At 38.1% G+C, this 54,056-nt stretch overlaps 1 protein-coding gene and 1 long non-coding RNA gene across 2 annotated transcripts; one reads left to right on the forward strand and one right to left on the reverse strand.

The window, feature by feature from the left end:
* Positions 1–205: 205 nt before the first annotated feature.
* LOC103131115 (mastermind-like protein 2) lies at positions 206–51,730 on the reverse strand. Its single transcript, XM_007542689.2, has 5 exons — positions 50,433–51,730; positions 11,392–12,588; positions 2,388–2,552; positions 1,658–1,766; positions 206–1,579 (listed from the first exon to the last, which is right to left on the reverse strand). Exons 1-5 carry the CDS (start codon positions 50,859–50,861, stop codon positions 753–755), a joined length of 2,727 nt encoding a protein of 908 aa, XP_007542751.1. The 5' UTR covers positions 50,862–51,730; the 3' UTR covers positions 206–752.
* On the forward strand, positions 2,561–15,527 carry LOC107834682 (uncharacterized). The gene is made up of 2 exons (XR_001660495.1): positions 2,561–5,026; positions 15,124–15,527. It is a non-coding gene; the product is annotated as an uncharacterized LOC107834682 (long non-coding RNA).
* Positions 51,731–54,056: the final 2,326 nt, after the last annotated feature.

A 54,056-nucleotide genomic window follows, 5' to 3' on the forward strand; every position in this document is an offset into this window, starting at 1 on the left:
ATAATGTTACTCATTGTGTTTATCTAATTTGTTCTTTAATTTCATTGGACTGAGATCTGTGTCTATTTCACATTGTCAGACCAGTTCCATCCAACTGATTTTTTTTTTTATTCTACAAGTCAATCTACACTACAGTGAGAGGGTGTAGTGTGTGAGACCTATCTTTAATGTTAAGTCTTGTTAAAGAAAAAGAAATAAACTTCTATTTTATTCAAATAAATTTTTATTAATTACATGTGTTATATTCCCTAATTACTATTCCGAGTATTAAATATCACATAAGAAAAATAAGGGTTACATTATTTAAAACAGCATTTTAAACTACCACAGATGAAAATGACCGAACAATAAGAGGAAACGTTTGTTTTGGAAAATTCAGTGTGGTAAATACTAGAACATGCTAAATGTGGGGTAAGAAACTTAGAGAAGTAACTTCCTTTTCACAGTGTGTATTATTTTTTTTTTTTTGATGTTATAACAGCACTAATGCATGAAATACAGTCCACAAAAACAAAAACAGGAAAGCAGTTTCTTGGGAATATACCGGAGACAAATATGTACTGCGAACACAAACATACATTTATTTCACAGTAAATACAAAACCAAGAAATTCTGTTTACATGAATAACAATTAATTTGGATTTATAAAATTTTTTTGAACAATACTTACAAATTGTAACCGTTCTACATTACAGATATAAACTCTAAGATTTGAGCTGCAGGTGCATTTTTCTGCAGCCTGTAATCTAAACTTATGAGTGACTTCCCAGAATCTCGTCCAGGTTTATATCTTTCATCCAGTCGTCATTCCCAGAGCCCGATTTAAGCAGGGAGTCAATGAAGTCTGAGTCCGCATTGATTCCAGGGACTGTGTTGTCCCCTTCCGGGAGGAAGTCGAAGGTCAGACGGTTGGATCTGTTGTTCTGGTAGCTGCTTGAACCGGGACTGGCATCTGGAAAGCTGGCTGCCGGCACCCTTTGTTCAGGAGAGGCCTGGCTCAGGTTTCCCAGAGGGGATGGACAGCCCATCATGGCCTGACTCGGTCTGGCTTGGCCTGCGTCTCCCAGGGTTGGCATCCCGGCGTCTGGTGCTACCTGGTTGGGGGGTCCGACGTGCCTCTGCTGGTATGGGTGGTTCGGCAGGTCTTGCACACCCTGCAACTGCAGTGGGTTGGGCAGACGCCGAAGTCCAGCTGCCACTTGCTTGTTGGCTGACCCCCAGCCCAGACTGACATTTGTCATCGAGCCTCCTAGATTCTGTACTGGCACCCTGGAGGAATGCAAGTCAGCTGTTGCCCTCTGATGTTGCACACCTGTTACATTGTTCATCCCAAAGGATTTCCCCTGTGTGCCTGGTGCCAGGAATCTCGGTTTACTTTGACTCAGTCCTATACGACCGTGACTGTTTTGCTGCTGGAACTGGCTGATACAGGAACTTGGATGGCAGTCTGGCCTGATACCGAATCTGCGATCCGATGGCAAGGGGCTCATCTTTGAAGTAGGCCCGCTTGAGAGTTGGCAAGATATGGACTGCAGGTTATTGTCAGGACCATTGTTGGGAGACTGTGCAGGGTTCTGACCTAAAGAGACATAGAAGTTTCAGGATTACCAGCCAGGATTTACGCTGATGCTAATTTGCATGAAATGTTTAGAAGTACCTGGAAAGATATTTGCTTGCTGAATCCCCACCAAGCTTCTCGACTGCTTGTAATCCGGAGGTGGTCTTGTGAGATGTCGACTGAACTGGTCATGTGTGTTATCTTTATCCTGAAAAGCAGAGAAAAAATTAGACATGTACAATGGCTGCTTAACAGATGTATGACTGAAATGATTAATAGGATTAATCTTGAAGTATCAATTACGGAAATAATCGTCAACTAATTTATTAATCGATAATAAATAAATCAATTTGTTCTATCCAAAACTACTCACTTGGCAGTTTTAGCTTCATCTGCTTCCAATTCTGTACAAAAGTCTCCTATTAATCACCTTTTGCTATCAAATTATTAATCAGTTAATCCAGATAACATTCACCAGATTATCTCTACACTGTATCGATAAGTCAAACAGAGGCTGAGCTTTTCATACGTTGATGTCAGAAGTTTTGTTTTTTTTGCGACAAGTGATCAGTGTACACTGAAGGAATGCCATGGCATTGCATTTTATCCAATGACTTGTTCGCTTTTTATCACTTCTAATGCATTCCTAACACTGAATAAAAACAGTTTAAGTGGTTTATAAAAAAAATCTGAAGACTGTGTCCATTTTTAAAAATCAGATTAATCGAGAAAAATAACTGATAGAAAAACTGATTACTAAAATAATTGTTAGTTGCAGCCGATGCTTGACCAATGCCGAACAGTTCTCTCAGCTCTAAATGCAGCTTACTGTGTTGCTGATGGGATGCTGCTGCAGGTTAACCTGTCTCTGCATGGGTGGGCCTCTGGCCGGGCCTTTCTGCTGGTTGCTAGGCGCTGACGGCTGTGGCTGTGATTGGGCTGACAGGACTCCTAAGCTTCCACTGGTGGGCATCCTGGGGCCAGCAGGAACAGCCTTTTATAGAGGAAAAATAAAAGATTATTTAGTGAAGAATCTTAATAGAGTTGAATATCATGTGAAAGCTCATTTATTTCAGTAAATTATTTTTAAAAAGTGAAAATCATTCTATAAATTCATCACACTGAGTGATGTGTGTGATGATGTGTGTTTATTTTTGATGACAACAGCTTATAGCTAAAAAAAAAGCCTAAATTCACTTGCTCATAATTTAAAATGTTAAAGACGAATAGAAACATTTTTAATACAGAAATGTCTATCTACTAAAAACCTATCCATGTACTTTACAGTCAATAAATTATTGCATAATTGCAGCATAGTGTGGAGGAGAAAAGCCTGTGAATCTGCTGAGGATTAATGCATCGGATGCATGTCTCTCATCCTCCATTTGATAATATTTAATATGTATTTCTCTGGTTCAGTAGTGACCCAGCTCAAGATGCGGAAGAGTTCTAGTCTATATCATAGATGCGCCTATAGGTGGTGACTCTTGAAGCTCTGACTCCAGCTACAATTCAACAATTCAAGCCTTAAGTCTTAGAATAGATTTGTGCACCTTTTTCTATGACATTTTTCCTTCCACCAAACCTTTCAGTAAAATGCCTGACTACACAGTCTATATATATGTGTGTGTGTGTTAAATTGGTTCTCTAATTTTTCAAATAAACTATATTTTATGACTAATTAGCTATATCAAGAGTTTACATCAATTAATACTCATTCTGTGTTGTGAATCTGTAGAGTAAATTCCTGGTTTTTGAATCAAATTGCCTAAATGGATAAATGTATAAAAATTTGTCATGGTATTTGTGAAAAGTGCAGATGAGTGTATAAAATATTCACTTCCTGCCAAGAGTCTTGAAATGAGCCACAAGAAGGAAAATCTGCATCAATGCAAAAACACATATCTACCACTAGAGGGCGAAATCCTACAAGCTATTAAATGTCTGTGTGAAAGATGCTTAAGACTCCAGAATGTGGTCAAGGCTACTCCCTCTGCAGATGAGAAAGGGAGACTCAGAGAGAGAGAGAGAGAGAGAGGCTTTTTTTGGAAAGGGGATGAGCAAAAGAGAGAGAGAGCGCGTCCTCCTCAAGGCCTGCCTCTCCCTTGATAATTGTGTCTAAAGAGAGTGGAAAGAATCCCTGAGACAGCAGGAAATGTGTGCCGATGGGAAGTTAAGCGCCAGCGCCGTGACCACCTCCATTTAATAAGCTCTCCTTTACTGATCACTGCGTGCTTTTGGCAGGGAGACATCCCATCCTCTGCAAATCCATTTGGCTCGTGACGCTGATTAAAATGTTGTAGCCTGCCACACTCGGATTTAATTGAGACATCCAAAAACTCCTCCTCGTATGTTTTTGCAGATAAGCTCTCAGCCTCGCTGCTGTTTGAGATCTTATATTTTCTAGGCATCAGCGCGGGCCGTTCAGGACGCACCAAGAGAACCACGCGTTGGGCTTGCAATGTGAGGACACCCTCACATTGCTCACGAAGGAGGTTAATGTGCACTAAATCCAAGTCAACACATTGTGTGTACAGTGTCAGTCATTGTGTTGACTTAAAATGTTTCCCAGGGTGAAATGGATTAGAAATCCAACAGCGCATTTGGAAAAAGCTATTAGAAGACATTTTTAGCAGAAAATGAATAACCACAGGGCGGTGATTTTGTGATCCCTCAAAAGGAGTAAAAAAAAGAAAGTGTTTATGTATTTTCACCGCATGAGTGCTTTTGAGCGAATCTAAATGAATGGCCTGACATTGTGAGAAGTAACAACTCGGATTAGAGAATGACGGGGGTAAAGCTCATCATGACTTCCAGAGAATTGAACATTTTCTGCCTCTCTGACTTACTTTTACCCACACAGTAAATCAAGGCTGGTAATGACGTTGAGTGAAACATCAAAACAGATCTCTCCTTTCCGCTCTGAGGTTCTGATTCACTCTCTCCAATTAGCGATTGTGGAAGAACTGGTGACCATCACTGAAAAACTGTAAAGGGCTCACTCCACCTCACCCTTGTTGTACGTAAATATCCAAAGAAGGGGTGTTTTTAGCTCGACTCAGTTATCCTTTAATCCTGATGTGTCATAAAGCTGTTTTCCGTGCCCCCCTCTGCCCCCCTTTCCCGTTTTTATTCTTCCCAAGCTTGTTTTAAATGAATACCACATGTGGCTCAGGCTCGAGAGCGAGGGAGCCGAGTGATTTAGCCCCTCATCCTGCGGCTGCGCGGGCCTCGCCTGCTCTCACACTGCACTTCCTCCAGTCTTCTCAGGATGCTGTCCCTGGGGAGGGCCTCGGCATCTGGACTTGGCCGCTGCTCCCTTTCCCAGGAAACAAGTAGTCCCTTCACAGCGCTGCCAGAGTGACCTGCAGGCTCAACCCACTGGGCCCTGCTCGAAGTCTTACTGAAGGATGTGGTGCCACAAGATCATCAGCACAATGTTTCGGACATATGGACAAGTTTTGGCAGGTTAGCTCTTTCTTGTAGCCATTTCCTGACTTGTAAAGATCAACACGCATTACTTGAATGCCTCGTTCTGTTCTTTTGACCTTCCCATTTTGACAATGGGTAAGAGCAATTACCCTGTTTCTAGTCAGAGTTTTTTTTATTAGATAAGCAAGAAGTTACTTCCTGTGTCTCTTTAAGAACTACAACACAGGTCGCTATTCGGTAATATGTCTCACTGCTGAAAGTCTCAAGGTGCATTTACAGCAGTCCAGTTTTGTCTGTTTTAATCAAATTCTAGCTTTTGTCTAGAAAGTCTGGTTTATTAACAGAGGCGTAAAAGTGCAGTTGAACACTGATGTGGACAAAAAACCTAGATCTCAGATCAGCTGGAGTGAACTTTGGTGTGGTATTAATCTGAACGCCAATCAGACTGGAGACCGCTCCAAAAGCAGGAAGTGAACCGGGTATTCTGGGTAAAATACAACCTAAACAAACAAGAGTCTAGCGATAGCAGGAGAAATGGCTCATTGTCTTTTGCCAAAAACAAAAGAAAAATCCTACTCCATTTTTGTTTGCATTTTGTTAAGAATGAACTTGTGCTCATGACTTTTTCAGAGGTTTTTGTGTCCACCGCAGGCAGACAGGGTTTTCAAAGGGTTTAGGTCAAAGTGTGACACAGTGCAGCGTGAAAGAGAACTACATCATCAGAAGACACAACAAATGAACCGAGTCTGCCGGACTCTCACCAGTGAGGGTGTGGAAATGCTCTGAATGAACTCTGATCATGTCAGTGCAGAAACAATTTTCTTTACATTGATTCTTATATCTGAGCTTCTTCTGACATCAAGTCTATTTCGCTCAGTAATAGATTTCACACCGAACAGTTTTAAGTGTCGACATGACCTGGAAGTGCTTATTGTGGTGCATTCACGGATTGGAAAAAGCTAAAAAAAACATTTGAGTTCCTGATTTGCTGGTTAAAGAAGCTCATTTCCTGTAGTCACTTTCTAACTTAGTATAAAGACTAACAACCATCTGCCTCACTTGAATGAGATGTTTTCTTGTCTGTCTTATTTTGAATACCTTTTTGTATGACAGGAAAGAGACAGTTGTGAATGATTAATTTAAGGTTTCAACTGGAAGAGAGCCCCCAATTTAAATTCTGCATGGGGCCCCAAACAGTTATTGATCACTCCCGCCTTCATGTAAACGAAAATATATCAATAGGCACAGCAACGCTACAATCACAAAACATAATTCAGAAAGTGAATATTAGAAATAAAACTATTAAAAGTCCTAAATAAACACCAATCTGTGTCGGTTCAAATGAAGGCTCACAGATTTGTTCAGCACAAGGAAGCCCACTGCTGGTCACTGCTGTTACACAGACGGATCAAGCTGTTCTTTCAGGACTTTTATTTCTCTGGCATTATTAATTCAGCTCAGAAAAGATTTTGCTCTTTTTTTTTTTTCTCCTTTTCCTCATTAGCTGGATTTTTAACCCTGTCCCAGCTGACTGCGGCAGACAAACACTATTATCTGCATTTTTGAACAGACGTTCTAAAATTACAATGCGGCTCTTGTTTTTTTGTTTTTTTTCCTGTTACTTTTTCAACTTCAATATGAGCGCTGTGTTTGCATAATTTGTTCAAAACAAAAGAGCTCAAGGAAAATACAAGGTCATAGGGGAAGATGTCCCAGAAACTTTACCCCCTTTGAACTTAACTGCAGTCTCATAACATCAATATCTTAAGTCTTGAGGTTATTCAAAGGGCTTTGGAAGAGTCTGTTTCTTTTTTTTTTTTTTCTAATTTATTATAGTACATTTTTAAGGCTTTTTTTAATGATGCGTTAGTTTTTGTGTTCTGAAATCATTTCAGCTTGTAAACATTAAAATAATACAGTTCTATGTCTTTGTCGTCTAGGTCTGCGTGACACAGAGAATGGTGCCAAAAATATAAAACACTGACAAGAGAGAAAATGTGAATTTATTTCAACCAATATATTGGAAATCCCATTAGCCCCAATATAATCTACACTTTCCAACAAGCTGAATATTTCAGTTAAAACCAGATGTTTAAATATACTGTTTAAAAACTTCCTTTCTGTGTCACTGAAAAATTAGGCACATTAATAAGAGAGTAGACATGTAGTGAAAATGCTGCTCATAGTTTTGTTAATGGCATCAGTAGAAATCAGTATTGTTCAATGAAAACTGACAGAACATAACCAAAATCCCAGATAGCCCAGACATCACTTTGACGATCGTCAGGATTGTTGCGGATGACGTCCGCGTTGACAGGTCTCCTCCTATTGTCCCAGCTAAGCATTCGAGCCGTGTCAGCACGAGGAACGAGCAACGGCTGTTGCTGTCGGTGGGATGGAAATGTCATAAAATAGAAAGAGCTTCTCTGTACCTCTCTCTTTTAGCTCTCGTCGCACACAAGGCTGCTGCATTTAAAAATCAGGTCAAACTGAATATCCTGCCTCTGGCGGCTCTGACATGCTGGTAAAACGACTCGCTATGGCTGTATCGCTGGAATCCCACAGCGTGTTTGGATAACGGTTTCCAGCTTCTGCCTCCAGTTTGCTGTAAATTCAGAAGCCCATTCAGACATCTGCAATGTCATTTTGCCAAAATAACACCAAGTTTAATTTCATATGAGCTGAAATTAAATTTAATGGAATGGGCAGAGACACTGCAACATATATATTTTTTGTAATAACGATTCTATAAGTTTTTAAATATGTGCTTATCGATATAAAAGTACAGATAAAAAATATATAAATATTGTGAAAATAAATTGATCATTGCACATATATTTCAACCCTTTCTTTCTTATAATTTTGATGATTATGACTTGCAGATAATGATCCAAAATTCAGTGTCTCCTAAATTTTGGGTGTTGTATAAAAGTTGAGTGGAAGGAAAAAGTGCGGAAGGAAAAGGCGCCCACAAAGGTGAGACAATCTCCTCCTTGCCACAGAGCATTAATGCGGTAACTCACGATAAATGATCCCCGACCACATACTGAGTGTATCGAAATGAGCATACTTTTCAGAAACCTTGTATTTCTGTTTAAAACATAATTTTCTAATTGATCTTGAATAATATTGTACATTTTTGAGACAAAGTCTTTTGAGCCTTCGTTATCTGTAAGTCATAATCATCAAAGTTACAACAGAGACTTGAAATATTTCATTTAATATTTAATGTAGTGGATCTATTTTATGAGTTTCACTTTCTGAAATTAGTGGAAAAAATACACATTTTTATGTTTGCACATAAAACTTTAGTAAAACTTGCATGCGTTTCGTTAACTTACACTTTTGTATTATGTTTCCCAAAGTTTCGTTTATTAGTTTTAGCTGTATTTCTAGTTTCTTATCCTAATCATGTTTAGTCTACACGGCAGGCTGAAATGACTCTTGGTGCATTTTCACCTCTATTTCTGTATGATTCCTATAAGCTTTATGATTTAATGTAAAGGTTTAATCGGATAATTGTGGCGCTGCCAGGCATCTGGAAATCATACATAAAGATAAACCAGATGCAGTATGTTTGGAGGCACACATTACATATAATGTATATTTACCTCAACTACCTAAAATGTTGAGATCAGAAGCTTCCAAAGTTGTGACATCATCATATTGACTTTTACAGAAAACTTTTAAAAGCGTAGCAATCATTGTGTTGGTCAATGTCTGAATATGAAGTTAACAACTTATTCTTATACTTCTATTATTCTGACACTGAATAAATGCACTGCTATCCTGATGAATAATATATATATATTTCCTCTTTTTTTGTATTTGTGGTTTACAAATGTGTGTGGTTTTTAAGAAATGTATTTATTTTATATATTTTTTACAAATTGTAAGCAATCTTGTTATTGTCCGTCTTGCCTCTTTCACGTCTTGTGTGATTTTAATAATTTGATCAGTTTTTTAAATTGTTTTTTGTATAGCTTGGATGGAGGTCTGTTTTTAAAACATCTTATGTTGCAGAAAGTTACATGAAAGATGCAAGATTGACTGAAGAACATCTAGATAGTAGATGAAGAGAGTAAAAGTATGATTTGCCATTTACTCTTGTTTACTTTGATGTCTATAACTCCCTTCCTTTTCTCCTCCTTATCCCACCCATCCTCCCCTGGTCGCTCAGGCTCTTCCCTTGATCTGCACACTTTTTACAAGAGCTTTCTGTGTGGCTCACATTATCATTTCACACAAAGGCAGTCACAGATAGTGTTGGCGCATAAAATGAAAGAAGGGACAGTCTAAATCTCCTCCAATCATAACAAATCAACGATTCAACCTCCGGCACCAGGCTAAGAAGATTACTGTCATTTTCCACCACTTGTCCCTTGTAGCTAACAACCTCCAATTAGCAAATCCCGCTGCGCATATCTGCGCCCTGACAGGGAGCCACCGCGACAAGCAAAGAAATTAGAAGTCCTGCATGTTAATTCGCCATGCTCTGGCAATCTGTGTCAACGTCAAAACACTTGCAGGGGACAGACGTTTCGAAGGGACTCGCAGCAGCCAAGGCACAGACGTTAGGAAGAGCAGGTCCCAAAACAAACAGAACCACATTAGAGCCGTTTGAGGCAGCGGGGCGGCTGCAAACCGGGGGAAACCGACTGAAGACGACTCCAAATATGAAGTCTGGCTAAGCAGTGTGTTACTTTTACTGTGCCTAAAAGTAATTTTGCTTTCAAATGGTATTTACATGAGTTTCATAGCAACACTACAGATTATGGATGTAATTGTAAACAATTATCTTAAGTTTTCAATATTTGGCGTTACATTCTGTGCACGACACACTAGCTTCTCTGTGAGATTTGTGAAAATGGATAAATACTGTAATTCATCTACTTTTCAATGCATTAAAAACTGAAAAATAGATTTAAAAAAATCTAACTTCTAAGTTTAGTTTTAAAATTAAGAAATCATCAGTGCCACCAACAAAAATGCTGGTAGTGCAAATAAATGTAACTGAAACATTTTTGTAATTTTTCCTTCTCATTTTACAATGATCAATGTTTAGGAAACATCTAATTACTAATCTGTGGCTTCATCATTCACTAGGGCACAAAAATGAATCTATTCAAGTGATTTTATTAATTTATTATTTTTTAATGGATTTTGTGTATTTTGTACGGTGTCCTTGAGTGCCAGGAAAGGCGCTTTCAAAAATATAAAATGTATTAATATTGACCTGTCAATACTGACTGACTTCTCTTTAAAAACTGAAATGAGAACGTATAAAAACATGAGTAATTTTCTTCCCAGTTTTCCTGCCACCATTAATTCTTCTTAGTAGGAGCAAAGGTAACAAGGTAATCCGAATAGCTTTGTTGGCCAAGATTGTGCAAAAAAAAAAAAGGAATTTGACTTAATTTTCAAGCACTCAACGTACAGCAACACAGGTGTAAATGTTTAAACTTCATGACAAATAAAGCAAGGATAAAAGAACAGTACATCTGTATTTGCAGTCAATCTTCTTTGCTTTTTTAAAAAATTTTCCAGTGAGTGTTACATTTTTTTTTCTAATGGTAAAAAAATTACATTACAGAGTCGACATTTTAAATTGTCCTCAGCATCACATTAGGGATTAGCAGTGTACACTCCACTGGTATTTGTAAAATACCAGTCCATGGGTATTTGATGACAGCGGCCACTGTGGCTCAGTGGGAAGAGTAGAGATTTTGTGGTCAGAGGTTTCTGGGATCAATTCCAGTTTTCTTACCACATGTAAGTGTGGCCCCCGAACGAGGCTCTAAACCCCAGGCTGCATATCGATGGATAAAAGTGCTACCGGGTGAAAGTGACTAGCACTTTGAGTGATCAGAAAAGTGCTGTACCAAATGTCAAAGACATCCAGGGTGTTGCATAATACGACATTTGCAAATTAAAGCTTCTATAAACAGTCATGTAATTAAAAACTGTTTTGCATTTTTATGGAACAAACTTTTAGGAAACTGTAAAACAGCCGAAACACTGAGTTCCTTTAAATCAAGGCTAAAACCCCATTTGCTTAGAGTTGTCTTTGATTCTTAATATATTTGATGTATATTTGCTTGATTATTTTCATGGTGGCATTTGACAAAATCTAATATTTTTTGCTGTTTCATAATTAAACACTATTGTGTTTTTATGGTGTAAAGCACTTTGAACTGCCTTGCTGCTGAAATGTGCTAATATGCAAACACACTTGACTTAATCCAATTGTTCTTGATGAGGACAATCAGCTCTGTTCTATTTGTGAAAAGTATTTCATGTGTAGAATTAAATGAATTTTATTGTTTTCCATTCAGGTTTTCAAGCTTAAATCTACATTTTATAATCTCGAAAAGGAAATAATACCCGACTAGAGGTCTTACCTGTTGCTGCTGAGACATTCTGAATGGCAGCCCAGCAGAAACCGACTTGGGTTGTAAACAGACGCCACCCGACGTCGAGATCTGTTGGTTCTGGAAATGGAGAGCTGAATGTGCCTGGTTCTGGCTCGGTGACGGCGACTGCTGATGCTGCTCCGTCTTGGTCATCGAGTTTGTCATGATAGACATGGACTGACTGGTGGAATGAGAAACTTTGGGGCTGAAGTGCAACGTGGGCTTGGAACTGAGACCTTTCATGTCTAACTGATGGGAGCCATTGTGCCCATTTGACTTAAACAGGCAGTTGCTGATGCCTTTATTATGGGAGCCCATCTTCTGCTGGTTGAGTGTGGCCTGGTTAGAGACTTTTGCTTTGGCGAAGCTGCTGGTGGTGGGTTGAGGGCACATGGTTGCAGTCCAGCCGGTCATTCCTACATGCTGGGTCTGGTGCTGGTGATGCAGAAGAGCACCTGGTTGCTGCTGGTTTGCTGCCATCTGCTTGAGCTGCTGTGCGTGGGATATTTCCGGCCAGCAGGGCATGGCTCTGCTGTGTCCGCTCTGGGCATTGCCTTTCTGCGACGTGTTGGTAGAAGCGGTGCTGTTCAGTGTGAATGAGGGACCCGCTGAGGCCGGTCGAAGCTGCGGTGATCCATTGTGGCCCTGTCCGAAATCTTGCGAGTGCTCCGTCTTTATCACCTTGTCCACCGGGGAACACAGAGTGGCTGCTGCTCCTGCTGAATTTGGCCGACCTAGGTCCAAACCAAAGGTATCGTCCTGCTTTAGGATCTTCTCAAATTCAAGATCATTCAGAGGAGGCACCGACTTTGTCAGTTCATCAAACAGCTCCTGGAGTTCCGGGTCAATTTGCCCGCTACCTTCATCTTTGAAGTCGAAAATCATCTCAGAGTTTGAGTGGCCACAAGACTGAATCTCTTGGGGCTCCTTTTTCATTTCTTTCAGAGTCATGTTGAACATGTCTGACCCTATTCCATGGGGCATCATGTAGTTCTTCCTCTGCAAGCCAGCGGTTGAGGACCCTTGCAGAGGGTGGGTTAAGTTGTGGTTGCAGGAACCGTGACCCAGGCCACCTGCGTCCAAACGGACACGCTTAAAGTCGGATCCTGAGAATCCACAAGAGAGGCCGTTCTGCTTCAGTCCTGTTGTGTTTCCTTCCATTTTCCTTCGCAGAGATCCTTGAAGCTACAACACACAAAACAGTAACGTATTAGTAATTCAAACAGCCAATCCATTTTCCATTCAGTTTTGCAGTTGAGGCACTACTTTTAGAAGAAATTCAGGAAGAGGCTTTTCTTAACAGAAGACCTTTGTTTACCGGTACAATAAAGATAGGCATGTTTTACCAATACAGTTTTGTAGCATGCAATATTACGCACGGAGTGGTTACTAAGATCAAGATATAAAAAGGTTATAAATTCAAAACTACATGAAAGTTCCTTTAAAAAGTTCCTACAATTTTAAGTAGGGCTGAAATCATTAATTATGATGAATCAATTATTGTAATAAACATCCATAATTTTAGCTTAATCATTAACTGGAGTATAAAGATTTTTTTTAAAGTTATTTGCTAAAAGAATAAGATATGTGGTGGTTTAAAGTGTATTAGTAATAATCTACAAGGGATGACTTTTTAACATTATAAATTCCCCGCACAGTAAAAAGGTACATCTGCTTACTGAGGTTCTGATAACCAAATTTAACAGGTGTTTATGCTATAATTCTTTTTAACATCGAATTTATTGCTGTTCATTTGAAGTAAAAGCAACTAGACAATAAAAATCAATTTATTTGCCTAACTGTAAATTTCCCAATCACATAAAATGAATAGATCATTTCAAATAAGAAGCATATTTAAACATTTGGAGTACAGAAATGAGGCAATAAAGACACGTTTGATTATATAGTTCGAGGCAGTGGATGGGATGAGAAGATGGTTAGGAATCTGATACAGACTGTGGAAGGGAAGAATAGCTTCTTTGTCTGTTTCCCTCATTTGCATACATTATATTTTCCACCATTGTGCCTGGTTAGATAGCAGAGTTTCCTTTGTGGCTGAGATTCTGCTTAACATGCTGGTGCAGATATCTGATTTCCTTTTGTGCCATGCTCATGTCTTCATTTACGCATGAACGTAGTCATGACTCACAGCTCCAGTCACTCTACTGTACTCCACAAAACTATTCTCCATTAGCAGAGCAACACACTGAACCAATTATTTTTATAAACTTGTTCGCAAAACAATAAATCTTAATCCTCATCTGAAGATAATGAGTTATTGACAACAATCCGTTAGAAACAAACAGCTTACTGTTAATCACTGACTGTTGTTTATGCACACAAACACAAACTTGTCCTGCCATGTTTTAATGTGGCAGCTGCATGGAAACAAAATGGCTCTGATTGTTGTCCAACCTGCATACAGGAGAGCAGTATCACTGTTTGTTGTCGGTTTCACTGTAGGAACAAATTTGATTCATTTCCACCTGCTGGCAAACATCGCATTAAGACGATTCACCGCCAGAGGGTTAGAGCAAATTCTGCACTTCATTACACGCCAAGCCTGCATTACCTCTGCTGCTACTACAACAACTGTGTTTGCATTTAAAAAATTTTATGAAATTGTGATTGCATGAATCTGTTTTACTTTGTTTGTTGAGCTGCAGGAAAATGTCCACCTCTGTGGACAATAAAGTTTTATCTTATCCACAGAATATAATATAATTACTGTTCAGGTTTAAGGTCTGCATCTGACAAAGCTTTTTTTTATGAGAACTTATAATATTTTGGTGTTGAGTAGGGCTACTAAGCTTGACTCTGCTGTGTGTTATGGGTCTATCATTCTTTTACAAAACGCTAAAATATGCAAACAAGTCCATCAGAGTGCTTAACATAATGTGATCAGTAAACATTGTGTTAACAGGGAGTGTCCATAGTATTGGCTCTGCAAGGCTAACAAAGCTGTATTTTAAGTCAAGCACATTATTTTGTTGTTTTAACAAACCAGAGTTTTCCTTAGTAATTACTACTACTTTTCACCATTTACAACATACTGCCTGTGTGATGTCATCAGCTCATTAAATGTTTAATTGTTCAAGGTGCAGGTTTATTGCACACACTATTAACTAGCACTGTTTAGAAGAGCCAAAGTACCAACAGGTCATTTCAAAACGGAAACTAAACTATTGTTGGCCAACTACTTCAGTAAACCGCTCCTAACTATCTGGATTTAATAGGTTTTCTTAGGTTTTTTTTTGTTGTTGTTGCTTTTTTACATTCCTGAACAGCATCTGTTTTTATTTTGTATTGACTGATGACTGGTCTTGGATTTCTTGGCATTACCTCCCACAACCCAAGCGGCGATGCATGTTCCCATTTTACAATGATATCCACAGTTAAAGAGAGATTGTAATGGCTGCTAATTATAAACCAGAAGAATGAATTTTGCTTTAAGTTTTGACTGCACATAGTTAACTGAAGCTGTATTTAAACAAGTTACTCTCAAGCGCTAACATGCTAATGCCAGCTTAGCATGTTAGCTAAGCAGCAAATTGCTGTAACTCAAATTTACTGAGGGCTTTAGCTGTAGAGTCAGGTGTTAATACACATAGGGCAGCCCTGCACTCCTGTTTGAACAAACTATAAATTGGAAAAATTGGCAAAAAATCTTTATGGAAAAACATGTAAAAATTAAATATGTCCATATCTTTGCTCTTGCAGGTGAAGCCAAACAATTCCCAAGGGAGCAAGTGACCACTGAAGAGAACCGCATTGGTGACAAGTGATTAATTCAGATGATACGTGAAAAATTGAAAGTTGGTTAAAAGCAGCTTTAAGAGGAATCAAGTAGGCATCTGTAGGAGGCTTGAACAATGTAATTTGCAGCCGAGAGAGCAGCTTGATTAGCTGATGTACTGATCTGAGGCCTTGAAATTGCTTAGCTTGCCTAACCTCTGTAAAATCAAATCACTGATCAGTGTATGCAGAAGCACACCAGATTACTCACTGTATTTTGTGACCAAAAATTGTCCAAGCTTGCTATGTGATAAGAAAAAAATAGTGAATGTGTAAAAATAAAGCCATATTTAATTTACGTCGCATTAAAAAAGGTAATAAGTACATTATTTGGATTGTCTTCCCTTCTATTTTTTTTGAGTTCATGGATTTTGTGACTTTTCTCTTCAGAGATTATTGAAGGATAATCTCCATAATAATAATGGATATATATATATCCATTTATCTTAATTTGAAACGTCTATTTTACTAGGCCACTTGGAAATAAGTGATTCGCAGTGAAATTATTAAACCTCCACTTGTTTGTTCTCAGCCGCCTCCAACATCAAATCATGCTTTTGTTTCTCCACAACATGAAAAAAATGCATTAGTAATGCTCCACCAGCACTTTCAGAAACTGTAAAGCCTTAGCGCGTGTTTACACCCTTGAAAACACCCACGGCCTGAATGCAATACAGAATTAGAATAGTTTTAACTTAATACTAAAAGCAGAAAAGTACACCGTTTTATTTTTGCTATAGAGCAAAACAAAGTATGCGCCTACTCACAGACCTTCTGTTTTTGTTCTTTTTTTTGTCAAACTTGAGAGAATCAAAACTCCAATTTTTAAAATCAAAGATGATCTAAGTAAATACAAACTTCAGTTTTCAAATGCTGATTTTACACATTACACATTTTACACATTAAGCCTAATAACTGGTGGCGCCCTGGACCGTCATACTTCCACCATGTTTGGCTTTAGGTCTGATGTTCTTTTTCTGTATTGCAGTGTTACTTTTACGCTGCATGCAACAGGACACACACCTTGCGAGCTTAAAGTTTTTTTTCCTTTTTTTTTGTCAACATAGACGTTTCAGATTATCAAGCAAATTTTAATATCAGAAAAAGAAATAAAATGTAGTTTCCTGAATATAATTCATTTTCTAAATTAAGTTTTATTCAGTTGGAGCAACAAGCCCGGCTACGAATGCAACAATTTTGGGAAAAAGTAGCCAACGATTTTACAGAGGAGCTATAGATTAAACACAAGTGAAGGACGAACTCAGCTTTTGATGAACCGTGAGGCCTCAAGTGCAACCAGCTGGGCATGGTCCATGGAGGCCAGTGCCTACAAGTAAGCGTCTTACTGCTGTTTGCAAACTGACGTGATGCGAAAAAAAGTGTTTCCATTGCATTTTTGCAAAAATAATTCAATTTCGGCATATTCTCATCCTACTGTAAAAACGTAGCTAATTTTCTTTTTTCTGAAATTGGTGTTTTTCCATAAAGTAAATTTATTTTCAGAACTTTATGGTCAATGGAATTGCAGCATTCGAATCTGGGTACTCTGGCTTCCTCCACAGTCCAAAGGTACAATTGCAAGTTTAACTGGTTACTTTAAAGTCCTCTAAGGTGTGTGTGTGTGCGCGTGTGTGCATGCGTGCGTGTGTGTGTGTGGCCTGTGATGAACTGGCAACCTCTCCAGGGTGAACTCCACCTCTTGATCTGGACAGAGCACCAGGTCTATACCCGCATGGACAAGCGGGTACAGACAATGGATGAATGGATTCTAGGTCACAGCTATTTTTTTTATTTTTTTAAGTACAAATATTTTCAAAATTTAAAATTCTGATATTGAAGTTCCCAAAAGAGGATAAAGTTCTTCTCTGCTACTACACCTGTTTGATGTTAAATTATTATAAGGGTCATAGAGAGGTGTACAGTTTCATTTAAATTGTAAATGTGCACTCAATTAACTTTTTTTTCTCCTTATGATCTCAACTCTTAGGCATAACTGGACATTTTAATGTTTCCAAAAGCAGACATAAAGAGCCCCTCTGGTGCAGGCAGTTCAGGTTCATTCTTGTTTTGAAGAAGAGAGACAAGAGAGTGGCTCATGGTTCAAGGCTGTCTGTGGAAACACATCATGAATAATGGAAAGGAGGGTGCATGTGTTGCAAAAGCTGTTGTGATAAAGGGGTTGCTCTCCTCCTGCTTTGTGCCATTTAAATGTGTTTAAAGAAAAATGGACCTCAAGATCAAACTTTGAGGTTAGAGTTTGAGCTTTATCAAAACCATCTTCGCTGGAGAGAAAAAGCAAACTGAAATCCGGTTTTCAGCATTTCCATTGGAAAAGACCAGTCCAGTTCACTCAGCTCTCAGAAGCAGTGGCCTCCTGCTGTAACTGGCCTGAAATCCTCACGACTGATCTCAAAGTGATCTGAAAATAGATTTTTTGATTAACATTTAATGAGCTCAGATGCTCTGAATCACTTTGAAAGCGACTCCTGCAACACGAGAGGCTTAAACACAGGATATACCGATCATCTTTAATTTCCCTCTCCGAGTCCATTCTAATGCACACAAAAACAATGTGCAGTTAAAATATGTTTTAAAGATGTAACAAGGAGTAGGATCGTTTTTACACTTTCTGGTTTCGCACGGAACAATAAGGGATTCCATTTTGAACAATCTTTTCAGCGGGGCTTATTTCTGCATTACGCCATGGCAGCGAGGCACATGACCTTCAGCGTGTCAAAGGAGACAAACTATTCATGGGAGCTGGGAGGCTGGGCGCGAGAGTGTCAAGCTAAGCAGTGTCGTGATGCTGAGCGCTGTGGATGGAGCTCCGGGTGAGCCGTCACGGCAACGCAACACCAGACCTCTTGGTACCATCTGTCAGTCCAGTGGCACAGCCTTCAGAGACAAGCATGCTCAAAAGACTGAGCACACCAGCCTTTAATCTTTTCACCGAAGCCCTGAAAGATGCTGCGACGCTCTCCTGGGAGAGTTCGATATCTTCCATTGAGCGTTTTAATATGGATAAATGTCTCAAAACAACAAAAAAATAAATATAACTGTTGGGTTCCTAAGGAAACATGATATGTGTGCGGGCAAAGCAGGTTGTTCTTTTTTTTATTTTTTTATGTGGAGACATTTTTGGCTCGTTTGTTGCCTGAAAAAAAGCCCCAAAACCAAAGACAGTTAACAGCTACAGAAAATTTTAGGACTGAAACAATTAATTTGATCGATTATTGAAATAACTAATTTAGTAATTGATTAATTGCTAACTGGAGTATAGAGACTCAACAAAAATCAGTTTGCTGAAAGAACAACATATTAAGTCAAATTTGCACAAAAAAATACATTTTGCATTTAAACCAATCTCTATGTTTTACCCAGAACTCCTCCAGTGTCACAGTTCTACTGACACCTGGTTGAAATTCTGGAATAAAATCTTTTGTTAAGCAGCTTTTGCCATCAAATCAACCGGTTAATCCAAAAACTAGACGGCCTACACTGTACTGTTAAGTCAAGTCGCTGAGGATTTCACAGTTAGAAGTATTTTTTGAGCTGCACATGCATACTTTGCTACAACTGATCAAGCGTACGCTAAAGTGATGCTATCTTACAGCATTTTAAGCAGCAAAATGTTTGTTTTCTTATTTCAAAAAGGAATTGCAATATTAGCATCTTTTGATGTATTTCTAATGCATTCTGCTAAAACAGAGCTTAAATTCATTTAAGATCAAGAACATTTCCAACAAATCTGAATAACTTCACTCCATTAGGGATGCCAAGAGATCTGGAAACGCAACTAAATTTCTATCTGAGTAAAGTCTGTCTATAAGCACCGTCCTGTTGCTTTCAGGATTTGCCTTCATCTGGAGAAGTTTGAGACACGAGGCCCAGATATGAAGGTGAGCGCTTTAAGCCTGATGTATGCTTGATACTCTTCTTGTTTTAAAGTAAGAACTGGAGTAATTCATGAGTTACCCTGTTCTGCTGATAGAGCTGGCTCATTCTTTTGGGTTTTATATCTTTTGAATTGCTTCTTTGGCAGCACTTAGGGTCATCGCAAGAGAAACGAAATAAAGTCAGAGTGACCGGCCAGATAAAAGTGATTTGTAATCGGTGTCAGAAAACCAAGTCTGGCTAACTGCAAGCTGTTCACAACACGAAAGTTAACCTCACAGCTTCCAGTGGTGCAATATCACATTTTTGTCTGGTCAAAATCAAGCTGGAAAGTTTCACACTGAACAGAACTTATTTAAAACACATCTCTGTCCTTTTTGTGACATTATTTTTGTGCAAAAACTTTGAATGAAACAAGCATGGCACAATGCACGCACAAGTCCCATCTGGACTAGAATATGTCTCACGTATGTGTTAGGTGTTTTCCCCCAAAAAATTCCTAAAATCTCACCATCATATCTAGTTGCACCTGTGATCCAGATGTACTCTTGCATCACCACCAGTATTTTATTATATTGGCTAAATTCTATAAAGTTTTGTGGGTGTGTTGAGCTTTAGATTAGCAGGAAAAAGCTACACCTGATATCGAGCAAATACACAGCTTGCCATAGTTTGTGCTACTCTATGACCACTGAGCTTGCCATATTCCATCACCTGAAACCATTTTTGCTACTAACTAAAACAGAGTACGTCTTTAACCTTGACTGTATCGTCATTAGGCAAAGAATGTTTATTTGTAAAGCGCCATTCATACACACGATAATTCTAGGTGCTTTACAGATGAAGCTACAGATGAAAGACCAATAAAAACACACAATACTTTCTTAAGCTCCACATAAAAAAGGGTTACTGGTCATTCCTGCATTATCTGCAGCACTTAAAAGTTGTTTTTTTTCCATTCAGTTTGATTTTTTTTATAACAGAAATGATGCGCCAACCAGAATTTTGAAGTTGACCTCCGATTTTCCAGTGTTTGTGCAGCTTTGACGTGTCGGTTACAACTGATTCCAATTTCTCTTAAAAACCACAACATAGAAAAGCAGTCAAACTATTTTTTCCTAGCCTTTCTTTTGTGAGTGGTCAATAACAGACCAATTGGAGTGAAGTGGGGTTTAACTATTATTAATGGACTAAAATAATTATGGAGTTTCACATCCGTATTTAGTGCAGCTAGAATGACCAAAACATCCTTCCTATGCTATGCTGTAAGTTTTGCTCTCTCCCACAGCCTGAATAAACCACAGATCTATTTTCACTCATTGAAAAATACAGTTTCCTTTAAAACATCTCTCTGCTTCTTCCAACTTTTCACATTTTTAAACACTACATTTAAAAAATAATCAGCGTCCGAGTCTACTTCACTCAGAAACACCCTCCACACTGAAGAGTGTTGCCAACACAACATGAAAAGCTACGATAAGCCGCATTAAGTAACTAGCTTGAGCTTCAAATCTATTCAATTTCTACTTCCTGACACACAACTTAATTCCCCCATCACACCCCCAACACACACACACACACGCCATCATCATCAGTTTCTGTGGGGCCTGTGCCATTAGGCTGCATAGGGATGTGAATAGCGGTTCATGGCATGCTTCGCTAATAAGGCTTTGTGCGTACTGGGACAGCGCAGCACACTGCAGAGGTGGGCTACTTTTGGCTCATCAGCACTTTGCATCCCCACACTTCCTGACACAGTTGTATTAGATTGAGGCTTCCCTCCAGAGAGAAGGCAGGAGAAAAAGATGAACAGCAACAAAAAAAAAAGAAAGAAAGAAAGAAAGCCGCTTTATGGCTGCCTCTGGGAGTTTGTAAGAGATCATAAAAGCTCTTTTGAAGACAAATCCACCATTGTTTAAGATTTCACTACTCCAACCGTAACTATTTTTATAAAATAGTTAGAGGTTGCACTCTTAAAAAAAAATAAAAAATTAAGCTTTTATTTTTTTAGCTGTAGGAGCACTCTGGGATCCAAACATAAACACTAAGCACCAATTCAATCTGCTTTCTTTGCCATGACCTTTGTTACTTGTGATATTTCTTCAGATAAGAAACTACATGAATCCCTTAGGGAATACTATGAGTTGGGCAGCAGCGCTGCCTTTGATTACTTGTTGATAAACTGGAAAAGTGGATAATATTGTGTGCTAAAATGATTCAGATCTCATTTAACAGACCATGAATATTTGGTGGTTTTCCCAATTCTTATGTGAACAAAGATCATACAAGGGGTTCCACCTGGCTTACTTTACAGACTGCCTTCATTTAATACCTACATATTCTCCCTTTTATCATTTGTACGCTGATGACGGACAACTTTATCTTCCTGTATCAATAAATGACCACAGTACATTTCTGTTACTAAGTCCCTGTGATCATAATGTCAGTTAGTGGATGGATCAGCAGCTGCCACAGTTTTATCAGGCTTTAAATCACTGAACCGGTTTCCTGATTGTAAAAGGATGGATTTCAAAATATTGTTGCTGGTCTACAAGACAGTGAATGGTTTTGATCCTAAAGTTGCTAGTCAGGTATTAACCATGAACCCCTCAGATCATTAGTGGCCTGTTTGTTGGGCGTTGCCAGGACCTGAACTGAACAAGGAGGGGCAGTGTTCAGTCGAGCTCTTCAGCTCTGGAATAGAAAACCTGAAATGCTCAGAAACTGTTTTTGTGTCTTTAAATCGGGAATGAAGACAATGTTTACTTTCCCATAAAGGTCAAAGATGACTTCATTGGTTTATTTTTATCATGTCTTAGCTATTTCTTTTTCATATTAGCATTTTAGCATTTCTTCTCTTTCCCGTTGTTCCCATAAGAAACTATTACAAGTTTAATGTATTTCTTGCTTTTACTGTAGTTTTTGTTGTTGCTCTTCTGCTCCGTTCCTATGAAGCACCTTGAAAGCACCTTGAATTCAACCGCGAATGAGCGATGCGGTTTCTATAAACTTGCCTTGCCTTTTAACCAAGTGAGAATAATCTGAATATTCTTGTTTCAACAAGGCGGTTTTAATGGCCGGCTGCAGATTATATTCATCACGCATCTTCTCCTGACAGATACAATGATTAGAGTCTACGGGTTGTTTCTCTGCCGGGGCATTAAGGCAGCACCAGCCAGGCCTCAGCACTGCAGACATACCACAGGTCACCAACATCGCAGTGACAGCCTGTCACATCACATCACCCATGGCCATGCGGCTCACAGAGCTCCTGACACCGCTGTCGCCTCTCATCCACATGTCATTCTTAACCACAAAGACATTTGCAGAGGAGGTCTGAGGGCTTCCCTGGATTCAGGGACAGGGGGAAAAAAAAGAGAAAGAAACAACCACTGTAGTTAAGAGCAAAAGGATTCCCTTCAATAAATTATGCAAAGCCAGAAAATGTGGAGGGTGTTCTGCTACACCTTAGCTTTAAAAAAAGAATTTGAGCTGTTGCGTCTTGATCACACGTTTTAACTTGTTTTCTTTTTCTTTGCATGAAAGGAAAAGCAAGTTTAAAATTGCTTATAATCTCGTTTTTGTCCCCTGAAAACCAACCGTCTGTCAACTTGTTGTTTTTTTTTTTATTGGCAAAAGAGCTATTTAAGATCAAAGCATTTAATGTGATGGTGCTAGCAGCTTAAACTGTTATATGGTTCAATGCTCTGTGAGTGCCAGAGACACCCTTAAGCCACATTTTAAAGGCTCCATGCTGTGCACCAAAAATGAAAGAGCATAAAGTATCTATCACAGTGTCATGTTTCTTTTAGTTGGTATATAGCAGTCTGTCTGACTTAGGGGTTAGGGAACAGTTTTCATTCTGGGAAACTGCTGGAAGGTGTTAGATGGCAAACATAAATCTAAATATTAGAGGATTCCTAACTGCCCAGGTTTAAGTCACCATCAACTCATTTATTTTCCACTTGGGTTCAAAAGGAACTCCCACAATCCAGAGCAACATCAACCCCTTTGCTGCATTTGTATAATGAGTAACAGTATGGCGCAGAAAACTCCAAGAAAACACTTTGAACTTTTGAGTGTTTCATCATTCGACCGCCACAAACTTCATTGGTCTTTTTTTATTTGGATTTTATGTGATGTTCCTTCTATTTTACAAGTGCAGTCTTGTAAAATAGAAGGAACATGATCCATTTTTCTTTAATAAATGCATCTTAAAAATGTAACATATGCTTATGTAATCAACTGGCTTTACTCTGATACTTCTTAATAAAATGTAGTACGACCAATTGCTTTTCATAAGGCACCTATAAAAACAAAAATGCAATTTAGAGTAACCATCTCGTCGGTTAGCTATGAGTTAGCATAGCTAAAAAGTTAGCTATGCTAACTCAAAAGCACAAATCATAAACATTAGATCTGCTAAAGCTAAACCAACACAATATTTAGCAGAGGCTAATGTTAGAGAACCAACTTCAATTCAAATTATATTTGCACCTGGAAGAAAGTAAAATATTTGTGAAATAATGTATTTTTTCCTTTTACATCACAATAATCCAATACAGTGTCTCAATACTTCTAAAGACAAGTACAGTTTCAGGCTGTAACAAACAAAAACTGTACAAATTGAAGGGGAATGAACACTTTTGCAAGCCAATATCTACAAAAGCAAATTACATAAATAGTAAAAAAATAAAAGTTTCTCAAGAGTTTTTACTTCTAGTTGAAACTACATGTCTATATAGTTTTTAGAATGTTGTAATTTTTGATTAAAAGAAAAACTTTTGGGACGTTTGCACCCTCCGAAGCCTATTGTTACAGCCACAAGTAGCGCTTTCCCAGCAACTGTCAAGCACAAGGCCTGCCTCCGGTCATGCCACAGGAAAAGGCACATAAGTAGGGAACAAGTTGCCTTCCTGTTTTCAAAGAAGAATCCTATGGCATGCAGAACAGTTTCCTGCTCACTAGCCTCGCTTCACCATCTCCAACATCTGGCTGCTCTTCAGCATGCAGCTGCAGCCCAGCGAACGCCAACAGCTCCACTACTGAGTTGAGCAACACACTTCTGCGCCATTCCAGTCATTACTTTGGCCACAACAAAGAAAACCTATCGTGGCGCTACAATAGCTAATGCAAGGCATGCTGGAATTATTCCGATTCCAGGGGAAAAAAAAAATATTCTGATTAGATAATTTGTCCCACATTTGGTCGTACTCTGTGTTGTTTACGTCCTTTTTAGCCCACTATTTGGATTATAAATTCCTTGATGCTCGATTTGAAGTGCAGCGACTGCAGCTCCTAAACAGGAAACAATATTTGTCAATATCTGATGTGGCCCCAGCAAAGTGCTCTTCAGCGGCATTGCTGTGGCAATTTCCTCACAAAACAAGGATCCATTTTATATCCCGTGGGAAACCTGGGCTGAGTGGTTAATGCTGTGCTAATGCTGCTTCACTCAGCCAGGTCTTCGTGAGCCCTGCGCTTTTAGAGAGCAGAAAACACATTTAGTGTTTTAAACCGCTTCAGTGGAGACAGCTTTGAAAACTGTACCAGTTGTAAAAAAAAAAAAAAAAGAGTACACTTGTTGAGTTTTGCCATCCCTCTCAGCTTTCACTTCACACAAAATGCAAAAGTGAGCAGTTGAACTAATCTGCACTCTGAAACCATTCTCCTCCTGGTTGGGTTTGAAAAGGGACTGCTGCGGTTAGACGGTAAAGAGAAAAAATAAATAAATGAGTGGGAGGCTTTAAACTCTCGCTCCTATCAGTTCTGACATTCCAAATAAGGTCTGAGTGTTTGGTGCTGGTTGAAACGGACCCACGAAGCACTGCAGAGCTACAGACTCCAAGCAAGGAGGAGTAGGAGGCTGGAACGGCAGGGGGATCATCGTGCAGAAAATATGTGACCTCTAATACAAATTTATCATCAGCCTGACATTTCCCAGAAAGACAACAACAAAATATCATAGGAAACTGGCACAGCTCAGACGGTAGTTAGACGTAATAATAAAAAAAAGCTGGTTGATTTGATTTAGAGCATCAGCAAAAAACAAAAAACAAAAAGAAAACAAAAGAAGCTTCATCCACATATTGTTAATCACACATCCTTCTAAAGTTAATTTGTTATTCATCAACATTAAGATTTCTTGTTACAAACTCAAACATTTACTGTAGAAACTGCAAAATGCTGAAAGATTTTTAATATATTGTGAATCTGTGAACTAATAGTTGTAAATCAGTTTCTGCTCCACATCTGCACTGCATGGATTCAAACAACTTCTGGCGTTTGTAATCAGGTCTTCCAGCCCAGGACAACTGGACTGCATTCCCAAGAAACAAACAGTTTGATTCTCTTCTACCGGTTTTCTGTTCCATCAGGCCTGAGGATTGGCTCTTCATAATAATAATAATCCTGTTGGTCTGGAACAAAGATGCTGCTCTCTTACTGGTGTGTTTGGGATTACTGAGGAGCAAAAACACGTTTCAAGGGCACTTCTTGATCAGCATGAGGCAACTTGACCTCTTCAAGTGTTTTCATACATTCAAACTGATTCTTGATCAAATGTATGTGATAAATAGGACTGGCACTTTAGTATTGGAATCACCACCATATATATGCGCCTCAGTCACTGTGCTCCCAAGAACAATATGGAGTTTATTGTAATGAAACTGGACGCCACATGATTAATACATACACTGCAAAATCAAAACATTTTACAAAGTCATTTTAGTCTAGTTTCTAGTAAGATAAAACTATCTTGCTGAAAAGTTACTTATAAGTTAGTTTTGTCTGAGTTGAAGCGTACTAAGATATTTGCACTAGAAACTAAACCAAAAATACTTTGCAAGATTTTTATTTATTTTTTTTGGCAGTATAATTTATTTAAATATTGCATTCTGTAAGCAGCACTGCTATTCATGAGTTCATCAAAAGCCTCTCATTACGTAACATTATGCCTCAGTTATAAATCATGTAAGGTATTTTTCTTTTTTTTAAACAATCACTTATTTTGAAATTTATGAGCTTCACACAGATTTAAAGTGGGAAGTCGACCTTCTACGCCACAAAAATCTGACCATTTCTGATAGTGAAGTGCATTACAAATTCCAAAATTAATGAGTTGGCAGACAGACACAAGGAAACTCAGAAAAAGCCTCTAACAACACATACAAATATTAAATTCACTGCCCTCATAGAGAAAAATACACACAACCAGGCACTATTTGAGGGTACCTACAAATTTTTTGTGGGCGCTGCAAAACTTTCCTTCCCAGGTAACCGTTCAGGTGCCATGTCTGGCACGTCCTGGTGATGGAACGATCAAAGTTTCAGGGTTTAAAGCTGCAGCGCAGCTAATATCTCTTTGCAAGTTTCTGCATGCAAGCCGCTCTTGTGTGTCTACGGGGCCTTGTAAAACCATGCTTGAGGTCTTTTTTACATGTTGCAGCTGGTGAGAGAGAGACACACAGAGTATGCTCTCAGGTAAGTTGTTCAAGTGGAAAAAAACAACTTTCCCATGATGTGATGACTGAGTTTCATCCAAAGTCAGGGAGGGTCAAAGCAGCAGCTGTTAAGAGTTAGGATGATTAAGCAGATTTACACTGATAAAGTCAGTTATGTGGGAAAATCATTCCCACAAAGCCATCATTTTATACACAACATAATGTCTAAGAAGTAAAAAGTGAAACTAGACATTAGATAGAAAGGTCTGAATTTTAAAGCTGAGTTCTTTGTTCAGATAACGTTGGAAAACTAAACTAAATCTAAACACAAACAGAGAGTTTGACAGGAAATACTTGTTATAGTGATTTTATCTTTGCTTGCTAGTGTTTGAGCAATTTTGCTGCATGAAATCACTAATCTTCACTCATTCATAGGTGAAAAGGGAATCAATATAATCAGAAAAACAAAAGTTTGTTCAAGCCACGTCACTTTGACCCTGACTGATGTGATCTGTTCCAAGGATCCCAAAGGAAAGCCCGAACAGGCCTTTATGGGCCGATACTGATTTCCTATTTTCTTTAGGATGATTTCACACCTGATAGCCTGGCAGACTGCAACGTTACGGTTACATTTTCAGCTGGTGCGGTTCACTTTCACACCGTACTGCGTTAAACAAACCCAACCCCTTCTCCTGTGCTGGCGCTGCACCAAAAACCACTGAAGGAAATGCCATGAAAACCTCTGAAGAAGACACAGAGCGCAACTTCCACCTTCACATGATGTCAATAAAAATGGAGCTGCTGTGGAATTTATCTTCCATGAGCCGCTTCTCCTGCTAGCGCAAAACTCACGTGTTTGTTTTGGTTGCATTTACCCAGAATGCCCTGTGCTGTAGTCCGCTTCCTGTTTTTGCAGAGGTCTCCAATCCTCTAGGCATTCACATATGCATTCAACCCCCTTCAGAGTTCACCTCAAACAAACAGAGATGTGGGTTTTTAGGCGGATCAGAGTTTACTGTTTTGGTCCGGATCAAAGTTCGTTCACGCCTCCCCAAACAAACCGGATTTTCTACGCAAACGAACTAGAGTTCGATTAAGGCGAACTGAACAGGGGTCCTGAGTTGGTTTTGCTTTATTTGCTGGTAAAATCTAGTCAAAAAGCAGATGGTTGGGCTTTAAAGGAACGTTTGCAAACACTGACTGAAATGTATAGCACTTATTATATAAGGATTATAGGCTTGATAAAATAATGTTAACCAAATTAGGTTAAAGATTCCAGGACATGTCTATTTGCAGAGAGACTGAGGTGAGCGCGTAGCTTGTGTGGTTAAACTGTTTCCTGTGCAGTGTCCCTACAGAAATGTAGAACAGTATGAAACATTTACTGCAAGAAATATTTTAACCACTCAGCGAATTTTCATGGGATTGACACAGACAAAAAGACTAAACAGGAAATTGTGGTGTAAGAGTGAAAGGTGAAGACATGTCCACATAAAAATGTCTATTGATGTAAAAAAAAAGAAAAAAAAGAAAAACTCGATTAAAATGAGATAATCGAGCCCGACTTGAAAACGTTTTTCAATGGGATTAATTTTCAGCTTGAAAAGAGAAAAAGTTTCTGCATATTTTTCTGGTCTGTTATAAAGAGTTGCCAAATTGAAATAGCCGTGAAAGAGATTTAATATATTTATAGAACCCATTAACAGCAGCGGCTCTTACAGGAGCTCTGATTACTTGAAACTCTTCAGTGGAAAATCCCCGTAAGAACAAGAGTGTAAACTCTGGTATGTTTACTAAACTCAAAATAAGAAACGGAATCAAAGAAGGTGCGGTTTGTTGATGTTCTCAAGGACAGACAGAGACTGGATAAAAAGGCAAGAAAAAAAATTTGATTTTTGGGGTTTTTACAAATTTATCAACAGTCAACTCTGATCAAAAAGAAGCAGGCTGATTGGCACACGACTACAAAGCTCCCATTCATAGGAAAGCAGAGAGCAATAAATGAAAATCATGTGATGGTCTGTGGAGTCGCCGAAACACACTCTAGGAATACTATGGCCACTTTGAAAAAGAGTAGAACAAATGTACAAATCCAACTTTAATAGTCATTTAATCTTATTTAGATACAGTTTGGATGTTTTGACATGAGAAACAAATTTACTGAATGTTTAATTTGTTCAAACAACTAAGATGGAAGCAGCTACATTGAATAAAATATTGGTTCTGTATAAAACATTAACTCAATTACTAGCTGTAAGTAACTAGCATGTAATTTGTAGATGTAACTGTAACTTGTATCTGTAATTAAACCCTTTCCTTAATTACAGATTTTTGTTTGTTTCCGTGAAAAAGAGATGAGACCCAAATTTAACTTTTTGGCATAACATGCAAAATGCTTTGTAGGAGGAAAACTAACACTGTACAGGACCCTGAACGCATCATCTCCAGTGTAAATATTGATGGTGACAGCATCATGCTGTGGGGATACTGGAAAAAAGGCTGTTATTATAAACAAAAGAGCAAAGACTAGGAGATAACAACAAATGCTGAACATACAGCCAGAGCCACAATGTTATGGTTTAAATAAGATCATGTCCATGTGTTTAAAAAGCAAAATATGAAAAAGCACAAAGGGTATGGCACTGTTTTTGTTACTAATAAAGCAGATTTAGTGCAGCAGGTGTCACCACAATCCCAGTTTCCCTGATAAACCTAAATACCTCTTAAAGTGAAAACAGCTGGTCATCAAAAACCTTCAACAATGTTGCCTTTTAACTCCAAATAATCTGATCAAATAAAGGCAAGAATGAAAATGGGATGAGACTGGTGATCTCTACTTTTGCTGCAGTTAAGATATATCAAGGCCGTACACGTGAAACTGCCATTTCCACTGCAGGATCTAATATTCGGCCTGGGTGGAAGAGATTATCCTGCTTACTTGTGTGAATTTCACAGCTCAACTGGCAAGGCGTCCCTTCACTGACTAGACAGCTGTTTTTCTCCCCCTCTCGCTTTGACTACTTCAGGCAAAACAGATGAGCCTGGTGATTCAAACCCAGCCAAGGCAGCATAATGGAGAGGAAAATTCCCCTCTTTACTCAGAGAATTAATTCACTGGGAATGACAGCGGGTACAAGCACTGAAACAATGTCAGTACTTTAATCGGTGCTTTGAAAAGTATATTCCACCACCAATCCAAAAGCAGAGTAGAATTTAAAATTTCTGCATAATGAAGGTCAAATGTTTTTGTGAAACAATTGAATTACTTTTTAGTAACTAAGCACAAAAATCTATTTTATGCAAGTTAAGCATTTTTTTTTAAAAGCAACAGAATTTATTCAGGAAAGTAAACAGTGGTGCCACCAGAAATTTTCATAGGGCCAGTAAAAGTTTTAAGATGAAACATTTAAGATGTTTTACACGGAGAACATGACTGCATGTGGTTTTGCATGAACTGGACATGACTCTTTATCATTTTTTCCAGGGGCGGCCATGAGGCCCCTCCCCTCGTACAAAACTCCTCTGGCCCCCTTTTAGGGGCGCCACTGCAAGTAAACACTCTAATCCTCCACAGTTATAAATAGCATCTCAGACATTAATGACCTGCATGTTATCAAAGAAATGTTTTTCTTTCACAGACAGCATCAAACTGTAAGAAAAATCCTGAAAGCAATTATTTATTTCAAAATACACTGATTCAATGATTTTTGGGTCATATGTTTAATAGTACAGACACTTAAAATGTAAACTGTTAAATAAGCAGGTTTATGTTGGCGGATTTAACTGATGCGCAATAATTGGCAGTTTTCATTATGGATGACATGGCTTCCAACCTTGGGCGCATAATGTAAAGGGGCGACATTAGCAAATAAAGAAAATTCTTTTTACACCTGTTAGTTCTGTCCCAAACATGTTTTTTATTGCATGTCCAATCAGTGGGAAGTTCACTGTGTGCCCACCGCTTCAGAGGGAAAGAAGTTGAGATTGGGTGCCAAGTAAGGTAGGTGGAAAGCCAGAGGTAGGGAATAGGTGTAACAATTGATGGCATCATTTGGACTTGGAATAGCTTGATCTTGTCTAGCATGATTGTTTATCCCTGATTCTCCTCAATTAAGTTGCTCTATCTGCAACTTAGCAACCAGCTACTGACTTCTCATAACTACTGCACATGACCCCGACCTAAACTAAATTAACTACCCTTGAAATTACAATCAGTCAGTAAATGTTTCTAGTTGGAAAAATAAGACCAATTAATATAAAACACTGAATTTCCCTGTGATTGATATAATTTTACTAAAGTATGAGAATATCTCATATGCAGCCTGAATTATTCATAACTCCGTTACAATTTGGCCTAATTAAAGCGGGCACATTCAAGATACAAAAGCAATTTTGCAATTTTAACAATAAAAATCCTACAACGCATACTTAATAATTCTTATTTCCAAATACTTATTTAAAAAACAAATCAAAAAGTGATTGATAAACATGAGCATGAAAATGACAAAACACAATTTTTCCAAGTATCTTTCAGATAAGTTGAATCTTTTTTTTTTTTTCCTTTTTCAAACAGCCCTAGATTCAAATAGGGTGAGCACACAAGAAAAAATACTGGTAAAATTACACAGTAAAAATACTGGTTAATTTACTGTCAACATATTTATCACAGTTGACCATGGCTGTGTACAGCTGAACCACAGAACACCGCACTGTTAGATTATTGCATGAAAAGGCTGGCTTTGTTGCCGGATGTGGGAAAAACATCCAATAGACTCTAAAAAAAGCACAGGAAGGAAACTGGGGGTGGGGTGGCAGCGAGTAGCAATGGGGGTGTGGTGGTGGAGAGTGGGAGTGAGAAAGGAATGTTCTCTACACTCTCCTTCTTGTTATCATGCATATGCACACATAATAACCCCACTTTCTCACTAACAGCTATGACAAGAATGCAGTATCACGATTTTTCTCTGCAGGCAGAGCCAAAGAATGGGTCCATACTTGTTTAATGATCGCCTGCCACATCTTAATTTATAAGTCCAGCAAAGACCAAATAAATTTAGGAGGGGAACGTGTCAATGAGCTGCATTAAGCAAAATGTGTGTAATATTGGCAAAACAGGGACTTTAGCTGATGCTGGTTATTAATTTATGAACAAATCATGAATCCCTTTAGCTTAAATTGAGTCAGAATAAATTCTAGCGACTACTGCTCAGGCTTGTTAAAAAGGCTCTCAGGCAGACGAGACTGGAATTGGTGTGCACCCCCTCCTCCTCACCCCCGACCCTACATTTTTAAAGAGAGTATGCCTTATTTGGATTTATTCTGCAATTCAGTTTAAAAAGCCCCTCGCTCTGCATTTACAGTATAAATCTCCCTAATTGGCTCAAGACTCTTTATTCATCTTCTTGGGGAAACATGCGCCGTGTGGCTTTAAAAGATGGATTAAACAATTTGTACTTTTTCCAGAGACAACTCCCCTTATTACAAAGGTGTATGGAACTGTAGAAGGGATTGGGAATTAAATCCCTTTATAAGATGGTAGGTTTCCCCAGCACCTATTGCTAATATACATCCTTAATGAGCGGGGAAAACCATACCTAAACTATTATACAATAAATATTGCTTGTTAATATCGGCCCAGTTTTATAGCTATGACTGATATTGATAGTTTAAAAAGTGGCTAATATCTACTAATACCATTGTTTGTGCAAACATATTGTGCATCTTTAGCTATAACATAAAAAATACCAAAAACTACGTAACTATTTAGGCATTTTTGTAACAAAAATATTTTTTTTCCTAAGTCAAAGTACCTGATTATTTCTTAAATATTCAAATTTGTAATATTTGTTCATTCAAAAAATTTAGTTTTCCATGCCTTTCCTTGGAGCAGGTAAATAAATGTGTTTAATTGTGTTTTTATTATTAAAGCCCACATTTAACAAATCTAATACACACCTTTTAAGTTTCATATAACTATCGTCAATTCACAACATAATCGTCATCTCTGCACAACAAACAAAACAACTAATCTATTAAAAAAATTGTTCCAACCAAAACTAAAATGCATTTTGTGAGGATTTTACGTAATAAAACACAAAGTTGTGCATAATTGTGAAGAACAGATTTTCTATTATTGTTACAAATAAATGTCTGAAACCCTCTAAACAAAATCCAGTGCAGTCAGTCAGAAGTTACATAATGAGTAAACAGTCCATCTGCGTCTAACCTCAGTATGAATCCAGCTGTTCCACAAAGGACTCACAGGTTACTTAGAGAGCACTCAATAAACAAACAGTCTTACAAAAACCACAGAACACAGCAGAAAGGTCAAGCATCAAGTTGTGGACTTTAAAGCAGAGTTAGTGTTAGAAAACAATATCCTGTGCTTGGAACGTCTCAGAGCTCTGTTCAAGCCGTCATCAAGAAATGAAATATGTACAGGTAGAAATTTCATTTCTTCTTTAAAACCATTTTTTAAATATTTTATTGTAATGGTGGACTGAAATAAACAGTCAGTTTTTGTGTAAAAAAAAAAAAAAAAGTAACACCAATGTATCATATCCAACATTAGTGTTAATTTATCAGATAAAAGCCATATAAAAAACATTGACTTTTGTGGTTGTAGCATCACCAAAAAAAAGTGAAAATAGGTTCAACAGGCAAGATGCTATCAACATAAAATCGTAGAAATCCCAAAGAGGAGAAAATAACTCACAATCTCATGCTAATGAATGCTGACTTTTACTGAAAACTCAGGCTGGAAGTTGTTCAACAGAGCAGAAAGAAAGCAGATTCTCCCCTGGTTTCATGTCCCATGTACACTGGAGATGCTACAGCAGTGTCTGCAAGCCTCCAGGCAAGATGGAGAAAAAGCAGGCATCATGACTTCTCACCACGGCACTAACGCAAACATTCCAGCTGCCGCTTTTCAGGTTTACAGAAAGAACTGAGAAGAAACTAACCCATCTACGTGGGGGAGAAAGAAACAACTACTGGCTACTACCAGAGTCCGGTGTATTGAGCACAGGCTGCGTAAAATCTGACCACACGGACTAAAAGAGTCGCTCTAGGGGTAAAATATCACTTACTGAGACCAGAATCAATGTATACTTCCTGAAAATTGTTCTACTGTTGCTGCAAATCAATATTCAGAAGACAGAGAATAATTTGCACGGCTGCGTTGGGTAGAAACTATTCTACCCCTCATTAATCACTGATTACAAAAACAAACATTTCTGATGATACTTATATGGGCCTTCTGCAGTCCATGTAGAAAGCAGATTCTACATGCTACAGAGACTGTTAAAAAGCTTCCGTAGGGTCTCCTAGTTTTACACATGTTCTTAACACTGATTATTTATTGCGTTGCGTCAAAGAAATTACTGTTTAATTTTTTTTTTTTTTTTTTTTTAAAAGCAAGTCACAGCAGTTCAAGTTTTAAATAATGAATGAAAAACAGACCGAGCAAATCTGAAAGAAGCCTGAACAAGTTCCCCACTTTAGTCACTGGGATCATAACTGTCCTTTAAAACGGTAGAGAAGTCAGGATTAAAGTGTGCTGCGTATATTAACACAGAATTAATTACTAAAAACTTGTGATTTCTTTGTTGTTTTGTTTGTCTTTTCACTCTCAACAAAGATTGATTCCATTTCAACCCAAAGTATAAAAGTACAATAAAATTATTTAATTAAGACATCTTTTTCAGTATGTTTGTTAAATTTCCCAATCAAGTCAGATTACAATGTCCTCGTCATCACTTATTTTTAAAGGGCCAGTACCAAAATCTGTAGCTGGTTATTTCTGTTTGCACATGGTTTGAACAAGCATCATATGCAGCAAATAAGCAGGGATATAAACAAACACTTTGATTTTGATGTTATTTGTTCTGTTTTTCTCTTTCATATAGGCTTAACCAATTACCGTGGCAACAAAAAATAAGAGACATTTTGAAAACTTAGCGTAATGATGCAGAATGTTTTCAGCCTTAATTGTCCTCAAAACATGTAGCTTGTGAATTAGCATATAGAGTTGACTTTTGCTCATAATTTTTTGTTGAGAGTGCATATTTATGTAATTATCCCTCCTGGTTCTGGATGCTGTGCAGCTGGAATTATTTTTGCTCTTACTTTTTTTTTTTTTTTTACTTTCCGACTTTGTTACAATGTGTAGCCATGGCAACAAAGAGTTGAAAAGGAGGCATTATGGATGCAGAGCAAAACCAATCATACGTTTCCAACATTTCTCTGTTCCAGAGATCTAAAGAGGAGTGGCAAAAGCAAATGAGGTGGATTAGCAATGCTTCCCAAAAACTGATTATGTCACACAGAACACATCCCTGTGCAATAATCGTCTTTCCTGCCTGGAACTCGAGTGGATAGTATGTCATAACAGTCAGGAGACAGCCTTCAGCCAGAGGCCTTTTCAGATTTGTTGCGAGACTGACTTCAACTGCACATCCTGTCCACTGCATCACTCTGAATGCTGAGTTACGACAACATTTAATTTCCCTTTGGGATAAATACCGTATTATTAAATTGAATCCTTCCTCTACGTTTGAAAAAAAACTAATGAGACAAAGTTCACTCAGTTTTCTATGAAAATCTTAAGTTGACTAGAAAATCTCTAAAAGAATTTGGCTTTGAGTGTTGGTTTTAAATCTAACTGAATGGTACACCATTTATTTTCTTGACTTTTTCCATTAATCCATATTAAGCAAGTCAACTGCATTCATAGCAACAGTCTCCCTCCAGAAAAAAGATGTCACGAGTCAGGCTCCAACAGTTCACACATAAACACTCCCAACTGTCATATTTAATATTACCATAGTTTGAGATATTCATCACAGTAGTGACAGTATTATCTGAAGCTTTCAAAAACACTGTCTGTCAGCAGGTTTTTTGACTTTCACCTCTTTCAAAACGATAATATCTCCCAAAGGACAACTTCTGGAAGGAACAGAACATTACCACAATGCAAATGGAGTCAAACTACGACTTCTATGCCACCAGAGCTCGGCAGAGCGAGGGAGCGAGGAGAGGAATAAGTGAGCGCTTGTGCCTTCTTTTCAGCACTCTACAACTCTGGAGCCTGGGAAATTCAGCAGCTTGGCTGGGCTCTGAGAAATATCCAGAGCTGTAATGTAAACATGTCTGAACTCTGATCTGGAGGGGCTCCTCCCCTGTCCCCTCCCAGATTAACCTAGTATTCTGTTCAGTGGGTTGGCTGGTGACATCAGGAGCCCACTTACTCATTTCCTGAAGAGGGTAATGACCCTGGGGAGGACAGGCTGTTTGAAGTTCTGCTGCAAATATAGCTGTCTTTCTCTGAACCTTAGCACAAGGAAAAGAAATTCTTTTGAGCCTCAAGTAGTTTTACTGGGTAAATAGGCCATGGAGAAAGGCTGTGAAGTTAGGATTGAAGTAAATAAAGTGAGTCAAGAACTGACACATTATTTTTATTTAGTCATATTCATGCACCTTAGTTTTTTTTTCACATTTTGCCACATCACATATAGAAAACTTAGGATATTCTACTGGAATTTTACAAGATTAATCAACACTTGCACAAAACTGTGATGAAGAAGGACAAGTATGGGTAGTTTTTAAGATTTGTTTTACAAAAACAAATCTGACATATGAATTTTTCTTCAGTCAGTCACTACTTTGTTGATTCATATTTTTGCTGCACTTACAGCTGTAAGTCGGCTGAGATTTGAGCTTTAAGCAGCTATAGATAAAATATTTGGTCAGTTTTTCTGTGTGAAATACCTTACACTTATTCAGACTGAATGGAAAGCATTAGTAAACATGTATTTTCAACTCTTGCCAACAGTTCCCAATTAGATTTGGTCTGAACTTTGACTGGGACAATACCAAATTAACTAATTTGATCTAATCTCGGGTTAAAATAACCGCATGCTACAATTTTCAGATTTTTGCTACCATGTACTGATTCACTCCCCATTCACAACTTTGCACTTGCTTGGCATATACACTGAAGTTTGTGGGTACGACATGACAAAATGTGGAAAAGCTTTTGTGGGGTATTGTAAACTGAGATTCTTGCTGCTCTCCACTGGCAGCTGTGATAATCTGATCTGTTTACAAGAGTATCTACAACAAGTCCAGGAAACTCTAACATATCAGGTGGCTTATTTATCAGATAAATGTGAGAAGAGCTCCAGATAAGCTCCTGCTTATCCAACCACAACTGTCAACCCCTGAACAAAACACTCATAGTTCCTTCAAAGTCATTTCCCAAAGCAAACAGACTTTTATATTTCCGAGCTAAACCAATAGCGAGGACTTCGATTTTGTCCGAATGCAATAAAAAGAAATCCTTATGTCACATATATCCATTTGTCCTTTCCTTCCACTTTATGCACATTGGGCATGAACACCTGAATATGCCTGTTCCCACAGGGCTCCAGTTTCAGCACTGGTAGCACCGCGCTCACAGAGACACACTCTAAGGCGCTACCCTTCACCCTCCCACCCTCCTCTCTCCATTTCCTCAAAAACACAGTTCTGCTCTTGCTTCAACTGAGTCAAGCAGGAAAAACTTGACAAACCTCAAAGAGCTCTCTCTGCAGAACAAATGACATCAGGCATGGACAGATACCTCCACAAGTGCCCTCTAAAAGTCTCAATAAGAAAAAGAAAAAAGAAATGTTCTGCTACGCTAAAATCCCACAATTCACACTAATTAGCACTGCTAAGCTACAAATGATGAAAAACAACGAAACACTTGTTTCCTTTGTCCACTTGTTTAACAGCACTCCATGAGCACTAATGTATTAGTCTCCAAAAATGTTCAAATCAATGGCACAGATGAGATTATTTTCACATATTCATATGAGGTTTGAAATGTAAACAAGAGTCTGTAACAACTGGTAACTTGCTTAAACCACAAACAAGCAACAAAGGGACACAATAGGGACTCTATAATCCAAAACCATTGGGGAAAAGAGGAACATCAGTGAATTAGCCAGTGAAATATTCACTTGTATGGAAATACGGTGTGCAAGGGTAATTTATATTCAAACCATGGAACAACTGTCTACACATATTCACAAGAGTCTGTTGCAGAATCTAATTTACAGTTGGTTGCACATCATTTTTAAACTCACTCTTCAACTACAGCGGGGCAGCTTTATCAGTTTACAGCAGTGGTTTCCAGCCTGCTGCTTGTTATACCTACTCTGCATGATTTACACAAAATCCGCAGCTTATTCTTAAATAAATATCAATATTTATATTAAAAAAAAAACAGGAAAAAACTAAAATATACACACAACAATAAGCCAAAGCAAAATAAATGGTTGTGAGAAGCAAACCAACAGTTCCCAGTGGTGGACATGCTTCCAATAATCAGCTAATGTGCTAACAGTAAAGATTATTTTCCCCGTAGCTCTTTAGCTGACCTCTGAAGTGTTAATCCACCTGCCTGTTTTGTTAATCTGCACTTAAACAAAGTTTCTTTATTTATTATTTTATTCTTTAAGTAGCTAGATGTTTATATCGATGCCCTTACTTTGAAGTGGAAGAACACAGATCCATTTCCTCTCTTCACATTCTCTCTCTTTTTTCCTTTTTTTTTCAAGCAAGAGGCATACAAACAAAATAAAACACAGACAGTAGCAAACAAGACATGAACATACAATATCTAATAGCATTATGCAAAAACGTAATCTATAATGTCAAAATTAAATTAGCGCTTTAGCATTAGCTTCTGCTAAACCATACCTGTCAAGTTTTGGACTTTGGATTACATGAAATGTCGTTAAAGGAGATATTATTGCACACCCAGAAGTCCTGTGCTGTTTTTATCTGTATTAGAAACCCTGGAAGTAAAGAGTGACTAAGGACGAGGGAACAAAAAATTAATGTCACATAGAACCAGGTAAACATTAAAGTGCACTACAGGAAGTCGTGAGGACAAAAATCGCTTCCATTGCCTACCAGTAACTAAAATGTTGAACATGAACATTTTAAATATAAGAATCGAGCTGTGTGATAGCTGTGCACAGGTGAAGGCTAAATCATTAGGATTGCCACTCTGCCCTGCTTCATTTTTCAAGCATATCACTTATCGCCGGTAACACTCATTAGATGGGCGGTGCTGGATGGTGCTGAGACAGAACAGATGAATGGACTTGCTTGAAAATAGAACAAAAGCCAGAAGGATTGCTGGGTGCTGCATCATAAAGCGGTAGTCAGTGGCGAGACACCTTTCAATGTGGGTTGTTAAAATGAAAAATTACATATAATTTTTCATGTACATCACAGTCTGATGTGTTTTACTGTTACGTTTTATTGAGTTGACTAAAGTCTGTTACTTGAGATTCAAGTGTTGGTGAATAAATACATTTCAATTAATTTTGCTGATGCTTAAGTAACTATGGTAAGGCTAAGGTTGGCATCTAACTCAACTTCTGGTCGAAAATTTTAAAAACTTTTTTCTTTCTTAGCAGATTCTTAGCAGCATTTATGATTGAATTAATCCTTTTCAATGTTTCCCCTAACAGAATAAAAGCATTAGAAAATCTCACTCTTTGTTTCAGACAAAAATAACGCTGCTCAGCAAAGCATGTTGTGGTTTGAATTTGAGCTGATCAATCAAGGAGAAAAAGTATCTTCAAATTCATCTTTAAAGATCCATTTTATTTACTGTGGGCATTCTGGATGTGTGAGAATTCAGCAAGTTGAAATTCACAAGAGTGCAACATGGAGAAGTTGTTCCAAAAGAACTGCTGGTGTTGATAAAAGAAAGAGTCCACAGAAAGCACAGAAGAGCGAAAATAATTTGATTAATAGAGTAATCATCCAAATGCTGACATATTTGTCATCTAAAAGAAGAATTGCCAGTGCAGAATTCAAATGTGAAAAATCAAATATCCTCTCCATCAGTGCCTGCTGATCCAACAGTTCTCTGTATAATCCCACATCGGTTATTGATATGGAACAATTTATCTTTCAGTTATTTCAAGCTTTAATAAACTGTCTAAAACAGGCCTTCTTCTGCAGTCTACAATTTCATTCAAATGTTTTCAAAGTCTGGAAAAGTAAGGAAAAAGAAAACGGAGAACGGAAAAATCTTTGGATCCATCCAATCGAGCATCCATTACTTAGCCATCAATCATCCATCAATTTTCCATGTTTAATATTTGAAATAAACGACAAAAATATCTGTGAAGTTTTTGTAGTAAAGTTTTGAATCTACACTTTAAGACAGACTAAAAAAGGGCCAAAATGTCTGAAATAAAATGGTGTTTAACCCTGAAAATTTAATAGAAATTCAAATTAAATAACAGAAAGACACTGTCACTGTCACATAGAAGTAAAACTAAATCGGAACAGCAGCGGATTCCTTTTGTGAGCATCAAGTTTCGGTAGCACATAAAACCTGATCTTATCATGTGAGATTATGCAGACTCATCCACTTTAACTAACATATTGTTTATTTCCCTGCACAAAACAGGCCAGTCTGACACAAAGACAAACAAGGCTGCTCCACGAGGGAGGTAATTTTGCAAAGTGGGTGCTGATGGTGTAAATTCTCTAAACTTGTATCTCAAGGTAAAGCTGTTGCCTTGCAAGCTTTGTTTGTGGCCAGGGACCACAGCCAAGGACAGCTGGGAAATGTCGGAGAATAAAAAGGCTTTAGATCCCAGGCAGGCAGTGGTTCCAGTAAAACCAAAGGCAGGATTTACCCTAAAGGTCTGGCTGTTATAAAGTGCAGCTCATAAATCAGCAGAGCAGACCAAACCCACCTGGATTGTCAGAAGATCATGTTTTTTTTCTGAGCATATACCACTTACAGTGTATCATTCCTTGAAGAGCGAGGAGGAGATGGGTTTAATACATGATTTTTGCAGCACTCTTCAAAGACAAATACAGCCTTCCCATAGGCTGCTGAATAAAACATGAGGAGTGTGCAGCAGGGTGGGTTTTGCGTGCACTTGTGTGTGTGGAAGGGTGTAAGATTGGAGGAATGAAAAACGAAAAGGTGGGTGAGGGGTTCTTCTGGAACTGCTGCTGCAAATACTGTATAACACATGATCTGTAAAGGCTTTTGATTTAACACATATCCTCACTGCCCCACCGGGTGTCTGGAAACTTCTGTCTGGATGGTTTTCTTTGTTTTCCTGTGGTTTCTTTACCTGTTTTTTCTTTTATTATGATTTTTATTTTGGGGTGGGGAGAGGCTGGAACTTCTTAACAAAATCTAAATTGGTCGAGAAAAAAAATGATAAAAGTGGACTCATTTCAGGAAGAGAAGGGAATGCAAATCTTGCCAGGTACAGAGATGTCCCAGATTCACAGAGGATGATTTCCAACAAGAAGCTGCTGCATAATGCTCCATTTGAAGCCTTTGAAAAAAAAAAGAAAAAAAAAGAAGCTGACAATAAATATTTTACTTTTTTAAGTAACAACTACATAACTACATAAGTTTTTTGTTTTGTATTGAAGTTGATATGTTATATTTTGGGGCAAGATGATTCAAAAGAACAAGATTCTTAGTACTATTTTTTTGGGAATCCCCATTTTTTTATTTTCACAAATACATGAAACTTCCAGAAGTCACAACGTGTTTCAGTAAGCCTGTAGTGAGTGCAGGTCCAGCTCACGCTCTGCAGTTTTTATGCTTGTCTAATTAGGTAGTAATGATGCCAAAAAACACATCTAAACATAGTAATTTGACTTTTTTTTAATTTCACAAATAGAAAAGAGGTTTTTTGAACCTCAGTCGTTTTTTGAAGGATCTCTGCTCTTCATATCTGCTTAGTTTGGTTCCCTTAGGAAGTTGCAAATTAGTTGCTAACTTTAGCACCTGGCTAACTGTTACAGTCAATGTATTCTCACAGCGCTTAAAATGTTATCACATGCATAATCCAACAGTGGTGAAAGCTTCCACAGAACCGCTGCTGTCAACCAGCCCGACGAGCAACTAATTAGTTTATTCATACAGCGCCAATTCACAACACATCTACAAGAATAAACAATCAATTTGATCCTAGTTATCAAACAATATATTTTTAATCCACATTAGTAAAGAAAAAAAAGTTTTCTTTACAAGGAAATCCAGCTGTCTGCATTGAATCATCGACTTACAGCATTCACTCCTGGACAAGTAACGACAGTGGAGAAATGTTTGTATTGCATCCTCGACTTCCCAATAATCACTCAAACGAGTGAGTACGCATGTAGCGACAGTGGAAAGGAAAACCTCTTTAACAGGTGGAAACCTTCAGGAGAATCGGACTCGGTATGAATGACTACCTACCACAAATGATATCGTATCTTATGTTTTTACTCTTCATATGAATCTCAAATTGTGTTTTATAGAATCTTTGTTCGATATAGCCATTTAGCTAGCTCTAATACTAGCTTTAGCATCCCTAGCCGCTAATGATGATCTATGAAGACTTTCTCTGAGTTTTGTGCTCTACTTCCTGCAACTTATGAGATTTACTTGCCAACAAGAACTTTGTTCATGCAACCTCAATTAAAAGAACTAATTTCTCATTTCTTGCCTTAACTCAATGCAAGCACCTGGGTTTCCCTAGACAGAAAACTGTTTAAACAATCTGAATAATAAAATGAACTTGACTGTTCAACTGAAAGTTTACGAAAATTTTACACGAATTTGTCCAGAAAAATAACTTTAGGTGAAGCTAAGTATGCTAAACCTTTTCAAAGTTAGCAAAAGCGCTAAGCAGAAAATTAGCTCCGCTATTAGCTAAACACTGGACAAATTTAGGCATTTCAAGTTGCTCCTTACCATATGTTGCACTTGTCTTGCTGCATTGAGACAGAACAGGTTATCAGATTTCAATCATGAATGATTTCATCTGAAGAGTTAACACTTTTCACAAGACGAGTTCAAACAGAATCGCTAAGAGCTGAGAATTGAAGAATTGGCTGCCAACAAGCACATATTTTATGACTAAAATCTGATTTGGCTTTCCCTTAATATTTGGGTTTACCAGAAGAAGCCAGATGCTGACATCAACTCCACAGCTATTTGCCTGCAGGCTTCAGTTTGACAAAAAGAAAAAGCTCTGACCTAGCATTTCAAGATCTTGTTACATGAGATCTCATTCCATCCTCAGTTGTAATAGTCACGACACCGCAAGTTTAGAGCAGTTTATTAATAAACCACTCTAAACTCTCACCTGTCATTGCTTGGATATTCAGTAAGCTGTTAGCTGTGGCAAAACCAGAAAAATGTACAAAATGCTTTGAGAGGAAATACCACTGTTAGCACTTAAGGAAATTGATTGTGATAAAACACAGTCTTTTTTCTTCGGGGAAAAAGAAATAAATAAAATTGTGCAATCAGCAAGATTCCGTTTATAATCCCAACTGTAGTCTGGCGGGCTGACTGACATGTACGCCACTTGTACACATTCTAACCTATTTTTATTTGCACAAAAAACTGATTGCAAGGAACAACTAGAAGCACAGTACTGTTTTTGATTAATTGTTCTGAAAGCTTTTGCTGCATTTTCTCTTGAACCCCATAAGAACAACCCACAGGTGCACAATACATTTTATTTTTTGGGGCTTGATAAAACTAAAGATATATGCCTTGACAGAATAGGCAAAAAGAGCTATAAAAAAATCCCAGTTTTATATCTTTCATCTTTCGTGAAACATTGTTCTCTCTGAAGTAGGAAAAGGAAAATATGTTGGACCAATACCCAAGTTTTTATCCAACCTTCCAGACATCATCACACTGGAGCTAAGCTGCTGAATATATCTACTAAACCCCTGATCACACTGGATAACAGCAGACAACAATTTGTTTTGGCTAAAAAAAACCAATGAGTTCATAACATATTTAGTAAATGAAGTCATAAAGTTAAAGGGATTGGAAAAACTAAAGCTTCGGTGAGAAATGTCAGTCACTGGTGAATTTGATTGGTGCTTCTTTAAAAATCTTATTTCTTCTTTGGCTACCAGAAGAGAAACTTGTTAAATCTTGTAAAGCTGCCTCCCCGGAGAGAGCACTGTAATCTTGATTAAAAAAATATGTGATGTGAAGTTGTTTACAGCACATTCATGCCAATGTTTTCATAAAACTATAATAACTGACGAGAGAGATATTCATTTCACATTCGATTTAGCCAAAAGACATGTGCAACTCACTATTAAGGAAGAGGAAAAACTATCAGAGGCCCAAACAAATGAAGTAATTTAATAGAAACTTGGAAGAGACTGCGATAGCTTTCTTTGAGACATTAACACAGCACACTAACATCCCTGTTCCCTGAAGACAAGCTGTGCTCACTTAAAACTATTTGGTGATGAAAATGTATGAGCTGACCTCTGCTTGACTGTGGAATGTCCTGCGAGAAATGTTACAAACACTTAGGTTTTAAAGAATAATAATAATGATGATGATAAATCTGTGATGTCTCTATGATCAAAATGTCTCCATAATCCCTGATTCCAATCAGCAGACTTAAATTCACAAATAAATAGTTTGTGTTTCTGGAAATAAGTGAAGGTCTGAGATTGATTTGGGATGACTTGAGCAAATAAAACTATGCTGTAATGAGCAATATTCCCTGATGTGTCTAAACTTTCTGTTTAGTGAAATCTGTGAAGAATATGGGTCAAAGACAATGAATGAACAAGAATTTAAAACACGCAAGATAAATTATAGACACCCGTCCTGCTTTTTCCATGTTTGGTGTATCTAAGTTAGATTTTGTTTAATAGACCAAAACAATGTAGTGGGAAATAGTTTAGAGGAAGTCTTTTTTTTTTTTCAAATAAAAATCACATGACATGACATTTCACCCCAATTATGCTGAAACCCCAAATAAAACCCTGTGCAAAAAGTTTCCTTCATAGGTCACCATAGGTAGCCAGCTTAGATTGTACACAGCATCTCAAGCTGCTTCTCAACAATTCAATTATAAGTGCCAGAAATCTCGTCCATAGACAGAAAGCCATTGTTGAAATTAAGCTAAGAAGCCTTGTTTAAAGTTTGCCAAAAACCAGGAAGGGAACAAGGGAAACATGTGGAAGAAGATGCTCTGACCAAAACAAAACTAGAGAACAAAAATACAAAGTATTGACTCGTTTCTACTTTGATGTTTTGCATTGTACTTTACAACCAAGTGTCACTTTGTTTTTGAAAGTCTCATAGGAGTAAAACTATGGCAAAAATTTTATATTGAAACTCATTTTAAATGGGTAGTAAGCCTAAATAAAAGAAAAATGAAGAATTCAGTAAAGTAGGCAAATATTTAAACAAATGGAACAAAATCTGATTTACAGTTTGCTCATGCGATATAAAAACACCAGCAGCATTCCACATCAGCTTCCAAGCAGTGACTTCTAAGAGAAAAAAAAAATCCTGCAGCTTACCCCAGACCAGAACTGGGTGGAGCTCCCATGAACCTGGGTTAATTGTTTCACATCACAACCAGCACCTCTGATTCAGACCTGGCATGCCAGGAAATACTCACAGCACGCAGACCCCGCCCCACAAACTCTCCATGCTCCACAGAAACCACAAGAGAGTGCAGTGATTTTCTTTTTCTCCACGCTATTTGACTAAGCTGTCAATCCGGTGGTCAGCTAGAAGTTGTATTTACGTCAGTGGTAATAAACTCTGAGGTCTCTCTGCGAGCGTCGAGATTACTGCTGCCACAGCGTTGACCTTCTGGTTGGAAATATCTGATCTGCCAAAAGAAGCAAACAACTCCAGTTGCCTATTTTCAACAATTTGTAAGATTAGAAACAAAGACTTGCCTTTTTTCTTCTTCTTTGAGGCGTGACAAATAGCAGCAGAATAAAAACACAACTTTATGTTGTTTTAAGCTAAAAGACAATAAAACTTCTAGTCCGTTCAGTTCTGTGACCATCATTTCCAGATCTTTCACTGAGTAATAACAAAATCCTCCCAGTGCACGCAGGACTGTTAATCGCAGGCATCCCTCGTCTACTGCTTTTTCAAGGCCTGTTTGACTTTAAGTAAACATGTGCAGGAAATGTATTCAGTGGCTCTAAACATTTATATGAGGGCCTTGTGGTTCAAACAGTTTCATGGTCAGCAAATATTTCAAGAAGGTGCTTAGAGTGCCATTTGTTAAGCACACTATAATAGGTTATGACAATGCATTGCACGCTAGCGCGGCTGTATCATTGAGCTCTTAGTTTCCATACCCACTATCGCTCTCGCTGACAGACGGTGTAAGATAATGCTGGATCCCCATCTGATGAAAACAAATGTCTGTAAGATGTAATACAGGGGCTGGCGTTTCGTAAGCTCTACTGAGTGACCTATTTCTGTGTTCGGCGCATCCACCGATACAGGTATGAGTGGAAAGAATGAGAAACCAGTGCTAGAACAAAAAAAGAAAGAAAAAAAAAACAGCAATCTAAAATATGACCTATCCCAAAGCGTTCAGTGAGTTCATGCAGGCATTAAGGGAAATCGTTTTTTTTCCCCTAAGCCAATAAGTAAGCTCTCATCTCTTCTTTCCAATATGTCTAAAATTATCTACAAGACATATCTTCTGTTAATCTGGCCTCATTGCTGTTAAGTGCTGCTTACTATGCACAATAAACTAGCCATAATCTATTGTTTCGTTTGCCCCTCACTTGGTCTTCTGTTCCGTTGCAAATTACAATGTGAACAGTCAATAACATCCACAGATGTGCCCTTTATTGATGCCTTTGTTCACAACTGAGAAGCGTGTACTATAATAACCTACATCATTAAAGCCCAACACAGCAAGCTCAAGATTAGCTCTGCTAATGGTGGGGAAGACTGTTTGTCCACCATCGTTAGCAGCCATGCTAACTTAGCGTCGCCACCGACGTTGTGTGTAGCGCAGTAAAGAGCAAGGGGGAGAGAGGGAGCAGCACGTACACAAGCATGACTGACATCGCTAAGACCCTCCCCTTCACTCTGATTGGTTGTTTCTGACAGAGAGCAGTTTATTTCTCCAGATGGCAGTTGGACTGCAGTGAGGAGCGAGAGGAGCTTTTTTTTTTTTTACACATTATCTGCCTCATATTTTAACAAATATGTAAACAAATCATTTTTATAAAAGTTACCTATTGTCACACTAAATATGCAAAAAGCTATTTTCAATTTACACAGAAGTAATTATAAAAACGACACAAACGTTAAACTACACAGTTTTCTTTCCTAAAGTAAACCCACAATGGAAATCGGTTTACATTTTGTCACTTTACCAGCACAGCTTCAACATCAGTCCCATTCCCTGATGAAACAAGTAAAAGCTCCACCCAGGATGCTTCTACCATGAACATGTAGTTATGTTTGAAACATCTTTAGCTTTTGCACATTGGTCACATGTGTAAATGTGCGAAGACGTCCTGATTACATCTTCTCCCATATCTTTTCTATGTTTTCTACATGGCTTTTGACAGTCTCCAAATGGGATTCCTTTTTGCTCATTTTTCCCCAACAATGGCTTCCTATTTGCCACTCCTCCATAAAGACCAGCGCCCATATTCTCAAAGACTCTCAGAATCCTCTCAGAGAGAGCTTAAGTATTCCTGCCAAAGAATCCCAATTTAACAGTGATTCAGTCAGGTGCCAGGAGCAACTTTGCGTGAAGACTTGACAGAAACTCAGTGAGGAGGTCTGGTTGGCCATGTTGCTAAGTTTGACTGATTGACACATGAAAGTAAGACATAAAAAAACAAATACCTAAAGCAGAAAATTGAAAGAAATGCACCATTCATACAGCCTAGACTGGATTCAGAAAAGTGTTATGATTATTGAACTATGCAAAATTAAAATAATTGCTACATGGCATCAACATGTTTGATCATGCCTTGTTTACATGCCTTGTTTACACAAACTCATCATAAATAATGAGTTTGTGAACAACCTTCATCTTCCCAAGGTCAAATTCTCATAATAGAACTGGAGAAATTCTAAGATTTTTCCTAAAAAAACATCACCAGAAGCTCAGGTTCTTTGAGAATACAGGAATAAATTTGTAGAAAATGACTAAGTTCCATCAGAAATTCTCTTGCCTGAGCAGTGGACATCTGCAGCTCCTCCTGAGTTACCACAGCCCGTTCAGTTTAGCTCTTTATGTTGTCCAACCTGTCAGTTTAGCTGGACTGTCATGTTTTGGTAAAGTTGCACTTGTGCCAGATTCAGTCCATTTTGAATTTAACTGTGGCCCATGTTATGTTCTTGGGATATTGTTTAAGAATCTAGTGCTGCTTACCTAATCTTACATGACATATATTTCCCAACAAGTCAATATATGTTTTCAAAATTAATTTAAAAAAATAATAATTTTCCTTCCAGTTTACAGTTATACCATACTGTGTATTGATCTAATATACAATCTCAATAAAACACTCAGTTGCAAAATGACGTAATGCATAAAAGAGCAACGGAGATGAATGCTTTTGCAAAGCGTTGTAGTTCTCACCCTCCGAATTTACTTATTTTTGATCCATTTAAGCATTAACTGGCTCCATCAGTGATGGATAGAGGCAGAGCACTTAATGTGAGATTTCTGCTACGACTGCTGTTCTGCTTCACCAAATCATCACAAGCTGAGAAAAAAAAAAAGAAAAAAAGAAAAAAAATTAACCTCAGGCTTTATATGAACATGTACGCCAGGACTTCATTTCCTCTGCACATCTTGCTGCACTCATCAGTTTTATATAGAACACACTAGTCCCAAGTCAACATCAGTAAAAATGAAACGGTGCATGATAATGATGTTCCCTGACCTCTTTTAGACCGTCAGTATAATCCATGATGCTGCCGTCTTACCTCCCGTCATGTCTCGCAGCTGAATTTAACTTAGCAACTCGAAAAGCGCACATGTAAAATCCAATCATAAATATAAAGTCTCAAGTCAATGCAGCTGTGGGATACGTAGGAGATAACATGTTTTGCTTCATTCCACAGATAAAAAATAATAAAGAAAACTACAGAACCTTCCTAAGTGCGTTTTTATGGGTTTTACTGGAAAAAAATGTTTCATTGCTTGTTTTTTCTCTCCGGCATCTCGAGCCAGTTCGGAAAGAGAACATCTGCAAACTCTCACCCCTTCGACTCTATATTGAAATGTTGCTTGGGAAATAATTCATAGTCTCATTGCTGAACTCCCAAATGCCCAATGAAAGAAAACAACACAATAAATCTCACATTTCACCGACTGCTCTCTCAACAGTTTCTGTACAGCATGGTTAGTCCAACCAAAGTCCGAGAACACAGAAATTTGGTCTAATTATTGTATATTCTTTAACTTTATCATTATGGAAAAATATACATCATGCAGTAGACATAATTCAGGCAATGGCCATTTGAATTGATCATTTGAAAACTGCTGCCTTATTGAGAAAGAGAAACTGAACTTCCTGCACCACAAAACTGGATAAATTCTGTATTAACTAGGTTACGTGCAACACACACCTGCATCCCACAGTTCGAATCAAAAGTGCACGAAAATGTCGACACTCGGGAGGAAACTCTAAACCTCTCCACGGCCCAATAACCCCAAAACTATTTCATACATTGTAGGTTATGCTGCATTATGTTTTGGTCTTATAGTAGGTTTTGGTCTTATGGGTGAAATGGAGCTAAAACTCCTTCAACTAAGAATGCCTAAACGTTTATATTGTCCTTTTAGATGCATATATTTTTTATTGGAATACATTTAAACAGACTTAAAAGCAGGTGAGTTACTGTATTGTCCCACAGGTGAAATTCGAGGAGTACTTCATAAACATTAAGCTTTTCTTGTGAGCTCTGATAGCCTAGTGGAGCCCTGAATCATAGCCAATGTCTTGAACCAGCTCCGTTTAGGGCTGCAACTAATGATTATTTTAGTACTCAATTATTTGATTGATTACTTTGATGATTAATCAATTAATCAGATTAAAAAAAGCATGGCACATTCTGCAGAGTTCTTATTTAACACTTTAGTTTTTTATACTATATTAGAAATACTTAAAAAGAAAGCAAATAAACATCTATAAACAAACAATTACTTTTTAGATAAAAAATAAACTAATTATTGTGTAAAATTAAATTCCTTTAGGGAATGTTTGATCACTTGCAATGTCAGTCCTTCCTCCTTCACTTAACATCACTATATGTAGGGTTGATCTGTTGACTATTTTTTGCATCAACCGATATAAAAATGTGATTAATAGGATACTTCTTTTACAGAATGTGAGCCAGGTGATGTTAAAATTGAGCAGTTCTGGATAGAACATATTCACAGAAAAACTTTTTTTATATCTTAAATGTAAAATGTATATACTTTTGTGCATTTTTTTTATTAATTATTGCTTTGAGTGTGTTGCTCTTTCAGCAAACAGTATTTTTGTGGGTCTGTATACTCTAGTTAACAATTAACCGATTACTAAATTAGTTGACGATTAGTTGATTCGTCACAATAACTCTGATTAATCGTTGCAGCCCTCAGTTAGCAGCCTCCCATCTGGTCACCCCAAACGAAACTACCAACTGAAGGTAAGTTGAGTGGGAATTTATAATATGGGAAATATGACTCATTACCCTGGGCGGCACAGTCTTGGGGGTAGCGGTGCATTTTTATTTTTATTTTTTCAAATTTATCGTTTTTTTCCCCCCCTCTTTTCAAGTTTTATGAACTAATTGACACTGCACAGAATTTCTTTTAAACAATTTCATATTTATGGAATATTTTTTAAAAATCACCATATTTTGGTGACTTTAAACCTCATTTTTATATTTTGGTGACTTTAAACCTCATTTTTAACTTAATGGAAGCCTTAAGATTGTTGGGGCCCAGAGGAAGGGGCTGGCTCAGGGCCCATTCAAACACTGGGTGAGTTAATCAGAACAATATTTATGATTCATGTCGACTGATGATCCCAACTTACCGCTATGCGGGTGGAAATCTTCTGCTCGCCCTCTGATCCCTTCTGCTCTCCATTGGCCCTGCTGTAGTCTGGAGGTTGTTGGTTCGATCCCCGGCTCCCTTTGCTCTTTCGGTTCCCGGGCCCCTGTTGGACGATGTTAAGCAGGTGCAGTGTGTTTTCGTGCTCCCGGTCGGAGCTCTCGGCCTGACCCCTCTGGTAGCGGTTCTCGCAGGTGGAGTGGTGCCTCCTGAACTGCTCAATGCGGGCGCGCAGACGCTCCACGATGGCGTTGTGCAGCTGGGGGTCCGCGGAGCCTCCTCTGGAGGTGGCCACCATCGGTCCGTTGCCGACCACCCCGCCGGGCATGGCTCCTAACCCGACGCCCAGCATGGGCACGAAGGTCCCTGCAGCAGCACCAGCAGCAGACTGAGCGGGAGTCGCCTCTCCCATGCCCGCTGGTCCCTCACAAGTTTAGAAAAGCTGAGGTCCTCTCAGCCAGAGCAAGAAAACAATGTGTAAGGGATTTAACTAGAATTCCATGTGGAAAAACTGAAATGCTGGCCTATTTATTTTGGATATTAGTTTAAATTGACAGTTCCCATATGAAAACACCAAACATTTAGGTAAGAAAATGTCCAAACTACTGTCCTCGTGTGCCTAAAAAAAAGAGGAAAAAGTCCCAAAGTTACAGCATCCTACTCTTTCGGGGTAAAATGTTTTCCGAACATGAGGAGTCGTGGGGGTCACAACTGGAATGAATCTTCTCTTCCTTAACGACGCGACCTCTGCTCAGAGACAAACAGGCTGCATTCAACGCGAATCCCTCCGATGATTCAAAACCATGGCACGCACAACTTCACTCCCACCGTCCGTGCTACATTTTCAGCCCGTGTGTGTGTGTGTGTGTGTGTGTTACACCCGTTGCATAGCCGAAAGAGTGCGACCGTCAGAGGAGCCGAGAATATGGGAGTGAGCGGTTGGTTCCCAGAGCGAGAGAAGCAAGCACATAAAGACACCGAATCCACAAAACTTCAAGACTCACGGCATTGTTGTTTGGAAATTAGTCCTTTCTCTCTTTGTTTGTCCATCTCCATCCAGAGAGGAATTTGATCGCAAAGCAAGAGGGGGAAGAAACACAGGAGGTCGAAACGCGTGGAGCCGCTAGAGTAACCGATTGAGATTCGTCTCTATAGTCCATTGACAATCATTTGTCCGTGTGGTAGACCGAGGCAATACCAGAGCTACTATACACAGACCCTCATTGTATGAACATTCCTCTTCTGACATGGTGCACTCTTACGGATGAAGCCGGGTGTGAATGCACTCTAGTGGAGGATTGGAGAATTATCCTTCAAGGAAAGCGCCATGGCAGAGGGGAATTAATCTCATTCATGTTCCTCAAACATAACTAATTCAGTAGCTGATGAAAAAGTTCAGCTCCATGAGAAATCGTCTTGGGTTTCTGCTGTTAACTAGATGGTGTTTTTTCTTTCTTTCTTTCTGATAGTTCCAAACAAAGCAGAGAATAATCATTAAGTAGACACAAAAGGATGCAAATAAAATCTAAAAAAGTGTGGCATGCTTATGTATTCAGCCCTCTCTATTCTTATATCATTAAATAAAAGTCAGTGCAATCAACTTTCTTCAGCAGACAAAAAAAGCTAAAAGAGTCCATCTCTGTGTTTTGATTTCTGCTGTGAAAACTACATTCTAGCAACATTTTATACCAAAGAGGAATCAGCAAGAAAAAAAAAAAAAACTAAAAAAAGAAGTTATTTAATTTTTATGTGGAATGTAACTCAAACTTATTCATGAAAAATCAATTGATTTACATGTTTTATTGGATATACTTTTAAATATATCCAAAAAACTCAAAAGAAAATGCAATTTCAGAAGCTGAAATAGACCTAGAGCTACTTGACAAGCAATTGGCTGGCGTTCGCAAGGCAAAAATCCCAGAGCATCATTCATTTTATTTGGTGTGTTTGGTTGTAACACCAAAAGCAGATATTAGGAAGACTGTGGATATCAGTTTCTGGTATTTGGTGTTTGAACTATTAAAATACTCAAGTTATATGAGTATTTGTCTCTTACCAGTAGTTTTGTTTTGTTTCAGTTGTAGTCCCTAACCCCTGTGAATCCTGGGTAAATGATGAATTAACTGGGAATTAACCTCCAAAAGCAAAACATGTATCAGTCTGTAAAGGCTACAAAGGGTCAAAGGCATCCTTAAGGTTTTGGGAGTTCAGTGAACCACAACCAGAGCCATCAACCACAAATTAAGAAAATTTGAGTTAGTGCTTAACTTTCCCATGAGTGAAGAGGCAAGTCGTTTTTCAAAGAACTGTAAATGAGCGCATTTTGTAGGGATCTTAGTGAACATGGGTGGATATAAACATCATCATGAATGCCAAGGAACATCAGAAGACAGTTCTGAATTAAAGTTGCGGAGAAATATAAGGCAGGTTTATGATGAAAAGCTATACCATGCTCTTAGCATTTCACATGTTTATGTTGCTACACTTGTTAGCGTTGTGGTTTCAGGATATCCAACTGCTGGTAAACCAGATAAACTCACTTTACAAGTGCACCATAAACGTTTCCATCATGGTCTTATGTTAAAAGCAGGGTGCATATGGAGTCTTAAGGAATTGGATCAGGAGGTTTTCACCAAGAGAGAACAAATGGGCAGATTTCTTATAGAGCTGAGCTGTGTTAATTGATTATCAGTCAGGTCTGGTTTATCTGTCTCTCTTACCAGTAGTTTTGTTTTTTTTTACACTGAAAATAGGTCTCAGAAATCCTTTTTTCTTGACAGAAAAAAGCCACTTCCATAATGACTCGGTATAACTGTCGACACATTTTTGAAGTGAGTTATCTCAGGGGAATAGTACAGCAGACACAGGGAACAATCAGCAGTGCCTGTGCATACAGGCTAGTAAAATGTATAACATAGATATTGTTCAGCTGAGAAAACAGTGAAGAATTATTGAATAGAAAATCGAGAAATAAAGATTTTCTGAATTAACAAAGCAACCTTCAAGAGAATTTTGAAATTAGATTTTGAAAGTGTGAATTTAAGTAGCTTCAATACGTTTCTGTCAGTTTAACACCGTTCTGTGCCTCACCCCCATTTTTCAAAAACGATTTTATTTACTGTCAGCGTTAAAAAGAAGAGGACAAACAAATGTATTAACGGTATGTCACCACAAGGTGTACCATACGTAAGTGGCTCTTTGCGTTCTTTTAAATTTAATTTAAAATATTTTTTGGTTCTCCTGTAAGAGCATAATAGAACTCATATAGCCAATAAATTTTTTTTAATTTATTTTAAACGTTTACCCGTGTGGAAAAAAAAATCATATACCAACACTTGATGCTAAAAGTTTGCAAAGTAAAAGCACTCAAAATAAAATTACTTTTTGGAGTGGCATATAAATTATTTTTATTTTTTAGAGCATTATTTTTGAAAAAAAAAAAAAAGCTTAAAAAGAGAGAGAGTTAGAAATTTTTTAACTAGTTCAGGTCAGACAAATACTGGTTGGTCCACAATGAAAACAACAACAATCTGTTCCTGGACGTACTTATGAAAAATGCTCCAAATTGACAGACTTAGATAAATTTGTTAGTACTCCTGGTAAAAAT

Source organism: Poecilia formosa, unplaced genomic scaffold, assembly GCF_000485575.1.
Source record: "Poecilia formosa unplaced genomic scaffold, Poecilia_formosa-5.1.2 Scaffold719, whole genome shotgun sequence".
In the NCBI taxonomy this organism is placed as follows: domain Eukaryota; kingdom Metazoa; phylum Chordata; class Actinopteri; order Cyprinodontiformes; family Poeciliidae; genus Poecilia; species Poecilia formosa.

What these genes read in the sequence shown, in the direction of transcription:
- LOC103131115 (XM_007542689.2), bottom strand. Translation starts at nt 50,861, where the DNA reads ATGGGAGAGGCGACTCCCGCTCAGTCTGCTGCTGGTGCTGCTGCAGGG. An exon ending in AGATTTCCACCCGCATAGCG is followed by an intron (nt 12,589 to 50,432) that starts GTAAGTTGGGAT and finishes TGTGTGTTGTAG; the next exon opens with CTTCAAGGATCTCTGCGAAG. An exon ending in AGCATCCCATCAGCAACACA is followed by an intron (nt 1,767 to 2,387) that starts GTAAGCTGCATT and finishes TCTGCTTTTCAG; the next exon opens with GATAAAGATAACACACATGA.